Source organism: Salvelinus namaycush, chromosome 22 (assembly GCF_016432855.1).
Source record: "Salvelinus namaycush isolate Seneca chromosome 22, SaNama_1.0, whole genome shotgun sequence".
Lineage (NCBI taxonomy): Eukaryota > Metazoa > Chordata > Actinopteri > Salmoniformes > Salmonidae > Salvelinus > Salvelinus namaycush.
Window position 1 is genome coordinate 791,758 of NC_052328.1, and position 71,614 is coordinate 863,371.

Genomic DNA, 71,614 nt, shown 5'->3' on the forward strand with positions numbered 1-71,614 from the left:
TAGTTACTATAGCTGTAGAGACTGTAGGAGCTGGTCTCAGCAGTAAACCAACAGCTTGTTATCTGAATAGAGAGTCTAGTTACTATAGCTGTAGAGACTGTAGGAGCTGGTCTCAGCAGTAAACCAACAGCTTGTTATGTTGTTATGTGAATAGAGAGTCTAGTTACTATAGCTGTAGAGACTGTAGGAGCTGGTCTCAGCAGTAAACCAACAGCTTGTTATCTGAATAGAGAGTCTAGTTACTATAGCTGTAGAGACTGTAGGAGCTGGTCTCAGCAGTAAACCAACAGCTTGTCATGTGAATAGAGAGTCTAGTTACTATAGCTGTAGAGACTGTAGGAGCTGGTCTCTGCAGTAAACCAACAGCTTGTCATGTGAATAGAGAGTCTAGTTACTATAGCTGTAGAGACTGTAGGAGCTGGTCTCTGCAGTAAACCAACAGCTTGTTATGTAAATAGAGAGTCTAGTTACTATAGCTGTAGAGACTGTAGGAGCTGGTCTCAGCAGTAAACCAACAGCTTGTCATGTGAATAGAGAGTCTAGTTACTATAGCTGTAGAGACTGTAGGAGCTGGTCTCTGCAGTAAACCAACAGCTTGTCATGTGAATAGAGAGTCTAGTTACTATAGCTGTAGAGACTGTAGGAGCTGGTCTCAGCAGTAAACCAACAGCTTGTTATGTGAATAGAGAGTCTAGTTACTATAGCTGTAGAGACTGTAGGAGCTGGTCTCAGCAGTAAACCAACAGCTTGTCATGTGAATAGAGAGTCTAGTTACTATAGCTGTAGAGACTGTAGGAGCTGGTCTCTGCAGTAAACCAACAGCTTGTTATGTGAATAGAGAGTCTAGTTACTATAGCTGTAGAGACTGTAGGAGCTGGTCTCTGCAGTAAACCAACAGCTTGTTATGTGAATAGAGAGTCTAGTTACTATAGCTGTAGAGACTGTAGGAGCTGGTCTCAGCAGTAAACCAACAGCTTGTCATGTGAATAGAGAGTCTAGTTACTATAGCTGTAGAGACTGTAGGAGCTGGTCTCTGCAGTAAACCAACAGCTTGTCATGTGAATAGAGAGTCTAGTTACTATAGCTGTAGAGACTGTAGGAGCTGGTCTCTGCAGTAAACCAACAGCTTGTCATGTGAATAGAGAGTCTAGTTACTATAGCTGTAGAGACTGTAGGAGCTGGTCTCAGCAGTAAAACAACAGCTTGTTATCTGAATAGAGAGTCTAGTTACTATAGCTGTAGAGACTGTAGGAGCTGGTCTCTGCAGTAAACCAACAGCTTGTTATGTGAATAGAGAGTCTAGTTACTATAGCTGTAGAGACTGTAGGAGCTGGTCTCAGCAGTAAACCAACAGCTTGTTATGTGAATAGAGAGTCTAGTTACTATAGCTGTAGAGACTGTAGGAGCTGGTCTCAGCAGTAAACCAACAGCTTGTTATGTGAATAGAGAGTCTAGTTACTATAGCTGTAGAGACTGTAGGAGCTGGTCTCTGCAGTAAACCAACAGCTTGTTATGTGAATAGAGAGTCTAGTTACTATAGCTGTAGAGACTGTAGGAGCTGGTCTCTGCAGTAAACCAACAGCTTGTCATGTGAATAGAGAGTCTAGTTACTATAGCTGTAGAGACTGTAGGAGCTGGTCTCTGCAGTAAACCAACAGCTTGTCATGTGAATAGAGAGTCTAGTTACTATAGCTGTAGAGACTGTAGGAGCTGGTCTCTGCAGTAAACCAACAGCTTGTCATGTGAATAGAGAGTCTAGTTACTATAGCTGTAGAGACTGTAGGAGCTGGTCTCTGCAGTAAACCAACAGCTTGTTATGTGAATAGAGAGTCTAGTTACTATAGCTGTAGAGACTGTAGGAGCTGGTCTCAGCAGTAAACCAACAGCTTGTCATGTGAATAGAGAGTCTAGTTACTATAGCTGTAGAGACTGTAGGAGCTGGTCTCAGCAGTAAACCAACAGCTTGTCATGTGAATAGAGAGTCTAGTTACTATAGCTGTAGAGACTGTAGGAGCTGGTCTCAGCAGTAAACCAACAGCTTGTTATGTGAATAGAGAGTCTAGTTACTATAGCTGTAGAGACTGTAGGAGCTGGTCTCAGCAGTAAACTAACAGCTTGTCATCTGAATAGAGAGTCTAGTTACTATAGCTGTAGAGACTGTAGGAGCTGGTCTCTGCAGTAAACCAACAGCTTGTTATCTGAATAGAGAGTCTAGTTACTATAGCTGTAGAGACTGTAGGAGCTGGTCTCTGCAGTAAACCAACAGCTTGTTATGTGAATAGAGAGTCTAGTTACTATAGCTGTAGAGACTGTAGGAGCTGGTCTCAGCAGTAAACCAACAGCTTGTCATCTGAATAGAGAGTCTAGTTACTATAGCTGTAGAGACTGTAGGAGCTGGTCTCAGCAGTAAACCAACAGCTTGTTATCTGAATAGAGAGTCTAGTTACTATAGCTGTAGAGACTGTAGGAGCTGGTCTCAGCAGTAAACCAACAGCTTGTTATGTGAATAGAGAGTCTAGTTACTATAGCAGTAGAGACTGTAGGAGCTGGTCTCTGCAGTAAACCAACAGCTTGTTATGTGAATAGAGAGTCTAGTTACTATAGCTGTAGAGACTGTAGGAGCTGGTCTCAGCAGTAAACCAACAGCTTGTTATCTGAATAGAGAGTCTAGTTACTATAGCTGTAGAGACTGTAGGAGCTGGTCTCAGCAGTAAACCAACAGCTTGTTATGTTGTTATGTGAATAGAGAGTCTAGTTACTATAGCTGTAGAGACTGTAGGAGCTGGTCTCTGCAGTAAACCAACAGCTTGTCATGTGAATAGAGAGTCTAGTTACTATAGCTGTAGAGGCTGTAGGAGCTGGTCTCTGCAGTAAACCAACAGCTTGTCATGTGAATAGAGAGTCTAGTTACTATAGCTGTAGAGACTGTAGGAGCTGGTCTCTGCAGTAAACCAACAGCTTGTTATGTGAATAGAGAGTCTAGTTACTATAGCTGTAGAGACTGTAGGAGCTGGTCTCAGCAGTAAACCAACAGCTTGTTATCTGAATAGAGAGTCTAGTTACTATAGCTGTAGAGACTGTAGGAGCTGGTCTCAGCAGTAAACCAACAGCTTGTTATGTGAATAGAGAGTCTAGTTACTATAGCTGTAGAGACTGTAGGAGCTGGTCTCAGCAGTAAACCAACAGCTTGTCATGTGAATAGAGAGTCTAGTTACTATAGCTGTAGAGACTGTAGGAGCTGGTCTCAGCAGTAAACCAACAGCTTGTCATGTGAATAGAGAGTCTAGTTACTATAGCTGTAGAGACTGTAGGAGCTGGTCTCTGCAGTAAACCAACAGCTTGTTATGTGAATAGAGAGTCTAGTTACTATAGCTGTAGAGACTGTAGGAGCTGGTCTCTGCAGTAAACCAACAGCTTGTTATGTGAATAGAGAGTCTAGTTACTATAGCTGTAGAGACTGCAGGAGCTGGTCTCAGCAGTAAACCAACAGCTTGTTATCTGAATAGAGAGTCTAGTTACTATAGCTGTAGAGACTGTAGGAGCTGGTCTCAGCAGTAAACCAACAGCTTGTCATGTGAATAGAGAGTCTAGTTACTATAGCTGTAGAGACTGTAGGAGCTGGTCTCTGCAGTAAACCAACAGCTTGTCATGTGAATAGAGAGTCTAGTTACTATAGCTGTAGAGACTGTAGGAGCTGGTCTCTGCAGTAAACCAACAGCTTGTTATGTGAATAGAGAGTCTAGTTACTATAGCTGTAGAGACTGTAGGAGCTGGTCTCAGCAGTAAACCAACAGCTTGTCATGTGAATAGAGAGTCTAGTTACTATAGCTGTAGAGACTGTAGGAGCTGGTCTCAGCAGTAAACCAACAGCTTGTTATGTGAATAGAGAGTCTAGTTACTATAGCTGTAGAGACTGTAGGAGCTGGTCTCAGCAGTAAACCAACAGCTTGTCATGTGAATAGAGAGTCTAGTTACTATAGCTGTAGAGACTGTAGGAGCTGGTCTCTGCAGTAAACCAACAGCTTGTTATGTGAATAGAGAGTCTAGTTACTATAGCTGTAGAGACTGTAGGAGCTGGTCTCAGCAGTAAACCAACAGCTTGTCATGTGAATAGAGAGTCTAGTTACTTTAGCTGTAGAGACTGTAGGAGCTGGTCTCTGCAGTAAACCAACAGCTTGTCATGTGAATAGAGAGTCTAGTTACTATAGCTGTAGAGACTGTAGGAGCTGGTCTCTGCAGTAAACCAACAGCTTGTCATGTGAATAGAGAGTCTAGTTACTATAGCTGTAGAGACTGTAGGAGCTGGTCTCAGCAGTAAAACAACAGCTTGTTATCTGAATAGAGAGTCTAGTTACTATAGCTGTAGAGACTGTAGGAGCTGGTCTCTGCAGTAAACCAACAGCTTGTTATGTGAATAGAGAGTCTAGTTACTATAGCTGTAGAGACTGTAGGAGCTGGTCTCAGCAGTAAACCAACAGCTTGTTATGTGAATAGAGAGTCTAGTTACTATAGCTGTAGAGACTGTAGGAGCTGGTCTCAGCAGTAAACCAACAGCTTGTTATGTGAATAGAGAGTCTAGTTACTATAGCTGTAGAGACTGTAGGAGCTGGTCTCTGCAGTAAACCAACAGCTTGTTATGTGAATAGAGAGTCTAGTTACTATAGCTGTAGAGACTGTAGGAGCTGGTCTCTGCAGTAAACCAACAGCTTGTCATGTGAATAGAGAGTCTAGTTACTATAGCTGTAGAGACTGTAGGAGCTGGTCTCTGCAGTAAACCAACAGCTTGTCATGTGAATAGAGAGTCTAGTTACTATAGCTGTAGAGACTGTAGGAGCTGGTCTCTGCAGTAAACCAACAGCTTGTTATGTGAATAGAGAGTCTAGTTACTATAGCTGTAGAGACTGTAGGAGCTGGTCTCTGCAGTAAACCAACAGCTTGTCATGTGAATAGAGAGTCTAGTTACTATAGCTGTAGAGACTGTAGGAGCTGGTCTCTGCAGTAAACCAACAGCTTGTCATGTGAATAGAGAGTCTAGTTACTATAGCTGTAGAGACTGTAGGAGCTGGTCTCAGCAGTAAACCAACAGCTTGTTATGTGAATAGAGAGTCTAGTTACTATAGCTGTAGAGACTGTAGGAGCTGGTCTCAGCAGTAAACCAACAGCTTGTCATGTGAATAGAGAGTCTAGTTACTATAGCTGTAGAGACTGTAGGAGCTGGTCTCTGCAGTAAACCAACAGCTTGTTATGTGAATAGAGAGTCTAGTTACTATAGCTGTAGAGACTGTAGGAGCTGGTCTCTGCAGTAAACCAACAGCTTGTTATGTGAATAGAGAGTCTAGTTACTATAGCTGTAGAGACTGTAGGAGCTGGTCTCAGCAGTAAACCAACAGCTTGTCATGTGAATAGAGAGTCTAGTTACTTTAGCTGTAGAGACTGTAGGAGCTGGTCTCTGCAGTAAACCAACAGCTTGTCATGTGAATAGAGAGTCTAGTTACTATAGCTGTAGAGACTGTAGGAGCTGGTCTCTGCAGTAAACCAACAGCTTGTCATGTGAATAGAGAGTCTAGTTACTATAGCTGTAGAGACTGTAGGAGCTGGTCTCAGCAGTAAAACAACAGCTTGTTATCTGAATAGAGAGTCTAGTTACTATAGCTGTAGAGACTGTAGGAGCTGGTCTCTGCAGTAAACCAACAGCTTGTTATGTGAATAGAGAGTCTAGTTACTATAGCTGTAGAGACTGTAGGAGCTGGTCTCAGCAGTAAACCAACAGCTTGTTATGTGAATAGAGAGTCTAGTTACTATAGCTGTAGAGACTGTAGGAGCTGGTCTCAGCAGTAAACCAACAGCTTGTTATGTGAATAGAGAGTCTAGTTACTATAGCTGTAGAGACTGTAGGAGCTGGTCTCTGCAGTAAACCAACAGCTTGTCATGTGAATAGAGAGTCTAGTTACTATAGCTGTAGAGACTGTAGGAGCTGGTCTCTGCAGTAAACCAACAGCTTGTCATGTGAATAGAGAGTCTAGTTACTATAGCTGTAGAGACTGTAGGAGCTGGTCTCTGCAGTAAACCAACAGCTTGTTATTTGAATAGAGAGTCTAGTTACTATAGCTGTAGAGACTGTAGGAGCTGGTCTCTGCAGTAAACCAACAGCTTGTCATGTGAATAGAGAGTCTAGTTACTATAGCTGTAGAGACTGTAGGAGCTGGTCTCTGCAGTAAACCAACAGCTTGTTATGTGAATAGAGAGTCTAGTTACTATAGCTGTAGAGACTGTAGGAGCTGGTCTCTGCAGTAAACCAACAGCTTGTTATGTGAATAGAGAGTCTAGTTACTATAGCTGTAGAGACTGTAGGAGCTGGTCTCAGCAGTAAACCAACAGCTTGTTATCTGAATAGAGAGTCTAGTTACTATAGCTGTAGAGACTGTAGGAGCTGGTCTCAGCAGTAAACCAACAGCTTGTCATGTGAATAGAGAGTCTAGTTACTATAGCTGTAGAGACTGTAGGAGCTGGTCTCTGCAGTAAACCAACAGCTTGTTATGTGAATAGAGAGTCTAGTTACTATAGCTGTAGAGACTGTAGGAGCTGGTCTCAGCAGTAAACCAACAGCTTGTCATGTGAATAGAGAGTCTATTTACTATAGCTGTAGAGACTGTAGGAGCTGGTCTCAGCAGTAAACCAACAGCTTGTTATCTGAATAGAGAGTCTAGTTACTATAGCTGTAGAGACTGTAGGAGCTGGTCTCAGCAGTAAACCAACAGCTTGTTATGTGAATAGAGAGTCTAGTTACTATAGCTGTAGAGACTGTAGGAGCTGGTCTCTGCAGTAAACCAACAGCTTGTTATGTGAATAGAGAGTCTAGTTACTATAGCTGTAGAGACTGTAGGAGCTGGTCTCTGCAGTAAACCAACAGCTTGTTATGTGAATAGAGAGTCTAGTTACTATAGCTGTAGAGACTGTAGGAGCTGGTCTCTGCAGTAAACCAACAGCTTGTTATGTGAATAGAGAGTCTAGTTACTATAGCTGTAGAGACTGTAGGAGCTGGTCTCAGCAGTAAACCAACAGCTTGTTATCTGAATAGAGAGTCTAGTTACTATAGCTGTAGAGACTGTAGGAGCTGGTCTCAGCAGTAAACCAACAGCTTGTCATGTGAATAGAGAGTCTAGTTACTATAGCTGTAGAGACTGTAGGAGCTGGTCTCTGCAGTAAACCAACAGCTTGTTATGTGAATAGAGAGTCTAGTTACTATAGCTGTAGAGACTGTAGGAGCTGGTCTCAGCAGTAAACCAACAGCTTGTTATGTGAATAGAGAGTCTAGTTACTATAGCTGTAGAGACTGTAGGAGCTGGTCTCAGCAGTAAACCAACAGCTTGTCATGTGACTAGAGAGTCTAGTTACTATAGCTGTAGAGACTGTAGGAGCTGGTCTCTGCAGTAAACCAACAGCTTGTTATGTGAATAGAGACTCTAGTTACTATAGCTGTAGAGACTGTAGGAGCTGGTCTCAGCAGTAAACCAACAGCTTGTCATGTGAATAGAGAGTCTAGTTACTATAGCTGTAGAGACTGTAGGAGCTGGTCTCAGCAGTAAACCAACAGCTTGTTATGTGAATAGAGAGTCTAGTTACTATAGCTGTAGAGACTGTAGGAGCTGGTCTCAGCAGTAAACCAACAGCTTGTTATCTGAATAGAGAGTCTAGTTACTATAGCTGTAGAGACTGTAGGAGCTGGTCTCTGCAGTAAACCAACAGCTTGTTATGTGAATAGAGAGTCTAGTTACTATAGCTGTAGAGACTGTAGGAGCTGGTCTCTGCAGTAAACCAACAGCTTGTTATCTGAATAGAGAGTCTAGTTACTATAGCTGTAGAGACTGTAGGAGCTGGTCTCTGCAGTAAACCAACAGCTTGTTATGTGAATAGAGAGTCTAGTTACTATAGCTGTAGAGACTGTAGGAGCTGGTCTCTGCAGTAAACCAACAGCTTGTTATGTGACTAGAGAGTCTAGTTACTATAGCTGTAGAGACTGTAGGAGCTGGTCTCTGCAGTAAACCAACAGCTTGTTATGTGAATAGAGAGTCTAGTTACTATAGCTGTAGAGACTGTAGGAGCTGGTCTCAGCAGTAAACCAACAGCTTGTTATGTGAATAGAGAGTCTAGTTACTATAGCTGTAGAGACTGTAGGAGCTGGTCTCTGCAGTAAACCAACAGCTTGTCATGTGAATAGAGAGTCTAGTTACTATAGCTGTAGAGACTGTAGGAGCTGGTCTCAGCAGTAAACCAACAGCTTGTTATGTGAATAGAGAGTCTAGTTACTATAGCTGTAGAGACTGTAGGAGCTGGTCTCTGCAGTAAACCAACAGCTTGTCATGTGAATAGAGAGTCTAGTTACTATAGCTGTAGAGACTGTAGGAGCTGGTCTCTGCAGTAAACCAACAGCTTGTCATGTGAATAGAGAGTCTAGTTACTATAGCTGTAGAGACTGTAGGAGCTGGTCTCTGCAGTAAACCAACAGCTTGTCATGTGAATAGAGAGTCTAGTTACTATAGCTGTAGAGACTGTAGGAGCTGGTCTCAGCAGTAAAACAACAGCTTGTTATCTGAATAGAGAGTCTAGTTACTATAGCTGTAGAGACTGTAGGAGCTGGTCTCTGCAGTAAACCAACAGCTTGTTATGTGAATAGAGAGTCTAGTTACTATAGCTGTAGAGACTGTAGGAGCTGGTCTCAGCAGTAAACCAACAGCTTGTTATGTGAATAGAGAGTCTAGTTACTATAGCTGTAGAGACTGTAGGAGCTGGTCTCAGCAGTAAACCAACAGCTTGTTATGTGAATAGAGAGTCTAGTTACTATAGCTGTAGAGACTGTAGGAGCTGGTTTCTGCAGTAAACCAACAGCTTGTTATGTGAATAGAGAGTCTAGTTACTATAGCTGTAGAGACTGTAGGAGCTGGTCTCTGCAGTAAACCAACAGCTTGTCATGTGAATAGAGAGTCTAGTTACTATAGCTGTAGAGACTGTAGGAGCTGGTCTCTGCAGTAAACCAACAGCTTGTCATGTGAATAGAGAGTCTAGTTACTATAGCTGTAGAGACTGTAGGAGCTGGTCTCAGCAGTAAACCAACAGCTTGTCATGTGAATAGAGAGTCTAGTTACTATAGCTGTAGAGACTGTAGGAGCTGGTCTCAGCAGTAAACCAACAGCTTGTCATGTGAATAGAGAGTCTAGTTACTATAGCTGTAGAGACTGTAGGAGCTGGTCTCAGCAGTAAACCAACAGCTTGTTATGTGAATAGAGAGTCTAGTTACTATAGCTGTAGAGACTGTAGGAGCTGGTCTCTGCAGTAAACCAACAGCTTGTTATGTGAATAGAGAGTCTAGTTACTATAGCTGTAGAGACTGTAGGAGCTGGTCTCAGCAGTAAACCAACAGCTTGTTATGTGAATAGAGAGTCTAGTTACTATAGCTGTAGAGACTGTAGGAGCTGGTCTCTGCAGTAAACCAACAGCTTGTTATGTGAATAGAGAGTCTAGTTACTATAGCTGTAGAGACTGTAGGAGCTGGTCTCAGCAGTAAACCAACAGCTTGTTATCTGAATAGAGAGTCTAGTTACTATAGCTGTAGAGACTGTAGGAGCTGGTCTCAGCAGTAAACCAACAGCTTGTTATGTGAATAGAGAGTCTAGTTACTATAGCTGTAGAGACTGTAGGAGCTGGTCTCAGCAGTAAACCAACAGCTTGTTATGTGAATAGAGAGTCTAGTTACTATAGCTGTAGAGACTGTAGGAGCTGGTCTCAGCAGTAAACCAACAGCTTGTTATCTGAATAGAGAGTCTAGTTACTATAGCTGTAGAGACTGTAGGAGCTGGTCTCTGCAGTAAACCAACAGCTTGTCATGTGACTAGAGAGTCTAGTTACTATAGCTGTAGAGACTGTAGGAGCTGGTCTCTGCAGTAAACCAACAGCTTGTTATGTAAATAGAGAGTCTAGTTACTATAGTTGTAGAGACTGTAGGAGCTGGTCTCACTCTCAGCGTCAACCTGTTTGTCTTTGATGTTATAATAATGTATAGTCCTACTCATGCCGTGCCCTTAAGCTGCAGCGGCATGGAGACACCTTCAGTTGCATTCTGGTCATTCTGAGATATTGTAGCTATATCCAGTCCTTTGGTATTCCATGTATAGCATCTCTGTCGAGACGCTGATCTAGGATCAGTTTTAGCCTCTTAGATCCTAATGAATGAGATTATTATGGAAAGAGAAGGCCTGATCCTAGATCATCAGATCTATTACTCCTACTAGTAGGAACTAGTACTTAATACATACAGGCCCAAGACATCATGCATCTGAAGATGTGGATTTAAAGTTTCACTTTAGGTATGTTACCTTGTATAATGTTCATTTTAAAAGGAGGTGGTTAACTTTGATTTAATGTTTTTAACTAAATCTCTATTTTTGTTGTCATTCTGAACTTTCTCTGCAACGTTTATATTCCATTTCGTTGGACTCGAGCGATATATTTCCGTGTGCGAGCCTGCTTGTGTTTTCTCATTTCTCGTTACCACCACAATGGAAGCAGAAATCACACGGATGCTCGCACACGGAGTTTAACAAAATGGAATATAACGTTGCTGATAATGTTCGGAAATGCAAAGACTTACATCATTATACTGAAAACTTTTGCGTTTATAAAATGACGTTTTTGGAACTTTTGTTCATGTTTGTCCGTGTCCCCCGTACTACAGAATGAGCACTGCTTGTTTCGGTTTCTCAAGACCAAGTTAAATAGTAAAACATGTATTCTATAACATGCCATTTACATTAAAAATAGATATTTGGTCAAAGAAATGTGAACAAGTCCTTTTAAGTAGGTTAAGTTCTAGAAGGTAAGAGCATTATGACAAGAGAGGAGGAACCATAGCTTGACTAAAGTACTGCTCTGAACCATCCACGTACGTCTCAAATGGCACCCTATTCCCTATGTAGGGCACTACTTTGTTTGGTTGCACTGTGCACGTCTCAAATGGCACCCTATTCCCTATGTAGGGCTCTACTTTGTTTGGTTGCACTGCACTAGACAGGGGAGGAATGCTATTTGAGACCTGTCTCTTATGACCCAGGTATGAACACGACTGTGCTTTTCCCTGCCTTTTCAGCTTCCCTTCTGAATGACACAGCTTTTTCTAGGCAGAATGACAGAACATAGAAAGGATATTACGGTACAGGAGGAGTAAACACACACTCACTCTCTCTCTCTGAGTTATTGAAGTTGTAAAGAGCTCATACGCTTTATCCTTCCTTTAGATTTCCACATTTATATTTGTTTGATAATAAATGCATATTTATGAGCATTTGAAAAGTTTTTTTTCCCACAGCCATATAATGAATATACAGTGTACAGTATGTACATATGTACAGGACCAGTCAAAGGTTTGGGACACACCTACTCATTCAAAGGTTTTTCTGAATTTTTTACTATTTTCTACATTGTAGAATAATAGTGAAGACATTAACACTATGAAATAACACATATGGAATCGTGTACTGTAGTAATCAAAAAAGTGTTAAACAAATCAAAAAAATATTTCTGATTTTAGATTCTTCAAAGTTACCACCCTTTGCCTTGATGACAGCTTTGCACACTCGTTGACTGGTACTGTATATATAATTTATTTGCAGGCTAAGAGACAATTTATGCTTGCTTTTGAAAATGTGGTCAGAGGCGTCGTAAGGATGGTGTGACTCAATTGCGGAGCTTCCGGAGGCATGCGGAAGCCAAATTGAGCTCCGTACCGCATTGCCGTGCGTCTCTCAAGTTCTGTAACAATACAGAGGGCTCCGTATAGCTCCGCAGTCATATGATTGGTTGACAGTAGTTGAGTGCGGGAGGTCCTGAATAAATACAAATACACTTCGTCGACAACAGCTCTGCGAAGCACAATAAGTAAAAATGCCCTGACTTCTGCAGAGGCCATATCACCATAAATGCTGCACGCCCAATGCAGCCCTCTGTATTGTTACTGACCACTCAGCTCCTTTTAAGAAGAAAAAACGAGGTCCTGAAGAGACCAGGGGAACAAAACGGAAGCAATCAGGATGAAATGGGGGAGAGACCTACCTAAATGTGTCCAATAAAACCTCTCGTTTTCATAGCAAAACGTTTTCCTTTGCAAAACGTTTTACTACAATGTGCACTAATGAATACACCCGATGTTGAGTCCACTGCTCCGTGTTGTGGTTGGGGAGAATTCACACCTCCATATATCTCTCCTGACATTCAATCTATAAAGATAAATCATTTTAAGAGCTGCTGCTTTCCCAGCCCAGGGGAACCTGTATTGTTTCACACTCTGATCATGTATTATAGACAAAGTAAGTCTGGTGGGTAGAAAACACATTTCCAGGAAACTTTCTTATGTAGGTCTACAATATTGTCCGTTTTAGATATGCCAGACCTGGTTTGCATCCCAAATGGCAGCCTATTCCCTATATAGTGCACTACTTTTGACCAGATCCCTAATGGCCCTGGTTAAAAGTAGTGCCCTACATAGGGAATAGGCTGCCATTTGATACACATCCTTGTTTGATCCTGAAGTCCCAGAAAGGGCTGAGTAATACTTCATGTTGTCGGAGAAGAGGAACAGAATATAAATGACAGTATGTCCATCAGGGCTTTCAAACTTAAAGAGAATTCATTTGACCAGAACATGTTTAATATTGGAAGAATGGGCACTGAAGCTGTAGACTACTGTGTTCTTACAAAAAAAACTCTAAATAACAGCAGGCTATGCTCTCATCTCTTCCGCTCTCATCTCTTCCACTTTTCCAGACTAATTTGTTTTTCAAAATAACAAGACCTGCTTCCAGTGGGTTACAGGAAGGTTACCCAAAGACTGGCTCTTTTATATCCCTGCTAGTCATTATATGTCACTACACCTGACTGAACATACTTCCCAAATGGCACCCTATTTCCTTTTAAAGGGCACTACTTTTGGAGCCCATAGGACCCATAGGACCCATAGGACCCATAGGACCCATAGGACAATAGGACCCATAGGACAATAGGACCCATAGGACCCATAGGACCCATAGGACAATAGGACCCATAGGACCCATAGGACCCATAGGACAATAGGACCCATAGGACCCATAGGACCCATAGGACCCATAGGACAATAGGACCCATAGGACCCATAGGACCCATAGGACCCATAGGACAATAGGACCCATAGGACAATAGGACCCATAGGACAATAGGACATTAAGACCCATAGGACAATAGGACCTATCGGACTCACAGGACAATAGGACCCATAGGACTATAGGACCCATATGACCCATAGGACAATAGGACCATAGAGCCCATATGACCCATAGGACCAATAGGATCCGTAGGACCCATTTGACCCACAGGACCATAGGACAATAGAACCCACAGGACCATAGGACCAATATGACCCATAGGACAATAGGACCCATAGGACAATAGGACCCATAGGACTATAGGACCCATATGACCCATAGGACAATAGGACCCATAGGACCAATAGGACCATAGAGCCCATATGACCCATAGGACCATAGGACAATAGAACCCACAGGACCATAGGACCAATATGACCCATAGGACAATAGGACCCATAGGACCAACAGGACAATAGGATCTATAGGACCCATAGGACCAATAGAACAATAGGACCAATAGGACCCATAGGACCATAGGACCAATAGGACCCATAGGACCATAGGACCAATAGGACCCATAGGACCATAGGACCATAGGACCAATAGGACCCATAGGACCCATAGGACCCTATTCTAAAGTAGTGCACTATAAAGGAAATAGGGTGCCATTTTGAGACTTAACCTGAGTGAGTGATAATTAAACTATACATCTGACAACTATACATTTGATTAAGACTGTCAACTTAATCAATTAATCAGGATGGGGAGATGTGAAGTGAGTAATCTCTAAAAGTTGTGATGTTGTGTTTAAACAGTGGGACTCCAGGTGATGTTGTGTTTAAACAGTGGGACTCCAGGTGATGTTGTGTTTAAACAGTGGGACTCCAGGTGATGTTGTGTTTAAACAGTGGGACTCCAGGTGATGTTGTGTTTAAACAGTGGGACTCCAGGAGACGTTGTGTTTATACAGTGGGACTCCAGGTGATGTTGTGTTTAAACAGTGGGACTCCAGGTGATGTTGTGTTTAAACAGTGGGACTCCAGGTGATGTTGTGTTTAAACAGTGGGACTCCAGGAGATGTTGTGTTTAAACAGTGGGACTCCAGGAGATGTTGTGTTTAAACAGTGGGACTCCAGGAGATGTTGTGTTTAAACAGTGGGACTCCAGGTGATGTTGTGTTTAAACAGTGGGACTCCAGGTGATGTTGTGTTTAAACAGTGGGACTCCAGGTGATGTTGTGTTTAAACAGTGGGACTCCAGGAGATGTTGTGTTTAAACAGTGGGACTCCAGGTGATGTTGTGTTTAAACAGTGGGACTCCAGGTGATGTTGTGTTTATACAGTGGGACTCCAGGTGATGTTGTGTTGTGTTTAAACAGTGGGACTCCAGGTGATGTTGTGTTGTGTTTAAACAGTGGGACTCCAGGTGATGTTGTGTTGTGTTTAAACAGTGGGACTCCAGGAGATGTTGTGTTTAAACAGTGGGACTCCAGGTGATGTTGTGTTTATACAGTGGGAGGGGGGGGGGGGGAGAACCCTGTTTCAGCAATTCTTACGGGTCCTTCCCAACAATGCAGAGAGAAAGCAAATGGAGAAACAATAGAAAAGTAAAACACGTAATAATAAAAGTAAAAATAAGTAAACAACGAGTAACGATAACTTATACCAGTACTGAGGCGATGATCAGGGGGGCAAAGTAATTGAGGTAGATATGTACAAGTAACTAGGAATACAGTGACAGATAATAAACAGTATTAACAATGTATGTGATGAGTCAAGAATTGTAAAGGAAAAACACAAGAGATCAGATAAACTAACATCACACTCCCACTCACGGTTGCACAAAAAAGAGCTGTAAGCAAATCACGCCCCAAAATATTCTAATGAGATGCTTCACCCTACATTTTCATTATCACTAAAAGAGGAAAGAACGCTTTTGTGAACTGTAAAGAACCATTTGAAGTCATTATGGTACCACATAGAACCCTTGAGGAACTACTATGTTTTAGTGTGTAGAGGATCTGGAAGCGTAGCTTGCTGGAGTCGTGTTCTTGGGTTAGCTCTCGTTGGGTCACATATTGGAGCGTAGCTTGCTGGAGTCGTGTTCTTGGGTTAGCTCTCGTTGGATCACCCATCGGAGCATAGCTTGCAGGAGGCGTGTTCTTGGGTTAGCTCTCGTTGGATCACATATCGGAGCGTAGCTTGCTGGAGTCGTGTTCTTGGGTTAGCTCTCGTTGGATCACCCATTCGGAGCGTAGCTTGCAGGAGGCGTGTTCTTGGGTTAGCTCTCGTTGGATCACCCATCGGAGCGTAGCTCGCAGGAGGCGTGTTCTTGGGTTAGCTCTCGTTGGGTCACCGATCGGCGCGTAGCTTGCTGGAGTCGTGTTCTTGGGTTCGCTCTCGTTGGATCACCTATCGGCACGTAGCTTGCTGGAGTCGTGTTCTTTGGTTAGCTCTCGTTGGATCACCCATCGGAGCGTAGCTTGCAGGAGTCGTGTTCTTGGGTTAGCTCTCGTTGGATCACCCATCGGAGCGTAGCTCGCAGGAGGCGTGTTCTTGGGTTAGTTCTCGTTGGGTCACCGATCGGCGCGTAGCTTGCTGGAGTCGTGTTCTTGGGTTAGCTCTCGTTGGGTTACCGATCGGCGCGTAGCTTGCTGGAGTCGTGTTCTTGGTTTAGCTCTCGTTGGATCACCTATCGGCGCGTTGCTTGCTGGAGTCGTGTTCTTTGGTTAGCTCTCGTTGGGTCACCCATCGGAGCATAGCTTGCAGGAGGCGTGTTCTTGGGTTAGCTCTTGTTGGGTCACCCATCGGAGAAAGTGTCATGTGTTATGTTGTACTCTGTTAAGTTTGTACACCGCCAGTTCTGCAGTCTGAATGAGTCTGACATAAGTCTGAATGAGTCTGACATAAGTCTGAATGAGTCTGACATAAGTCTGAATGAGTCTGACATAAGTCCATTGGCAGTCACTATAGTGCCATTGTTAAGACAGTAACCATTTTGTTACAATATCATTTGGCAAATGTTTTCATATATTAGATTCATTTTAATTTTAACATATTTCTAACAAATAAATTAAAATAAAATACATTTCACAAAACATTTCCAAATATATTGATAAATACATGTGTAAATACGTTAAAATACATTCTTTAAAGGATTTCAGAATTTACTTTGAATTACATGAAATACATTTTCTGATGCGTTTAACATGTGATATACACTCAGTGTACAAAGCATTAGGAACACCTTCCTAATATTGAGTTGCACTTCCCCCCTTTTCCCTCAGAACAGCCTCAATTCGTCGGGCATGGACTCTACAAGGTGTCAAAAGCGTTCCACAGGGATGATGACTCCGATGCTTCCCACTGTTGTGTCAAGTTGGCTGGATGTCCTGTGGGTGGTGGACCATTCTTGATAAACATGGGAAACTGTTGAGTGTGAAAAACCCAGCAGCCCCACAGTTCTTGATACAATAAAAACCAGTGCGCCTGGCACCTACTACCATACCCCGTTCATTTTAAAAATACTTTATTTGGCCATTTTTATATCATTCACAAATGCATGTTTTTCCCCCGTATGGGTTGGCATTAATGGAGAGAGAAGCTACAACAAAGTAGATAGGGGATTACTCTGTCAGGCCCAGGAGGATTTCTAAGGCTTTTAAGTCTAACAAGCAAATTGAAAAAATATATTAAAAATACATTGAGAAAACAAGCTTCCACTAGCAGGAACTTAGTCACACAGCCAACCATAATTACGTTTCCGTTGTTCAGTTGTCACAAGAAATGGTGCAAACAAACAAGCAACTACATTTAATTCTTTGAGGTTCAATATGAATGTATGTAACTGCATTTAGGTTTGCTGGCGACTATGTGTTGCGTTTACCCATTCGGCAGAAGACTGGCGAGGAGAGGACACCACCTCGTAATGAGCAGAGAAAGATCTGAGGAGCCTCGTCATTTCTGGCTAAACACTGCATTCTACTGGCTAGATCTAGGACTCTACCGTCTGCTCCAAAACAAGATTGTAAATTGTCTGTCAGTAGTATGAGTAGCTTTGTTATTGTTGTAGTACTGACAAAGATGATTTATTATATTGACAAGATAGCCCACTTCCTGCAACTGCCATAGTTGTGATTTATCTCACACAATTGCATGGAGTAAATCATTTGTATGCTTAGTTAAAAAAAAAAAGAATGATAATTTATTTTAAAGTTTCAACTAGTTTCACTAGATCTAGCACCAGTTTCACACAAGCACTTCAGGAACATAGAGGTTCACAGGACAATACATCAATACATCTTTAAAAATGTTTTTAATACATGTTTTTATTACGTTTCGGGCTCTGAGCAATAGTAATGGCGTCTTTTTGTAGACATTAATTCCACCATGGTTCGTTTGGCAAATCCTATGTGTAAATGAATGGAGTTTTGTTTTCTGATAAACACCCAAAATAAGCAGTGTGGTAAACACAGGTTTAGGAGATCTCATACGTTTTGTTCTGTGAGATAATCTGCATCAGCTAACGTCACTTTTTTGTGAATTTTTAAGCATTTCTGTCATTTAAAAAAATAACATAAAGGCTTCATAATTCATAAATGTCATGTTAACTGACTGATATTATCTCACAAACTAAAACATATAAAATATCCTAAGCCTGTGTTAACCTCAGACCTTATTTTCGCTGTTTATTCCAAAAACCTATTCTTTCCCCGTGAATTTTCCCATAGGAATGGCTGAACGAACCAGTGGTAACTAATTTCCGGTTTTTAGGACTACAAGCTGGCGAGCTCTATTCCCTGGTATAAAAAGGGTTGTGAAACACCAGCCAATAGCCTAGGATTAGGCTCTGTATATCTCTTAGATTTCGATGCCTATGACAATGTCTCTGACTTTGTGTCGAATGTCTTTATCAAAGTATGAAACAAGAAAATGATGTTTTGCAAAAACATTGGCTGGTCATTATGGGGGAAAACACACAGATCATAGTCCACTTTCCCACGCCTGTATCTGTCAGCTCGCCAAGGCCCTGCGAAACTGCGCATAAACGGTGCACTTCTGAGGCGGTCGAGGGCCTGAAATAGACTTTGGAAGCGTCTAAATGACGTCACTGTGTCATGTCGACTGTCAATGTGCGCCATTTTGGATTGAAAAAAAATAAAAATCACGGGCATTTCTGTAAGCCCATATTCACGAGTCTAATAACTGTTTCCTTGTAATAACCTGTACTGAAATTACAATCCTTACAACTCAAATCACTATCGGAAGACCCCCCAAAGAAGCCAGTTCTGTTGCAGAAAGTGGCAATGGCAGGTAAGGTTGACAACTTTGTAGGCGGGGGCCCTACACTGTTCTCACGCATCAGCGCGGCCTAAAAGCATTGCAAGTTTCTTGGCTAGCAAGCAACCGATCAGCTCTGAGAATGTGTGCCAAATTACACTCCATAGTTAGCTAGTTGCTATGTTGAAGTACACATTTAAAGGTGGGAATTGTTCCTCTGTGTTTCTATAACATCTGCTAATATTTATTGCCTATTTATTCACCTTATTCAATTTGTGATGTTTTGTAGGTGTCGGAGGAGGGAACGATTTCCAATGGTGCTTCTCTCAAGTGAAGGGAGCCATAGACGAGGATGTGGCTGAAGGTAAAGCTCGTTTCCATTTCAACAGATAGATGAACATTTTGAATGTTATTCATTGACCTAATCACGGGTGTTTTGTGCACGCTAACGTTAGCAAGCTAGTAACGTCGCTAATACAGAAGGTTGCTAGTTAACTATCTAGCTAGCCTAGTGCCTAAGTTGGCAGCATTCAAACCTTGTTAACTCGCTAGCTAGATGACTTGCTAGGCTAGCCAGTTATGGCTATTTAGGGGAGCTGTCTAGTTAGCTGTAAGTACTATTGTTTTGGCTAGCTAGGTGTTAGGTGGTTGACCTATGTAGTTATTACAAGCACGTGGTTGGTTAACAACAGTTGTTCCCTCTTCACCAGGCAGAACAAGGTCAGATATTTTCTATCCACATCTCACTAAACATAGGCTTTAACTATATAGTTATATACCTATAGCTGTGAAAACACTGCAAGATCTTGTAACACTGTCAGTGTTGGTGTGAAAGAGAATCGTGGATACATTGCCCTGCACACCCCTGTTATCTAAGATTAGGATGTAGCTACACATTGATCTGGCCTGTAAGGCCTGCTATTGGCTGCCAGTGTGAAGGCTGACAGATATGGTGATGCTGGTCCCTCTGGTTTAAAATAAGGGGTGTCTCAGACATATAAGGGTGCCTTCCTGACTGTACAGTACGATACACACTGTACTGTGAGGGGACCTGTGGAACTAGCTAATCACCTTGGTCTCTCAAAGTGGAAAGACGTATGTTTATGTCTGTACAGGACTATCTTTGCTGCACTACTGTGATACTGATTCTGAAGCTATTCGGTTGTGTCGTTTGGGACGAGGACTACTTGTCGTACTGACATTATATTTTGCACCACAATTAATCGTCTGTTTTTGAAGAGAGGGATTGGTCTGTGTATCTGTTGTGCACTGGCAGGGGGCACACTGTCCTGGGGCATCCCAGGAGAAAGGGCAGGAGGGATACTGCTGTGCTGCTGTCAGCTGGTCGTTTCCGGCTCCTCTCCTCTTCACTGCTGCTTTGTTATAAATAATCCAGTGGCCTTGCTGTGAGATGTGGCGCTAAAACAGACACAGAGAGAGAGAGAGAGCCCCCAGCATCACAGAGAGAGAGAGAGCCCCCAGCATCACAGTGAGAGAGAGAGCCCCCAGCATCACAGTGAGAGAGAGAGCCCCCAGCATCACAGGGAGAGAGAGAGCCCCCAGCATCACAGGGAGAGAGAGAGCCCCCAGCATCACAGGGAGAGAGAGAGCCCCCAGCATCACAGGGAGAGAGAGAGCCCCCAGCATCACAGGGAGAGAGAGAGCCCCCAGCATCACAGGGAGAGAGAGAGCCCCCAGCATCACGGGGAGAGAGAGAGAGCCCCCAGCATCACGGGGAGAGAGAGAGAGCCCCCAGCATCACGGGGAGAGAGAGAGAGCCCCCAGCATCACGGGGAGAGAGAGAGAGCCCCCAGCATCACGGGGAGAGAGAGAGAGCCCCCAGCATCACGGGGAGGGAGAGAGACCCCCCCCCAGCATCACGGGGAGGGAGAAAGACCCCCCCCCAGCATCACGAGGAGAGAGAGAGCCCCCTCCCCAGCATAACGGGGAGAGAGAGAGCCCCCTCCCCAGCATGACGGGGAGAGAGAGCCCCCTCCCCAGCATGACGGGGAGAGAGAGCCCCCTCCCAGCATGACGGGGAGAGAGAGCCCCCTCCCAGCATGACGGGGAGAGAGCCGACTCCCAGCATGACGGGGAGAGAGAGCCCCCACCCCCCAGCATGACGGGGAGAGAGCCCCCTCCATGATGAGAGCGCGCCCCCAGCATGATGGGGGGAGAGAGAGAGAGCGCGACCCCAGCATGATGGGGGGAGAGAGAGAGAGCCCCCACCCCCCAGCATGACGGGGAGAGAGCCCCCTCCATGATGAGAGCGCGCCCCCAGCATGACGGGGAGAGAGAGAGAGCGCGCCCCCAGCATGACGGGGAGAGAGAGAGAGAGCCCCCACCCCCCAGCATGACGGGGGGAGAGAGAGAGCGCGCCCCCAGCATGACGGGGGGAGAGAGAGAGAGCGCCCCCAGCATGACGGGGGTAGAGAGAGAGAGAGAGCCCCCAGCATGACGGGGGGAGAGAGAGAGAGCGCGCCCCCAGCATGACGGGGAGAGAGAGCGCGCCCCCAACATGACGGGGAGAGAGAGAGCGCGCCCCCAGCATGACGGGGAGAGAGAGAGAGAGCGCGCCCCCAGCATGATGGGGAGAGAGAGAGAGAGAGCGCCCCCAGCATGATGGGGAGAGAGAGAGAGAGAGAGCGCCCCCAGCATGACGGGGAGAGAGAGAGAGAGAGAGCGCGCCCCCAGCATGACGGGGAGAGAGAGAGAGAGCGCGCCCCCAGCATGACGGGGAGAGAGAGAGAGAGCGCGCCCCCAGCATGACGGGGAGAGAGAGAGAGAGCGCGCCCCCAGCATGACGGGGAGAGAGAGAGAGAGCGCGCCCCCAGCATGACGGGGGGAGAGAGAGAGCGCGCCCCCAGCATGACGGGGGGAGAGAGAGAGCGCGCACCCAGCATGACGGGGAGAGAGAGGGCGCCCCCAGCATGACGGGGAGAGAGAGAGAGCGCCCCCAACATGACGGGGGTAGAGAGAGAGAGAGCGCCCCCAGCATGACGGGGAGAGAGAGAGAGCGCCCCCCCAGCATGACGGGGAGAGAGAGAGAGGGCGCCCCCAGCATGACGGGGAGAGAGAGAGCGCCCCCCCAGCATGACGGGGAGAGAGAGAGAGGGCGCCCCCAGCATGACGGGGAGAGAGAGAGAGCGCCCCCAGCATGACGGAGAGAGAGAGCCCCCACCATGACGGGGAGAGAGAGAGAGAGCCCCCCCCCCCCAGCATGACGGGGGGGAGAGAGAGAGAGAGCGCGCCCCCAGCATGACGGGGGGAGAGAGAGAGCGCGCCCCCAGCATGACGGGGAGAGAGAGAGAGAGAGAGCGCCCCCAGCATGACGGGGAGAGAGAGCACGCCCCCAGCATGACGGGGGTAGAGAGAGAGAGAGAGAGAGCGCCCCCAGCATGACGGGGGTAGAGAGAGAGAGAGAGAGCGCCCCCAGCATGACGGGGAGAGAGAGAGAGCGCGCCCCCAGCATGACGGGGGTAGAGAGAGAGAGAGCGCCCCCAGCATGACGGGGAGAGAGAGAGAGCGCGCCCCCAGCATGACGGGGGGAGAGAGAGAGCGCGCCCCCAGCATGACGGAGGGAGAGAGAGAGCGCGCCCCCAGCATGACGGGGAGAGAGAGAGAGCGCGCCCCCAGCATGACGGGGAGAGAGAGAGCGCCCCCAGCATGACGGGGGGAGAGAGAGAGCGCGCCCCCAGCATGACGGGGAGAGAGAGCGCGCCCCCAGCATGACGGGGAGAGAGAGAGCGCGCCCCCAGCATGACGGGGAGAGAGAGAGCGCGCCCCCAGCATGACGGGGAGAGAGAGAGAGAGAGAGCGCGCCCCCAACATGACGGGGGGAGAGAGAGAGAGCGCGCCCCCAGCATGACGGAGGGAGAGAGAGAGCGCGCCCCCAGCATGACGGGGGGAGAGAGAGAGAGCGCCCCCAGCATGACGGGGGGAGAGAGCGCGCCCCCAGCATGATGGGGAGAGAGAGAGAGAGAGGGCGCCCCCAGCATGACGGGGGTAGAGAGAGAGAGAGCGCCCCCAGCATGACGGGGGGAGAGAGAGCGCGCCCCCAGCATGACGGGGAGAGAGAGAGAGAGCGCGCCCCCAGCATGACGGGGGGAGAGAGAGAGCGCGCCCCCAGCATGACGGGGAGAGGGAGAGAGCGCCCCCAGCATGACGGGGGGAGAGAGAGAGCGCGCCCCCAGCATGACGGGGAGAGGGAGAGAGCGCCCCCAGCATGACGGGGGGAGAGAGAGAGCGCGCCCCCAGCATGACGGGGAGAGAGAGAGCGCGCCCCCAGCATGACGGGGAGAGAGAGAGAGAGCGCGCCCCCAGCAGCACAGAGGGGCCATCTGAATCTTTCCTGCCCAGTCATCCATACTGCAGCCTCTCTCTATTCTTCATGAACAAGCCATACATGTGCATGAAGACTGAAACAATAAAGAAACCCTCATTTTCATTCTCGGCAAAAGCTTTTCGCTACGTTATTTCCTAATGAATACGACCCCTGGCTCTGCGTCATCATACAGTCTTCAGCAGCACAGACAGTAAATAGATTTCCCTTGCTGCAGTCCTGTTGTACAGGCTGTGCTTAGATCTTCCATGGCTGAGTGCACTTCCCTGATGTCAGCTGCATCTTTTAACCAAGGAATAGAGTCCTAGTACCTCTTTATAATAGGCTACAGGGGCGCTGCACTGCGCCCGACCCATTGGCTTCCAGCCCAAACGGGGGGGGGGTTGTGAGCATAGAGACATATTAGTTATCTGTAAGTTAATGTACAACAAAGTACGTCTTATCAAAGACTCCAGTCACCCAAGTCATAGACTGTTTTCTCTGCTACCGCACGGCAAGTGTGTCACGTGAACACGTAAGGTGTGATGTCACGTGAACCCGTAAGGTGTGATGTCACGTGAACCCGTAAGGTGTGATGTCACGTGAACCCGTAAGGTGTGATGTCACGTGAACCCGTAAGGTGTGATGTCACGTGACCCCGTAAGGTGTGATGTCACGTGACCCCGTAAGGTGTGATGTCACGTGACCCCGTAAGGTGTGAGGTCACGTGAACCCGTAAGGTGTGAGGTCACGTGAACCCGTAAGGTGTGAGGTCACGTGAACCCGCAAGGTGTGAGGTCACGTGACCCCGCAAGGTGTGAGGTCACGTGAACCCGTAAGGTGAGATGTCACGTGAACCCGTAAGGTGAGATGTCACGTGAACCCGTAAGGTGTGACGTCACGTGAACCCGTAAGGTGTGACGTCACGTGAACCCGTAAGGTGTGACGTCACGTGAACCCGTAAGGTGTGAGGTCACGTGAACCCGTAAGGTGTGAGGTCACGTGAACCCGTAAGGTGTGAGGTCACGTGAACCCGTAAGGTGTGAGGTCACGTGACCCCGCAAGGTGTGAGGTCACGTGAACCCGTAAGGTGAGATGTCACGTGAACCCGTAAGGTGAGATGTCACGTGAACCCGTAAGGTGTGACGTCACGTGAACCCGTAAGGTGTGACGTCACGTGAACCCGTAAGGTGTGACGTCACGTGAACCCGTAAGGTGTGACGTCACGTGAACCCGTAAGGTGTGACGTCACGTGAACCCGTAAGGTGTGACGTCACGTGAACCCGTAAGGTGTGACGTCACGTGAACCCGTAAGGTGTGACGTCACGTGAACCCGTAAGGTGTGACGTCACGTGAACCCGTAAGGTGTGACGTCACGTGAACCCGTAAGGTGTGACGTCACGTGAACCCGTAAGGTGTGACGTCACGTGAACCCGTAAGGTGTGACGTCACGTGAACCCGTAAGGTGTGACGTCACGTGAACCCGTAAGGTGTGACGTCACGTGAACCCGTAAGGTGTGACGTCACGTGAACCCGTAAGGTGTGACGTCACGTGAACCCGTAAGGTGTGACGTCACGTGAACCCGTAAGGTGTGAGGTCACGTGAACCCGTAAGGTGTGAGGTCACGTGAACCCGTAAGGTGTGAGGTCACGTGAACCCGTAAGGTGTGAGGTCACGTGACCCCGCAAGGTGTGATGTCACGTGAACCCGTAAGGTGAGATGTGATCTTAATGGCTAGCTAGAGAGACATGACTGGAATAGACACTACTGTGTTCACTCACAGGATTTTATCCAATCAAGTAGGTTTTCAAATCAAATGTTATTTGTCATCATGCTTGCTAAGCAACCGGTGTAGACTAACAGTGAAATGCTTATTGACGGACCCTTCCCAACAACGCAGAGAGAAAGATTAACAAATAATAGAAGGATAAGAACATGAGAAATAAATGGGTACCAGTACCAAGTCATATGTGCAGGGGTAGAGGTGATAACTTGGCTGTATACACAGGGTACCAGTACCAAGTCATATGTGCAGGGGTAGAGGTGATAACTTGGCTGTATACACAGGGTACCAGTACCAAGTCATATGTGCAGGGGTAGAGGTAAGGGAGGTAGATATGTACATATAGGTAGGGGTAAAGTGACTAGGCATCAGGATAGATTATAGACAGTAGCAGCAGCGTACGTGATGAGTCATAAGAGTTTGTGCAAAATGGGATCAATGCAGAAAGTCCAGGTAGCTGTTTGGTTAACTATTCATCAGTCTTGTGGCCCGGGGGGGTAGAAGATGTTCAGGGCTCTGTTGGTCCCAGGTGCATCGTTACTGCTTGCTATGTGAATGCAGATAGTCCAGGTAGCTGTTTGGTTAACTATTCATCAGTCTTGTGGCCCGGGGGGGTAGAAGATGTTCAGGGTTCTGTTGGTCCCAGGTGCATCGTTACTGCTTGCTATGTGAATGCAGAGAGAATAGTCTGACTTCAATGGCTGGAGACTTTAACCATTTTTAGGGCCTTCCTCTGAACCGCCTGGTATAGAATGCTTGAATTACAGAGAGCTCTGCCCCAGGGATGTACTGGGTGGATTACAGAGAGCTCTGCCCCAGGGATGTACTGGGTGGATTACAGAGAGCTCTGCCCCAGGGATGTACTGGGTGGATTACAGAGAGCTCTGCCCCAGGGATGTACTGGGTGGATTACAGAGAGCTCTGCCCCAGGGATGTACTGGGTGGATTACAGAGAGCTCTGCCCCAGGGATGTACTGGGTGGATTACAGAGAGCTCTGCCCCAGGGATGTACTGGGTGGATTACAGAGAGCTCTGCCCCAGGGATGTACTGGGTGGATTACAGAGAGCTCTGCCCCAGGGATGTACTGGGTGGATTACAGAGAGCTCTGCCCCAGGGATGTACTGGGTGGATTACAGAGAGCTCTGCCCCAGGGATGTACTGGGTGGATTACAGAGAGCTCTGCCCCAGGGATGTACTGGGTGGATTACAGAGAGCTCTGCCCCAGGGATGTACTGGGTGGATTACAGAGAGCTCTGCCCCAGGGATGTACTGGGTGGATTACAGAGAGCTCTGCCCCAGGGATGTACTGGGTGGATTACAGAGAGCTGTGCCCCAGGGATGTACTGGGTGGATTACAGAGAGCTCTGCCCCAGGGATGTACTGGGTGGATTACAGAGAGCTCTGCCCCAGGGATGTACTGGGTGGATTACAGAGAGCTCTGCCCCAGGGATGTACTGGGTGGATTACAGAGAGCTCTGCCCCAGGGATGTACTGGGTGGATTACAGAGAGCTCTGCCCCAGGGATGTACTGGGTGGATTACAGAGAGCTCTGCCCCAGGGATGTACTGGGTGGATTACAGAGAGCTCTGCCCCAGGGATGTACTGGGTGGATTACAGAGAGCTCTGCCCCAGGGATGTACTGGGTGGATTACAGAGAGCTCTGCCCCAGGGATGTACTGGGTGGATTACAGAGAGCTCTGCCCCAGGGATGTACTGGGTGGATTACAGAGAGCTCTGCCCCAGGGATGTACTGGGTGGATTACAGAGAGCTCTGCCCCAGGGATGTACTGGGTTGTATGCACTACCCTCTGTGGTTCCTTGCGATCAAATACCAAGCAGTTGCCATACCAAGCGGTGAGGCAGCCGGTCAAGATTCTCTCAATAGTGAAGCTGTATAAACTTTTTGATGATCTGAAGGCCCATGCCAAATATTTTTCACCTCCTGAGGGGAAAGAGGTGTTGCCGGGCCTTCTTCACGTCTGTGTTGGTGTGTGTGTGTGGACCATTATAATTCCTTAGTGATGTGGACACCGAGGATCTCAAAGCTGTCGACCCGCTCCACTACAGCCACGTGGATGTGGATGGGGGCGTGCTCAGCTCTCCGTTTCCTGTCCTCCACGATCAGCTCCTTTTTTGTCATTTTAGGGCGCCATCCAATAGTGAGAGTTAATACTGTGTTTCTAGACTTGTAGTTATTACTTATTGTTTCTAGGCTTGTAGTTATTACTTATTGTTTCTAGGCTTGGGCTATATGGTATAAACACTATATTTTGAAATACAGAAGGTATGATTTTTTTCAATACTGTTTGAAAAAATAAATAGATATATTTTTAAGTTGAGTATAATTATAAGAAATCTAGGATGTTAAATAAATGATCCAGCTCAAGGCTCCAGCTATGCATTTGGTTTGCTAAGTGGCTGGATGTGAAGATGAATCGTCTTGGTTACAGCAGAGACGATACAGAAGCGGTATGAACATCTGCGTACCGCCCAACCCTTAATTGTGCCATTTTGGAACAGTTTGAGTGTTTTTATTGACTGTAGTAGGTCAGGTGTTTTGCTGCGCCACCCAGTAGTTGTAGTAAGTCATCTTGGTTGGAACCTCTTGGCTGTTGATTGTTAAAGCTGTGTTGTGAATACAGTATCTGCTTTAGAGCCATATAAATAAATATATAAACACACACCTTTTATTTTAGAAGTTTTGCCTGATTTCCGTTTTCTCCATTTAGTTTTTCTTTGGCTTTTCCTTATCAATCATACTTAAACAAATAAACAAACAACAATGAGATGATTAAACCACATCAGGAGACTACTTTTCAGGTCTGGGGAAAAATATAGGAAATAGATTTTTTAGATGTAGTCACCCTTTAATTCCACTGTGCACCAGCCAGGAACTGTTTGGTTAGCGATGTTTCTGTAGCGCTCGTGTGATTTGCAGAGTTTGCAAAACAATTGGCCGCTGTATTGATACAAATAATCATGATATCATTTTGCCGGGTAGCCCATAGGCTACTTTATAATGAACATTTTAATTGAGAAGGTTTTTGGGAAAAGCTTTTCCATCATTAGCATCATCACTAACGGCTTCACAAAGTGTAGACATGCGCCCGCACACACACACCAGTGTTTCCCTTATAGTCATTAGCGGTGGCTGGCCGCGGTGGGTGGCTGGCCGCGGTGGGTGGCTGGCCGCGGTGGGTGGCTGGCCGCGGTGGCTGGCCGCGGTGGCTGGCCGCGGTGGGTGGCTGGCCGCGGTGGGTGGCTGGCCGCGGTGGCGAACATTTTAGCTTGTCAGGATAAAGAAGGATTTTTAATAAGCCTGAAGGCAATTGAGACATGGATTGTGTATGTGTGCCATTCAAAGGGTGACTGGGCAAGACAAAAGATGCCTTTGAACGGGGTGTGGTAGTAGGTGCCAGGCTCACTGGTTTGTGTCAAGAACTGCAACGCTGCTGTTTTTCACACTCAACAGTTTCCTGTGTGTATCAAGAATGATCCACCACCCAAAGGACATCCAGCTAACTTGATACAACTGTGGGAAGCATTGGACTCAACATGGGCCAGAATCCCTGTGGAACGCTTTGACACCTTGTAGTCCATGCCCACAAATTCTGGCTGTTCTGAGGGCAAAAGAGGGTGCAACTCAATATTAGGAAGGTGTTCCTAATGTTTTGTACACTCTTATGTATATACGGGGCATTCAAAAAGTATTCAGACCCCTTGACTTTTTACCCAAAAAATTACTTTACAGCCTTACTCTAAAATTGATTAAATAAAAAATAAAAAAATCAATCCACACACAATACTCCATAATGATGAAGCAAAAAACAGGTTTTTAGACATTTTTGCAAATGTGTTAAAAAAAAAAGTTAAAAAATGCTGTGGGGATGATTTTCAGCAGCAGGGACTGGGAGACTAGTCAGGATCAAGGGAAATATGAATGGAACAAAATACAGAGAGATCCTTGATGAAAATCTGCTCAGGACCTCATACTGGGATAAAGGTTCACCTTCCAACAGGTCAAAGACCCTAAGCACACAGCCAAGACAATGCAGGTGTGGCTTCGGGACAAGATTCTGAATGTTCTTAAGTTGCCCAGACAGAGCCCGCACTTGAACCCGATCGAACATCTCTGGAGAGACCTAAAAATAGCTGTATAGCAACGCTCCCCATCCCACCAGACAGACTGATAGGATCTGCAGAGAAGAATGAGAGAGACTCTCCAAATAGATGTGTGCCAAGCTTGTAGCGTCATAACCAAGAAGACTCAAGGCTGTAATCACTGCCAAAGGCGCTTCAACAAAGTACTGAGTATAGGGTCTGAATATTTATGTAAACACAAATGTTTTTTTTGCAAAAATGTTTTCTGTGTAGATTGCTGCTGATAAATGTTTTATTTAATCCATTTTAGAATACGGCTGTAATGTAATGAAATGTGTAAAAAGTCAAGGGGACTGAATACTTTTCAAAGGCACTTTATATTTTAAGATCATCTTTGAGAACTAACAACCACAAAAAAAAACTACAGACACTCTGACAGCATAAGCCATGGCAAAATGTGTAGAATTACAGGAAATTAGCTTTTAAAAGAAGAAAAATGTTGCTACTGTGGCCAAGAGGAAGGCTGAACATCTTTGGCAGTGGACTTCAGAGAGTAATTTATAGCCTCGCTAGCCTACTTCCTGTATCGAGCATATTACGTATTTATCAGGAGACTAGCATGGCTCATGGTTTGTTTTGTCTTGCTGTGAGGCCAAGTCTCCCACTGAGCTGCTAGTGTTGTTGCCGTGGGTTCTCCACCCGACACAGCCAGAAGACGACTGGCCACCCCTCACAGCCTGGTTCTTCTCTAGGTTTCTTCCTAGGTTCTGGCCTTTCTAGGTAGTTTTTCCTAGCCACCGTGCTTATACAGCTGCATTGCTTGCTGTTTGGGGTTTTAGGCTGGGTTTCTGTACAGCACTTTGAGATATCAGCTGATGTAAGAAGGGCTTTATGAATACATTTGATTTGATTTGGTTGTTTTGTGTTGTCATTATTCCCCCAGTGAGCTGTTAGTGTTGTTGCAGTGGGTTGTGTTGTCATTATTCCCCCAGTGAGCTGCTAGTGTTGTTACAGTGGGTTGTGTTGTCATTATTCCCCCAGTGAGCTGCTAGTGTTGTTACAGTGGGTTGTGTTGTCATTATTCCCCCAGTGAGCTGTTAGTGTTGTTGCAGTGGGTTGTGTTGTCATTATTCCCCCAGTGAGCTGCTAGTGTTGTTGCAGTGGGTTGTGTTGTAATTATTCCCCCAGTGAGCTGCTAGTGTTGTTGCAGTGGGTTGTGTTGTCATTATTCCCCCAGTGAGCTGTTAGTGTTGTTACAGTGGGTTGTGTTGTCATTATTCCCCCAGTGAGCTGCTAGTGTTGTTACAGTGGGTTGTGTTGTCATTATTCCCCCAGTGAGCTGCTAGTGTTGTTGATGGGGTTCAGGCCTGTACTGAGTGGGGAATGTTCATTAGGCCCCGCTCTTTATAATATGATTGAAAAGCCCACTGCCACGTCAGACTGGTCATCAATGATATTGATCATGTTTTTGTTTTGTGACGTAGACCCAACCCGTGTTACTGTGTGTCTTAAGTTCAGGTTTATTTATCAAAAAACAGCCTACGTGAAATGTTACTCACTCATGACCTTTTTGTTGTTGTCTCTCAGCCGACATAATCTCAACGGTTGAGTTTAACTATTCTGGAGATCTACTAGCAACAGGAGACAAAGGAGGTCGGGTCGTCATATTCCAACGGGAACAAGAGGTCAGTTAACTATCAAACAACCATAAATCAATCGGGGGAACAACGACGTTTAAGACTAAATCGCACCTTGAAAACAACATTAGTCGGATTCACCTTTTAATGTAGCATAATGTACAAAATCCTATTTATTTATTTTTTTAAGTGCATTGTGGTGGTTGTAAAATATAGTCGTACTAATAATGAGCTGGTTTATTTCTTTCAGAGTAAAAACCGTCCTCATTCCAGAGGAGAATACAATGTGTACAGCACTTTCCAGAGCCACGAACCCGAGTTTGACTATTTGAAAAGCTTAGAAATCGAGGAGAAAATCAACAAAATAAGATGGTTACCCCAACAAAACGCTGCGCACTCTCTGCTCTCAACAAACGGTAAGTCGCGGTGCTCTCGTTCATATTTCTGATTCCATTAGGTCAAGGTGATGATGCTTTTCAGCGCCACAGACGTTCCAAGGAAATGCACTGAATGTTGAACTGTAAATGTAGCTTTAACCCCTTTCCTCTGAAGTCTTTCTACAGACGGAAGGCCAACGTGACTGTAAATCTGTGCGAACACTGACGTTGGCTTTTTTCACAACCCAGACAAGACCATCAAGCTGTGGAAAATCAGCCAACGGGACAAAAGAGCAGAAGGCTACAACTTGAAAGACGAGGATGGAAGACTGAGAGATCCTTTTAGAATCACGTCGTTACGGGTACGACTCATCTTGTTCATCACCGTTTACCTGATTATAGTTTTGAATGATCCCGTTCAGGGAATTTCTTTTTAAAAACGCGTAAAGTATTTGGAGTGAAAATGTGAGGGAGAAAATTCACGGTCTGATATTAACCCGCCGTTCGTTCTCCGTTTGTTAGACGCAGTGTGTTTTAGGAACCGCCTGCCGTTCGTTCTCCGTTCGTTAGACGCAGTGTGTTTTAGGAACCGCCCGCCGTTCGTTCTCCGTTCGTTAGACGCAGTGTGTTTTAGGAACCGCCCGCCGTTCGTTCTCCGTTCGTTAGACGCAGTGTGTTTTAGGAACCGCCCGCCGTTCGTTCTCCGTTCGTTAGACGCAGTGTGTTTTAGGAACCGCCCGCCGTTCGTTCTCCGTTCGTTAGACGCAGTGTGTTTTAGGAACCGCCCGCCGTTCGTTCTCCGTTCGTTAGACGCAGTGTGTTTTAGGAACCGCCCGCGGTTCGTTCTCCGTTCGTTAGACGCAGTGTGTTTTAGGAACCGCCCGCCGTTGGCCGTTCTGACTGCTGACATTTTCACAAGTTTGGACAAGTGGAATCAGTTTGCACTCGGTTCGCAAATTACGTCCGGCACTCTGTTCAGAGGTGCCAAGTACTCTTGGCCGGCAAACACCACCAGTGTGTCCGTGCCTTTTTTAAACAGTGATTATGTCATCCCTTCTGATCCATCTCGCATATGATTGATTACCTGATATATGATTGACATATTATTGATATTTGTTAGTAAAAAAAAAAAAAAAATCATTTAAAAGTAAAAAAAAACAAAAATCATTTAAAAGTGTATAATATCCAGTTCCTTCAGAAAGCACTCACACCGCGGTGGCTCCTTGCCACAGCCCGAACCCAACACGGACCGAACTGTGATCCCATAGTTTAATTCATCTTTTAAATATATATTTTAATAAATATCCACTGTTGCTAAATTATTACCAGAGGTGGGTTGCTAAATTATTGACGCCCCAAAAATATGGAACATTAAATCATATTTCTGCCCACTTTGAAGAGGCTAGAACTATCCACTTACTTTTCCTCTGCCAACAAGACTAGTAACGAACAGCAAATCAGACAACCCCATAGTAACACGGGAAACTGTTGAGCGTGAAAAACCCAGCAGCGTTGCAGTTCTTGACCCAAACCAGTGCGCCTGGCACCTACGGCCATACGTCGTTCAAAGGCACTTAAATATTTTGTCTTGCCCATTCACCCTCTGAATGGCACATATGCACAATCCATGTCTCAAGGCTTAAAAATCCTTGTTTAACCTGTCTCCTCCCCATCATCTACACTGATTTGAAGTGGAGTTAACAAGTTACATCAATAAGGGATCATAGCTTTCACCTGGATTCACCTGGTCAGTCTGTCATGGAAAGAGCAGGTGTTGTTAATGTTTTGTCCACTCAGTGTATGTCTGCTACAGAGGGAAAGGAGAGAGCAGGTGTTCTTAATGTTTTGTCCACTCAGTGTATGTCTGCTACAGAGGGAAAGGAGAGAGCAGGTGTTCTTAATGTTTTGTCCACTCAGTGTATGTCTGCTACAGAGGGAAAGGAGAGAGCAGGTGTTCTTAATGTTTTGTCCACTCAGTGTATGTCTGCTACAGAGGGAAAGGAGAGAGCAGGTGTTCTTAATGTTTTGTCCACTCAGTGTATGTCTGCTACAGAGGGAAAGGAGAGAGCAGGTGTTCTTAATGTTTTGTCCACTCAGTGTATGTCTGCTACAGAGGGAAAGGAGAGAGCAGGTGTTCTTAATGTTTTGTCCACTCAGTGTACGTCTGCTACAGAGGGAAAGGAGAGAGCAGGTGTTCTTAATGTTTTGTCCACTCAGTGTATGTCTGCTACAGAGGGAAAGGAGAGCGCAGGAGAAAATTAGTTTTGATCAGTCATGGAAATAAAAGTTATGAAAACATGTTGGCTCACTATTTTAAAATAGAAGATGGATAACTAGCAATAGGATGAAAATCCAGTATATCTGGCGTATGTACAACCAACTAGCACCCGCTAACGTTATCCAGCTAAATAAAGTGTGTATATATATAAATATAATATATCTCGCAATATTATATATCGATACTTTGACTCAAAATATATATTTTGAAAAATATATATGAAAAATATATATTTTGAAAAATATATATGAAAAATATATATTTTGAAAAATAAAAAATATATATTTTGAAAAAATATATATATAAGTAAGTATAATATTGCGATAACTAACTCCCCCCTTCTTCACTACTCCATGTATTTGTCATGTTCAGAAAATGAGCGACCTGCATGGTTTTTAAAGGTAGCGTTATCTTGATAATAAATGATGCTTTGTTCCAGGTGCCTGTGCTGCTGCCCATGGACCGGATGGTGGAGGCTAGCCCACGGAGGATATTCGCTAACGCACACACATATCACATCAATTCCATCTCTGTAAATAGTGATCATGAAACATACCTTTCAGCCGATGATCTCAGGGTTAACCTCTGGCACTTAGAAATCACAGATAGAAGTTTTAGTATCCTTTTTAAGCATAAAGAATACACAACATTTAATTTAAATGTCAAGATTTGTGTGTGTGTTTGTACCTGTGAGTATGTCTACCTGTGAGTGTGTCTACCTGTGAGTGTGTGTCTACCTGTGAGTGTGTCTACCTGTGAGTGTGTCTACCTGTGAGTGTGTGTCTACCTGTGAGTGTGTGTCTACCTGTGAGTGTGTCTACCTGTGAGTGTGTCTACCTGTGAGTGTGTGTCTACCTGTGAGTGTGTGTCTACCTGTGAGTGTGTGTCTACCTGTGAGTGTGTGTCTACCTGTGAGTGTGTGTCTACCTGTGAGTGTGTGTCTACCTGTGAGTGTGTGTCTACCTGTGAGTGTGTCTACCTGTGAGAGTGTGTCTACCTGTGAGTGTGTGTCTACCTGTGAGTGTGTGTCTACCTGTGAGTGTGTGTCTACCTGTGAGTGTGTGTCTACCTGTGAGTGTGTGTCTACCTGTGAGTGTGTGTCTACCTGTGTCTACCTGTGAGTGTGTATGTACCCGTTTGTGTGTGTACCTGTTTGTGTCTATGCCCTTGCCATGTCTTGGTGGTGTTGATCCTTGATCGTGCCCCCCCCCCCCCCAGACATTGTAGATATAAAGCCTGCCAATATGGAGGAGCTGACAGAAGTCATCACAGCTGCAGAGTGCCATCCACACCAGTGTAATGTATTTGTGTACAGTAGCAGCAAGGGGACCATCCGCCTCTGTGACATGCGGGCTGCTGCCCTCTGTGATAGGCAAAGCAAATGTAAGTCAATAATATCGTTGGGTAAAACTTTACATAAATGTCATTGTTTTAGATAGAATAATATACTGAACCCAAAGAAAATGTAAACGCAACTTCTTCAAACTGACTTACAGTTCATATAAAGGAAATCAGTCAATTGAAATGAATTCATTAGGTCCTAATCTATGGATTTCACATGACTGGGAATACAGATATGCATCTGTTGGTCACAGACACCTTTAAATCAAAGTAGGGGTGTGGATCAGAAAACCAGTCAGTATCTGGTGTGACCACCACTTGCCTCATGCAGCGCGACACATCTCCTTCACATAGAGTTGATCAGGCTGTTGATTGTGGCCTGTGGAATGTTGTTCCACTCCTCTTCATTGGCTGTGTGAAGTTTCTGGATTATCTAGGCAAAGGAGAAATACTCACTAACGGATGTAAATTTGAGAGAAATAAGCTTTTTGTTTGCGTATGGAAAATTTCTGGGATCTTCTATTTCCGACTCATGAAACATGTTGCGTTTTATATATTTTTTGTTCAGTGTTTATGCGCCATTTAGGAGACGCTTTTATCCACAGTGACATACAGTCATGCATGTATACAGTGAACGTCCATCCAGTTACTTGCAGGTGCACCTGGGTTTCTACAGTATTACTAGAGCCCTGATAGGACAGGAGCACCAGAGTTGAGTTTTGATAACAGGTTGCAGGAATTACTAGCTAGAATTACTAGCAACAACATGGAGCCACCATCAGTCGATTCTTGTAAAAATGGCAATTCTGAACACGCTTACCTGTACCTATGTTTGTCTTGTACAACTGCGGCCCTTCCGCAGGATGCTGAAATTCATACTTTTAATAAAAAACGTTTAGCAGATACGACCAACCGACTGTTTCCTCATTACTACGTCAAACTGAGATTCACTTGGGTCCCTGCTATCCGGGATCCTTTGGATGTCCGTACCCCATTTTGAAGTTGACATTTTCAATGCTAGGCTGTGGACATCCCAAGGATAGCAGGTAGCACGGTACCCAATTGAATCTCACCTTGCATAGTAAGAGCAACGCGGGAAAGGTCGGTGGTTGTATTCGCTAAGAGTATGAATTTCAGCACCCTGGGGAAGGGCCACAGGTCTACAGGATAAGTGTAGGTACCGGTGTTATGCCGAAAAATACATTCTGGCAGTGGGGAGATTTTCAGCACCCTGGGGAAGGGCCACAGGTCTACAGGATAAGTGTAGGTACCGGTGTTATGCCGAAAAATACATTCTGGCAGTGGGGAGATTTTCAGCACCCTGGGGAAGGGCCACAGGTCTACAGGATAAGTGTAGGTACCGGTGTTATGCCGAAAAATACATTCTGGCAGTGGGGAGATTTTCAGCACCCTGGGGAAGGGCCACAGGTCTACAGGATAAGCGTAGGTACCGGTGTAATGCCGAAAAATACATTCTGGCACAATTTTCTGCACAACACCGGTAAGTGTTTTAAGAATTGCAATTTTTTTGTTGTTGCAAGAATCGACTGATGGTGGCTCGTTGTTGTTGCTGGCAAATCCTGCAACCTGTTATCAAAACTCAACTCGACATAAGAGAACGGAGTTGAGCGTTCCTCAAACTAAGTCAGATGTGTTTTCACGTAAACAGCTTGTATGTGTTTTCACGTAAACAGCTTGTATGTGTTTTCACGTAAACAACAGCTTGTATGTGTTTTCACGTAAACAGCTTGTATGTGTTTTCACGATAGTTTCCCTCTGATGTCAGCAGGTGATGACGTAACAAACGTCATGATGTAATCCGCGTTGTACCCTCTCAGCTCATTAGGGTAGCGGGACAACTGTCAGGGAATATAGGCTTTTGTTTTCAGGCTGATAGAGAGCTTTCGTTGTTTATTTATAGACTAGGATGTATAATGCATTATGATGCGGTTATAAAGCGTTGTAAGACTTGTCATGAACATGAACGATTCCTCTAACGTCTTGATTCATTTATCATGTAATGATTCTTCAGTTGAATGACAGTAAGGCTCATACATGGTTATAACAAGTTATAAAGCTTTATACCTGCAGGCTTTAGGTAAAGTGTAACCTCTCTTCTGTCTGTTTTCTAGGAGCTAGATGTAGGCATGTGTTTTTGATACTAACGTGGTCCTGTGTGCCTCAGTTTGGTAGATCGTGGTGCTTGCAATGCCAGGATTGAGGCTTTGATTACCAGGGCCACCCATACAATAACATGTCTGCATGCATGACTTAAGTCACTTGAGATAATAGCATCTGCTATCTGGACTATACGTTGCTGTTTTAATGGACTGGTTTGGAATGGTTTATTTGTTTCTCAGTCTTCGAGGAGCCAGAGGACCCGAGCAGCCGGTCCTTCTTCTCAGAGATCATCTCCTCCATATCGGATGTGAAGTTCAGCCACAGCGGCCGGTACATGATGACCAGAGACTACCTGTCAGTCAAGGTGTGGGATCTGAACATGGAAAACCGGCCTGTGGAGACTTACCAGGTACTGACTGGAACTTTACCTGTAGAGACCTACCTATAGAAACCTGTCTGTAGAGATTTACCAGGTACTGACTGGAACTTTACCTGTAGAGACCTGCCACCTACTGACTGGAACTTTACCTGTAGAGACCTGCCACCTACTGACTGGAACTTTACCTGTAGAGACCTGCCACCTACTGACTGGAACTTTACCTGTAGAGACCTGCCAGGTACTGACTGGAACTTTACCTGTAGAGACCTACCTGTAGAAACCTGTCTGTAGAGACTTACCAGGTACTGACTGGAACTTTACCTATAGAGACCTGCCAGGTACTTACTGGAACTTTACCTGTAGAGACCTGCCAGGTACTGACTGGAACTTTACCTGTAGAGACCTGCCACCTACTGACTGGAACTTGACCTGTAGAGACCTGCTAGGTACTGACTGGAACTTTACCTGTAGAGACCTGCCAGGTACTGACTGGAACTTTACCTGTAGAGACCTGCCACCTACTGACTGGAACTTTACCTGTAGAGACCTGCCAGGTACTGACTGGAACTTTACCTGTAGAGACCTGCCACCTACTGACTGGAACTTTACCCGTAGAGACCTGCTAGGTACTGACTGGAACTTTACCTGTAGAGACCTGCCAGGTACTGACTGGAACTTGACCTGTAGAGACCTGCCACCTACTGACTGGAACTTTACCTGTAGAGACCTGCTAGGTACTGACTGGAACTTTACCTGTAGAGACCTGCCAGGTACTGACTGGAACTTGACCTGTAGAGACCTGCCAGGTACTGACTGGAACTTTACCTGTAGAGACCTGCCACGTACTGACTGGAACTTTACCTGTAGAGACCTGCCACCTACTGACTGGAACTTTACCTGTAGAGACCTGCCAGGTAATGACTGGAACTTTACCTGTAGAGACCTGCCAGGTACTGACTGGAACTTTACCTGTAGAGACCCGCCAGGTACTGACTGGAACTTTACCTGTAGAGACCTGCCAGGTACTGACTGGAACTTTACCTGTAGAGACCTGCCAGGTACTGACTGGAACTTTACCTGTAGAGACCTGCCTGTAGAGACCTGCCACCTACTGACTGGAACTTTACCTGTAGAGACCTGCCACCTACTGACTGGAACTTTACCTGTAGAGACCTGCCAGGTACTGACTGGAACTTTACCTGTAGAAACCCGCCAGGTACTGACTGGAACTTTACCTGTAGAGACCCGCCACCTACTGACTGGAACTTGACCTGTAGAGACCCGCCAGGTACTGACTGGAACTTGACCTGTAGAGACCCGCCAGGTACTGACTGGAACTTGACCTGTAGAGACCCGCCAGGTACTGACTGGAACTTGACCTGTAGAGACCCGCCAGGTACTGACTGGAACTTGACCTGTAGAGACCCGCCAGGTACTGACTGGAACTTTACCTGTAGAGACCCGCCAGGTACTGACTGGAACTTGACCTGTAGAGACCCGCCAGGTACTGACTGGAACTTGACCTGTAGAGACCCGCCAGGTACTGACTGGAACTTGACCTGTAGAGACCCGCCAGGTACTGACTGGAACTTGACCTGTAGAGACCCGCCAGGTACTGACTGGAACTTTACCTGTAGAGACCCGCCAGGTACTGACTGGAACTTTACCTGTAGAGACCCGCCAGGTACTGACTGGAACTTGACCTACATTCCTCTGGCTATAGAGCACTACGTTATAGTACGTTGTGTAGTATGTTTTCATCACATTTTGAATGAATTGCAGTGGTAGGAAAACAGACAGAAACAATATGTATAATGAACAAAAATATAAACCCAACATGCAACACTTTTACAGTTCATATGAGGAAATCAGTCAATTGAAATAAATCCAATAGGCCCTGATCTATAGATTTCACATGACTAGGCAGGGGCTTAGCCATGGATGGGCCTGGGAGGGCATAGGTCCACCCACTGGGGAGCCAGGTCCACCCACTGGGGAGCCAGGTCCACCCACTGGGGAGCCAGGACCACCCACTGGGGAGCCAGGTCCACCCACTGGGGAGCCAGGTCCACCCACTGGGGAGCCAGGTCCAGCCACTGGGGAGCCAGGTCCAGCCACTGGGGAGCCAGGCCCAGCCACTGGGGAGCCAGGTCCACCCACTGGGGAGCCAGGTCCACCCACTGGGGAGCCAGGTCCACCCACTGGGGAGCCAGGTCCACCCACTGGGGAGCCAGGTCCACCCACTGGGGAGCCAGGTCCACCCACTGGGGAGCCAGGCCCAGGTCCACCCACTGGGGAGCCAGTTCCACCCACTGGGGAGCCAGTTCCACCCACTGGGGAACCAGGTCCAGCTAGTCAGAATTACTTTTTTCCTCACAAGGGCTTTATTACAGACAGAAATACTCCTCAGTTTCATCAGCTGTCTGGGTGGCTGGTCTCAGACGATCCCACAGGTGAAGAAGCCGGATGTGGAGGTCCTGGGCTGGCTTGGTTACATGTGGCCTGCTGTTGTGAGGCCGGTTGGACATACTGCCAAATTCTCTAAAACGATGTTGGCGGCTTATGGTAGAGAAATGAACATGCAATTCTCTGGCAACAGCTCTGGTGGACATTCCTGCAGTCAGCATGCCAATTGCACGCTTTCTCAAAACTTGAGATATCTGTGGCATTGTGTTGGGTGACAAAACTGCACATTTTAGTGGCCTTTTATTGTCCCCAGCACAAGGTTCACCTGTGTAATGAGCGTGTTTAATCAGTTTCTTACTATATACCACACCTGTCAGGTGGATAGATTATCTTGGCAAAGGAGAAATGCACAGGGATGTAAACAAATTTGTGCACAACATTTGAGAGAAATACGCTTTTTGTGCGTATGGAACATTTCTGGAATCTTTTATTTCAGCTCCTGAAACATGGGACCAACACTTTACATGTTGCATTTTATATTTTTGTTCAGTGTATATATGTTATTTTTGTTAAATCTTTTAAATTCTTGTCTCAAGATTGAAAGACACATTCTTCCTAAAGGCCAAATAAATGAACTGATCCGAACTGTTTTTCAATGTGTTTATTTTGTATATAGGTGCACGAGTACCTGCGTAGCAAGCTCTGCTCACTGTATGAAAACGACTGCATCTTCGACAAGTTCGAGTGCTGCTGGAACGGTTCTGACAGGTACCACAACACACTGGACTTTAGAATCAGTTGGAAAGTTATATACCGTCTCACAAATGGACCCACAACACACAAATAACAAACACCTGCATTACAATCAACGGCTGTATATACAAAGCCCTGGATCACCTGACACCATTCATTCCTATGTGAAGACTCAACGGCACATTGAAGATCAAATAGTCGGTTAAGATGGCGTCTCATGGAGACATAACATGCGCCGTTTGGGCTACTACAGGAAGTGATGCAGGCTAGTGCAGCGCTGCCCCTCTCATTGAGTAACTCTAGTTGAAGGCTGGCCAGGGTACTGCAGGCTGCCATTAGTGTGTGATTCTTAAATAACCGGTTCAAGGACATACATCTGGTCTGTTAAAGCAATTATTGATACCATGATTGTCATCTAAACATTTTTTTTACACTAAGATTGACCACAAAGATTGATGTTTTTCCATTCATTATAATGTGTTATTCTGTTTTCTGAGAACAACGTCTGCAGTACCGCAGTCGGCCTTGAATTTCCGTGGTTTCAATGAGGGGGGGGGGGCAGTCGTTCTCCCCTGATTACAATTCATACCTGCAATGATGACTCTACAACATTACCCTTCTAGAACCATGATGACGTTACAACATTACCCTTCTAGAACCATGACGACGTTACACTATTACTCTTCTCGAGCCATGACGATGTTACAACATTACCCTTCTAGAACCATGATGACGTTACAACATTACTCTTCTAGAACCATGATGACGTTACAGCATTACTCTTCTAGAACCATGATGACGTTACAGCATTACTCTTCTAGAACCATGACGACGTTACACCATTACCCTTCTAGAACCATGATGACGTAACAACATTACCCTTCTAGAACCATGATGACGTAACAACATTACCCTTCTAGAACCATGATGACGTAACAACATTACCCCTCTAGAACCATGCCGTTACAGCATTACCCTTCTAGAACCATGATGGCGTTACGACATTACCCTTCTAGAACATGATGCCGTTACAGCATTACCCTTCTAGAACCATGATGATGTTACACCATTACCATTCTAGAACCATGCCGTTACACCATTGCCCTTCTAGAACCATGATGACGTAACAACATTACCCTTCTAGAACCATGATGACGTAACAACAGTACCCTTCTAGAACCATGATGACGTAACAACATTACCCCTCTCGAACCATGACGTTACAACATTACCCTTCTAGAACCATGATGGCGTTACAACATTACCCTTCTAGAACCATGATGACGTTACAACATTACCCTTCTAGAACCATGATGACGTTACAGCATTACCCTTCTAGAACCATGATGATGTTACACCATTACCCTTCTAGAACCATGCCGTTACACCATTGCCCTTCTAGAACCATGATGACGTTACACCATTACCCTTCTAGAACCATGATGACGTAACAACATTACCCTTCTAGAACCATGATGACGTAACAACATTACCCTTCTAGAACCATGATGACATAACAACATTACCCCTCTAGAACCATGACGTTACAACATTACCCTTCTAGAACCATGATGACGTTACGACATTACCCTTCTAGAACATGATGACGTTACAGCATTACCCTTCTAGAACCATGATGACGTTACAACATTACCCTTCTAGAACCATGATGACGTTACAACATTACCCTTCTAGAACCATGATGACGTTACAACATTACCCTTCTAGAACCATGCCATTACACCATTACCCTTCTAGAACCATGATGACATTGCAACATTACCCTTCTAGAACCATGATGACGTTACAACATTACCCTTCTAGAACCATGATGCCGTTACATTACCCTTCTAGAACCATGATGACGTTACAACATCACCCTTCTAGAACCATGATGACGTTACAACATCACCCTTCTAGAACCATGATGACGTTACAACATTACTCTTCTAGAACCATGATGACGTTACAACATTACCCTTCTAGAACCATGATGACGTTACAACATTACCCTTCTAGAACCATGATGACGTTACAGCATTACTCTTCTAGAACCATGACGACGTTACACCATTACCCTTCTAGAACCATGATGACGTAACAACATTACCCTTCTAGAACCATGATGACATTGCAACATTACCCTTCTAGAACCATGATGACGTTACAACATTACCCTTCTAGAACCATGATGACGTTACAACATTACCCTTCTAGAACCATGATGACTTTACAACATCACCCTTCTAGAACCATGATGACGTTACAACATCACCCTTCTAGAACCATGATGACGTTACAACATCACCCTTCTAGAACCATGATGACGTTACAACATCACCCTTCTAGAACCATGATGACGTTACAACATTACTCTTCTAGAACCATGATGACGTTACAACATTACCCTTCTAGAACCATGATGACGTTACAACATTACCCTTCTAGAACCATGATGACGTTACAGCATTACTCTTCTAGAACCATGACGACGTTACACCATTACCCTTCTAGAACCATGATGATGTAACAACATTACCCTTCTAGAACCATGATGACGTAACAACATTACCCCTCTAGAACCATGACGTTACAACATTACCCTTCTAGAACCATGATGACGTTACAACATTACCCTTCTAGAACCATGATGACGTTACAACATTACCCTTCTAGAAACATGATGGTGTTACAACATTACCCTTCTAGAACCATGACGTTACACCATTACCCTTCTAGAACCATGATGACGTTACAACATTCCCTTCTAGAACCATGCCGTTACAGCATTACCCTTCTAGAACCATGACGATGTTACAACATTGCTCTTCTAGAACCATGTTGACGTTACACCAATACCCTTCTAGAACCATGATGATGTTACACCATTACCCTTCTAGAACCATGATGATGTAACACCATTACCCCTCTAGAACCATGATGACGTTACAACATTACCCTTCTAGAACCATGATGACGTTACACCATTACCCTTCTAGAACCATGATGACGTTACAACATTACCCTTCTAGAACCATGATGACGTTACAACATTACCCTTCTAGAACCATGATGACGTTACAACATTACCCTTCTAGAACCATGATGACGTTACAACATCACCCTTCTAGAACCATGATGACGTTACAACATTACCCTTCTAGAACCATGATGACGTTACAACATTACCCTTCTAGAACCATGATGACGTTACAACATTACTCTTCTAGAACTATGATGACGTTACAACATTACTCTTCTAGAACCATGATGACGTTACAACATTACCCTTCTAGAACCATGACGTTGCAACATTACCCTTCTAGAACCATGACGGCACAACATTACCCTTCTAGAACCATGATGACGTTACAACATTACCCTTCTAGAACCATGGCGTTATAACATTACCCTTCTAGAACCATGATGCCGTTACAACATTACCCTTCTAGAACCATGACGATGTTACAACATTGCTCTTCTAGAACCATGACGATGTTACACCATTACCCTTCTAGAACCATGATGACGTTACACCATTACCCTTCTAGAACCATGATGACGTAACACCATTACCCCTCTAGAACCATGATGGTGTTACAACATTACCCTTCTAGAACCATGATGACGTTACAACATTACCCTTCTAGAACCATGCCGTTACAACATTACCCTTCTAGAACCATGACGATGTTACAACATTGCCCTTCTAGAACCATGACGATGTTACAACATTGCTCTTCTAGAACCATGATGATGTTATACCATTACCCTTCTAGAACCATTTTGACGTTACACCATTACCCTTCTAGAACCATGCCGTTACAACATTGCCCTTCTAGAACCATGAAGACGTTACAACATTACCCTTCTAGAACCATGATGCCGTTACAACATTACCCTTCTAGAACCATGATGACGTTACGACATTACCTTTCTAGAACCATGACGACGTTACCCTTCTAGAACCATGATGACGTTACAACATTACCCTTCTAGAACCATGATGACGTTACCCTTCTAGAACCATGATGACATTACAACTTACTCTTACCACTTTGATGTGTTGCTTTCTTTACACTAGATAAATAAATACAATGTCAATTCTTTATCTAGTATTTTTGTTCAGCACCGAATTTCTATTTAATAATAGGTCTTGTAATAATACATGGTATTTATATAGCGCTTTTCAAGGACCCAAAATCACTTTACAATTGTAGACATTTTTGGGATGTTCAGTTGACCTTGTTTTGCTGTTCCTCCTCCCCAGTGCCATCATGACGGGCTCGTACAACAACTTCTTCCGGATGTTTGACCGGAACACGCGGAGGGACATCACGCTGGAGGCCTCTAGAGAGAACAGTAAACCTCGGGCCATCCTGAAGGCCCGCAAGGTGTCCACCGGGGGGAAGAGGAAGAAGGACGAGATCAGCGTAGACAGTCTGGACTTCAACAAGAAGATCTTACACACCGCCTGGCACCCAAAGGAGAACGTCATCGCTGTCGCCGCCACCAACAACCTCTACATATTCCAGGACAAGATCAACTAAACTTAACAATCTTCCCCCCCGAAACTGTTCCGACCCTCCCCGACCCCAGCCATCATACCTACCTACCGCGAATGGACAGAAATCTTGTACGTTACATAGTTAAGAATAGTCGTTACATCTGTTTAAAGAAACAACAGCAGCCTTGTCTGTCCTCCTCACGAAGAAGAAATGTGATGCACTTGTTTCGTTGTGTAGCCAGCCAGCCAGACGCCTGGTCGCCTGCTGGAGTCAGACGGCCTGTTTCTTTTAGAGTCTGAGGTGTTTGGTTGGTTGGTTTGCGTCCTGTCTCGTTGTGAGGGCAGACAGAGGCAGGCAGGAGCCCCAGGTCTGACTCTGGACAGACTAGCCCGGGCCTGACTGCAGCAGAAATATCGATGGACAGCACTCAACAAAAGAGGCCAAAAAATGTCCGTTTAAAGTTTCGTGTATTTATTTAAAAGTCTGAGCCTTGTTTTACTTCCTATGATTTGACGACACATTATGGAATAAGGAGGAAAGATGTTGTGTTGAAGTCAGAATGAGATATTAGTCTCTTAACTGTAAATCTGGGCCTTGGAGAAACTGAAATGAAATTAGCTTAATTAAGTAGGGTTGCAAATTCCCAGGTAACTTTCCTAAAAATTCCCAGGTAACTTTCCTAAAAATTCCCAGGTAACTTTCCAGAAAATCCCATTTGGACGATTCCCAGAATCGGAAAAGGAATGAGCAGGAAATTATCCAGGAATCCTGCAACTAGGATGTTGGGAAAGTTAGGGGAAATGTAGCAGCCTTACTGGTAACATTCCTCCTCCCTGGCCGACTCTCAGGCCTCCGTGTTGGACCTTGTTAAGCTCTTGAACACAGGTCTCCATGTTGGACCTTGTTAAGCTCTTGAACACAGGTCTCCATGTTGGACCTTGTTAAGCTCTTGAACACAGGTCTCCATGTTTGGTCAGTGGACAATTGTTTTTGGTTATTTTTAGTTTTTGGTTATTTTTTATCCTCTTTTTTCTCTCTCTCATGTATAATAACATTTGACTCATTGACTGTATCTATATAACCACACCGTCTGGTGTCAACCACTTAATAAAAGTAACGAAAACCACAACGACGAGACGCGTTTGTACATTCTGAAATTAATCTGGGTTTCTTATGTTCTACTTTGCGTGTCATTTGGTAGATGTGAACAGTCAACCTACTGGTCTTTTCTAAGGCACCTGATTGGCCATTCTCCGTTATTAGGCAGCTCACTACTGGAGCTTGTGAGAATCCTGTTATTGGCTCTGTCATTTTTTTTTTTTTTTTTTTTTTTATTGAACTAGGCAAGTCAGTTAAAAACAAATTCTTATTATCAATGACAGCCTAGGAACAGTGGGTTAAACTGCCTTGTCCAGGGGCAGAACGACAGATTTTACCTTGTCAGCTCGGGGATTTGATCTAACAACCTTTCTAGCAACTAGCCCAACGCTCTAACCACTAGGCTACCTGCTCTAACCACTAGGCTACCTGCTCTAACCACTAGGCTACCTGCTCTATCCACTAGCCTACCTGCTCTAACCACTAGGCTACCTGCTCTAACCACTAGGCTACCTGCTCTAACCACTAGGCTACCTGGTTCTAACCACTAGGCTACCTGCTCTAACCACTAGGCAACCTGCTCTAACCACTAGGCTACCTGGTTCTAACCACTAGGCTACCTGCTCTAACAACTAGGCTACCTGCTCTAACCACTAGACTAGGCTACCTGCTCTAACCACTAGGCTAACTGGTTCTAACCACTAGGCTACCTGCTCTAACTACTAGGCTACCTGGTTCTAACCACTAGGCTACCTGCTCTAACAACTAGGCTACCTGCTCTAACAACTAGGCTACCTGCTCTTACCACTAGACTAGGCTACCTGCTCTAACCACTAGGCTACCTGGTTCTAACCACTAGGCTACCTGGTTCTAACCACTAGGCTACCTGGTTCTAACCACTAGGCTACCTGGTTCTAACCACTAGGCTACCTGCTTCTAACCACTAGGCTACCTGCTCTAACCACCAAGCTGCCCTGCTCTAACCACTAGGCTACCTGCTCTAACCACTAGGCTACCTGGCTCTAACCACTAGGCTACCTGGCTCTAACCACTAGGCTACCTGGCTCTAACCACTAGGCTACCTGGCTCTAACCACTAGGCTACCTGCTCTAACCACTAGACTACCTGCCCTGCTCTAACCACCAAGCTGCCCTGCTCTAACCACTAGGCTACCTGCTCTAACCACTAGGCTACCTGGCTCTAACCACTAGACTACCTGGCTCTAACCACTAGGCTACCTGCTCTAACCACTAGGCTACCTGGCTCTAACCACTAGGCTACCTGGCTCTAACCACTAGGCTACCTGCTCTAACCACTAGACTACCTGCCCTGCTCTAACCACCAAGCTGCCCTGCTCTAACCACTAGGCTACCTGCTCTAACCACTAGGCTACCTGGCTCTAACCACTAGACTACCTGGCTCTAACCACTAGGCTACCTGCTCTAACCACTAGGCTACCTGGCTCTAACCACTAGGCTACCTGGCTCTAACCACTAGGCTACCTGCTCTAACCACTAGGCTACCTGGCTCTAACCACTAGACTACCTGGCTCTAACCACTAGGCTACCTGCTCTAACCACGAGGCTACCTGGCTCTAACCACTAGGCTACCTGGCTCTAACCACTAGGCTACCTGCTCTAACAACTAGGCTACCTGGCTCTAACCACTAGGCTACCTGGCTCTAACCACTAGGCTACCTGGCTCTAACCACTAGGCTACCTGCTCTAACCACTAGACTACCTGCCGTATTGTTATCTTAGATCTTGATACTCTACATTATAGTCCAGTAAGACAGGATGGATTTAAGGATTCTACAGCCTTAATCTCTCGAGGGGGAAACCCCCAGTGATGCCCCTTGCAAGTTTCAACTGTACCAACCATGTTTTAAGTTGTGTATTAGCATCCGATATGTTCTACAGAAGACTACTGTCCTTTTTTTAAAGTTTTTGCTTGAATGGGTTTGTTGTCCTGTCTGAACTCTGGTACAGTCAGGATCCTGGGGTCGGTCTGCAGTAGAGGAAGGTGTTTTACTGTCGTGTCTCTGTTAACCAGACATCATCCGTTCCTTCAGCTGATCTGGAAGAAGTGACCAGATGAACCCCAGCTTCATGGTGAGACCTGTCTCGTCTTTTCCAATCAGTGTAGCTAAGAGGAGACTAGGAGAGGACCGGTCTTTAAGACGACTGGGAGAGCCATAGGTCGTTCCTGTCCCAACTAGATGTGCAGGCGTTGCGTTTCATCAACCAATGGTTGCTTGGCACGTTATCGACTGTGCAGTAGGGCAACAAATTGCTATATGTGATGTGGTTAACCGATATGTTAAATACCTATCCAGGCGTTGTAAAATCTGCCATGTGTCTGCAATGTTGTCGGGCAGGAACTCGACCAAAGAGTCCCGACAACTGCTGAGTGCCTGCCTTCCTCCAGACTAAGCTGGTTGCCTGCCTTCCTCCAGACTAAGCTGGGTGCCTGCCTTCCTCCAGACTAAGCTGGGTGCCTGCCTTCCTCCAGACTAAGCTGGGTGCCTGCCTTCCTCCAGACTAAGCTGGGTGCCTGCCTTCCTCCAGACTAAGCTGGGTGCCTGCCTTCCTCCAGACTAAGCTGGGTGCCTGCCTTCCTCCAGACTAAGCTGGGTGCCTGCCTTCCTCCAGACTAAGCTGGGTGCCTGCCTTCCTCCAGACTAAGCTGGGTGCCTGCCTTCCTACAGACTAAGCTGGGTGCCTGCCTTCCTCCAGACTAAGCTGGGTGCCTGCCTTCCTCCAGACTAAGCTGGGTGCCTGCCTTCCTCCAGACTAAGCTGGGTGCCTGCCTTCCTCCAGACTAAGCTGAGTGCCTGCCTTCCTCCAGACTAAGCTGGGTGCCTGCCTTCCTCCAGACTAAGCTGGGTGCCTGCCTTCCTACAGACTAAGCTGGGTGCCTGCCTTCCTCCAGACTAAGCTGAGTGCCATAGCCAGCAGTCGTTCAGTCAGCTCCAGAAGAACCAGGACCTCTATGTAGAAACAAGGGTGCTGCTACACCCAGTATACAATATCACCCAGCAATATACAATGGTCTGAAATCCCTGAAATAATATTCTAAGGTTAAAAAGTACAAAATTGTATCGTTGTGATGCTCTTTAAATCAGGAACTAGTTCAGGGTGAATTACAGTCTTCTGTTGAATGACCACGTTCCTTGTTTTATAATGCTAACATTGTGGAGGAAATATATTCATCTGTTTTGATTATTTGTGACAATTGTGTGTTACCGGAATTGGAGTTAAAAGTTTACTTGTTGGTATGGTAGGCGTACACTTCATTCCAAATATAAATTTGGTATGAACGACCCATTGTTGTACAAATCGTTGGTGAGAATACACTGTTGGAAAAAGGCAATTTTAGGAAAATGTATTGTCTGACATTTTGGAACATTACGTTTTCCTTGTATGGTTTACAGAAACGAGCACAGAGGTGGATATTTTTATGATTGAACCATTTTATTTTTCAGATACTGTTCATACAAAACAGTTTTCAAATTCACATATACACTTGACATGGTGACCAGCTCTACAAGACATGCAGAAACAGATTGGTAATGCCTTTTCAAGGCCATTTCAAGACATTACTCGGACGCCTCTGTCGCTCTCTTCATTCTTAGAACAAAAAATACTGAAGCATTCTGGATACTGAGATTTCGTACTTAAATTCGAGTGAAATAAGAAAGGCAAAATAAACATTTCTAAATTCCCTCATAATTACAAGTGTGAACGTCTATATTTTCCCCTAAAATATTTGATATGGAGATGTGTGGTCTCATGCAGTAGTGGTAGAAAAGCTGTTTTGTGTATTTCAAATGGTCACGTAGACAATTAACATGCCACCGACCATAAAACACTTTGTTTACATTGTGCCACATCTAATGTACACAATGTACAATTCTAATCACATGCATATCCAGTGAATGGGACACATTGTTGTCACTGAAAACACAACCCTGAGTGAAAAATAATACCAACTAACTGAAAGGTGCCGACAGAACCAAAAACCTTTACCCTCCTGTTCGACCTAATCTGGGATCTAATGGAAGATACTCCATACATTGATTCTCCAATACTTCCTCAAACGCTTTTCAAGGTTTTATCTATTTCAAACCTTTTTCATTTCGGGCTGAAACCTTTTATTTTATTATTAAGGCCTCGTGATCCATGAGAAGAATCCGGGTCAGAAATAACATTTTGGTTGAATGTCTTGATCCTTTTCCCCAACCAAAGAACATTCTGAGATATACAATCAATCGACAGCTCCCTCAAATACAACTTCCAGCTTTCTTGTCTAACCTTTTCCCTTTTCTTCCCCATACGTAGCTCAATGCTGAGAAATTCACAGTGCTTTTCTGTATCATCACCTTTTTACTGTAATATCATTATCACAAAAGTCTTCTACTACAAAAATGTCTCAACTCGGAGCAAGATAAAATGGCTTGAAAATGACTGACGGTGAACGCTAGCTAGCTAGCTGATGACAACGATGGCTCTTAAACGTTGATCATAAGATGGCCCCCTACCCAGAGATCGTCCAGTGAGATGGAGGGACACTGGGCTCTATTTTCCAGTGGAACAGTTTTTTTTTTTAAAGCAGCTCTGGGAACTAAGGGAAAAGCCAACAGTATTCACAGGGGTACAATACAGATACAGGCAGGGTGGACTGCTCACCGCCAGGGGAAAACAAAAAGGAAGCGTGTCCCAAATGGAACCCTATTCCCTATATAGTGCACTACTTTTGATCAGAGTCCTATGGGAACTGGTCAAAAGTAGTGCACTATGTAGGGAATAGGGTGCCATTTTGAGCCATCTATTTCAGTGGAGTTGGGGGACACATGTTGCCTATCTGTATCTAATAAGCGCCACTTCAAACCTAGCAGCAGTGGAAGATAATGACGGTGTTGGTGCCAAAAACCATGTCGTTCCAGTCCAGCGGAGTGTCCCTTTAGAAGGTACTGGTCACTGAGGTAGTTAGACGTCTCCCAATGTACACCCTGAGGACAGAGGGGAAAGAACATAAATACTAGTATAGCTTTGTACATACGTTGTCAACTTTATTTTGTGCAACTTGGTAAACATGTTAAGTTATCTATTTTTGGCGGTTTGGAATGAATGAACCAGACTTGTGGAGGTCTACAATTGGCTGATTTCTTCTGATTTTCCCATGATGTCAAGCAAAGAGGCACTGAGTTTGAAGGTGGGCCTTGAAATACGTCCACAGGTACACCTCCAATTGACTCAAATTATGTCAATTAGCCTATCAGAAGCTTGTAAAGCCATGACATTTTCTGGAATTTTCTAAGCTGTTTAAAGGCACAGTCAACTTAGTGTATGTAAATTCTGGTCCACTTGAATTGTGATACAGTGAATTATAAGTGAAAATCTGTCTGTAAGCAATTGTTGGAAAAATTACTTGTGTCATGCACAATATATCCTAACCGACTTGCCAAAACTATAGTTTGTTCACAAGAAATTTGTGGAGTGGTTGAAAAACAAATTTTAATGACTCCAACCCAAGTGTATGTAAACTTCCGACTTCAACTGTATCACAGTCATATCCCCAACCACGTATCACATACATAATACAATGCATTAAAATGCCCGTCTCTTCACAGCAAGGTGTGATTTCATCTGGTTTATGAATCTGGTTTTATTGCTAACTTGAGGTACCTGTGGCAGGTAGCCTAGTGGTTAGAGCGTTGGGCCAGTAAGCGAAAGGTTGCTGGATCGAATCCCTGAGTTGACAAAGTAAACCAAAAAGTTGTTCTGCCCCTGAACAAGGCAGTTAATTCACTGTTCCCCTGAACAAGGCAGTTAATCCACTGTTCCCCTGAACAAGGCAGTTAACCCACTGTTCCCCTGAACAAGGCAGTTAACCCACTGTTCCCCTGAACAAGGCAGTTAACCCACTGTTCCCCTGAACAAGGCAGTTAACCCACTGTTCCCCTGAACAAGGCAGTTAACCCACTGTTCCCCTGAACAAGGCAGTTAACCCACTGTTCCCCTGAACAAGGCAGTTAACCCACTGTTCCCCTGAACAAGGCAGTTAACCCACTGTTCCCCTGAACAAGGCAGTTAACCCACTGTTCCCCTGAACAAGGCAGTTAACCCACCGTTCCCCTGAACAAGGCAGTTAACCCACCGTTCCCCTGAACAAGGCAGTTAACCCACCGTTCCCCTGAACAAGGCAGTTAACCCACCGTTCCCCTGAACAAGGCAGTTAACCCACCGTTCCCCTGAACAAGGCAGTTAACCCACCGTTCCCCTGAACAAGGCAGTTAACCCACCGTTCCCCTGAACAAGGCAGTTAACCCACTGTTCCTAGGCCGTCATTGTAAATAAGAATTTGATCTTAACTGACTTAAATAAAGGTTAAATAAATCTTGGGTGACAGAGTTCCATGTAGTCATGGCTCTATTTATTAATGTGTGTTTCCCAGCCTCTGTTCTGGACCTGGGGACTGTTGAAGAGATCTCTGGTTGTACAGATGAACTGTGTGACCAACTGCTTGAACAGACAGTCCTGTACCTTCAACACGTCGCACAAAGACCAATAGTGATGCAGTCAATCTCTCCTCTACTTTGAGCCAGGAGAGATTGACATTCTCCCTTCGTATACACAGCGCATTAAAGGCTCACAGCTCAAACTCTGGTGACTGAAGTGGATCAACCGTTCCATTCTTCCCACAGTGAGCTGCGACCAGAAGAAGTAATACATCTGATCTGGGGCTTTAGCAGCACAGCTAAAACACACATCTGTTAGAATGCAGCTCTAGTCAACTCTGTGTGTGTGTGTGCTCTCCAGCACATAGATATAGTTGATGATAAAAAAAATACTGTAATATAAAAATACTGTAGTATAAAAATTGTGTAGTATACTGTAGTATAAAATACTTTATAAAAAGACTGTAGTATAAAAATACTGTAGTATAGCCTTATAATTCTACTTAGATTAAGATCACATTATTGCTCAAGGGCACAATGGCATCTAGGATCTGATACCAGCCACCCCCCACTGGTTGCCAGCTCACTTCCCAACAGATTCTTCCCGTCAGACCCGGGATTCGAACTGGCCACCGGTTGCTGGCCTCTCTAACCACTAGGCTACCTGCTGCCCCTGGTGTCTATGGTGGAGATGAGACAAAATAGTATACTGATCATCAAACTATATTTGTGTTACTATAATCTCTCTACAGAGTGCAGATTATATCCCACACAAACACACAAGAGAATATAAAACTCTTACCTATTTCACGTTCTGCTCTTTTACCCTTACAAATAATACATACTTCATAATTAGCTTTTATTTTCGTAAATGTTAAAAAAAAAATCTTAACTCACCCCAGACCGATGGCCAGTACGTGGGATATGAGCAGAGAAGGAAGGAAAAGTTTGAGGAACTCTGCAGAGAAGATCCCTCCGTTCTTCATGACGCTGGTGTTTCTGATGCTGAGAGGGTTGGTACGTTTAGGATGCTTCAGAACAAACTCCCTGCATCCAAAAGACAAGAGAGAGCACATTACAATGTCCCTGGAAGTAGTCTGGGTGGAAAGGAATAGTAAGTAGAGAGAGCACATTACAATGTCCCTGGAAGTAGTCTGGGTGGAAAGGAATAGTAAGTAGAGAGAGCACATTACAATGTCCCTGGAAGTAGTCTGGGTGGAAAGGAATAGTAAGTTCTATTCTATTTAATTCTATAATAGCGTAGAATTGAATATAAGTTGTATTCAATTCAATGATATTCTATTGTTTTCTATTAAAAACTGGGCTGAGCAGAACTTAATTGAAAACACATATAATAGATATGACCTGTCTGTCTGGGATACTGAGGGGAATATATTGAGGGGGGGTACTAACTTGCGTTGAATGTTCTCAGGTCTACTGGACCAGTCCCAGATCCAGTCTGCGTTCTTCTTCATCAGGTTCTCCACTTCACGTCTCCGTTCTAAGTAGTCTTCTTCAGACTGGAACAGAATATTTAAAATAAACTACTTTATTTGTTCATTTGTTACAACGGGAAATTGGTCTTCTGCTCTGCTCTCAACCTCTGAGTGGAAAAACTAGGAATGTAAAACAATATATTGCAGAATTTGAAATACTAGGTTATACCTTTTTTATATTGTTTTTATAACCCTTGCAACCACCCTGCTGTGCCTCATCAACTACTGAGAGAGTAGTGCTCCACGCAGAGTTTAATAGAATGATATTATATTCAATCTCTATGGTGTCCCTGGATAAGGGCTCCAAACCTGTGAGCTGTTCTTCTCTCCTGAGCTGTGCACTTCTGAATCCCGGCGGAGCAAAGGAGTCTGGGGTCTCGGAGGACTGAGTGGGGTGGGGTGGGGGGGTGGGTGAGACACACAGCGGAAGAGAGAGACGACATAAGTATTGGGGAAGAGCCCTCTTGACAGATCTCTTGTGTTTTCATCATGACAAGCTTCATCTATTAAATCTGATCTAGAATGTATAGAGGCACTCATACAGATGACGGATAGGAGGTCAGAGGTCACTATAGTACCTACTGTATTATAACTCCAGTGCATGACAGTGTCTCTTATCTCTTAGTCCTTTGTGTTCAGATAGCTAATCGTATAAAACTAATCCAAAATGATTTTGTCCTGACCGGTCATGTGATGGTCTATATGGTATGTGATTGGTGAGTAGAGAGACACCTGTCACAGGGCACACTGCCCCTGGAGCTGCTTCTTCCTGACTCGTGCTGAGCGTCTAACAACATCCTCTCCAAGTCCACCCCTCCCTGGACTGAGCCAGACGCAGACCCTGACCCAGGAATCAGGTCACCTCCCTGGGTAGAGGCAGAGAGAGACCCAGGCAGGACCGACGCAGAGGTAGACCCAGCCATCAGGTCTCCACCATGGACTGAGGCAGAGGCACCTGACCCAGAGCCTGGTAGCTCAGTGGCAGAGCCTGGTAGCTCAGTGGCAGAGCCTGGTAGCTCAGTGGCAGAGCCTGGTAGCTCAGTGGCAGAGCCTGGTAGCTCAGTGGCAGAGCCTGGTAGCTCAGTGACAGAGCCTGGTAGCTCAGTGGCAGAGCCTGGTAGCTCAGTGACAGAGCCTGGTAGCTCAGTGGCAGAGCCTGACACCTGCTCTTCCTCCACACCAGCAGCCCCATGTGCTGGTGAGCCACCACTGTTGCCATTGTTAAAGTGCAGCTCCACCCAGGAACCTTAAAGAAGAAAAATAAACATGACAAAATGGTGCAGAACATTGAGACATAGTTCATAATAGGCCAGTCATAAAGCATGTAGTAACCGCCTTCGTGTACAGTGGGAGTGGTTGAGGAGGTGTGTTTAGCCTAGATAGCATGGCACAGTCAGCCATTGCTCAATGTTTTGTTCTTTAAATAGCACCTGCTCAGTGCCCATGACAGTCTGTGCTCCCCTTATTGCTCAATGGTCCCTGTCCTCTGCCCACATTTTCCTTCCTGTGTGTATCCAATGGGAAAGCGACGTGTTCAGCCCCCCCCCCCCCCCCCCCTCCACTTTATTGGCTGGCTATCTCCAATAGGAAAGCGACGTGTTCATCCACTCCCCTTTATTACATAACGGAGAAGCACACAACAGGTGGATGGGCAGAATAATCTGGTTTGTTGTGTTTCTTATCATAGCTGCATTGAACAATGCCAAAAATAGCATCATTACAGCATTGAGAATACGCAATTCAGAACACTGCGCTAAGGTCAATGTCGACTGTACATCACCCATTAGCTAGCTGACAATGTCATTATAGGCATGCCCTATAGCCTAACGTTACCTATCCTACTGTCTGTCTGATTTGTCTAATGTAGGACATGCCAGGCAACACGAGGAATGTTTACATGGTTGCGGAATACGGACTTTCGTCATAGGTCTACTACCACTTGCTGAAGAAACATTGTTCCGATACAATGTAGCAACAAAAAAAATATCTGTTGAATTGTGTTTCCTCGGTGAACCATAATAATATGATGTACAATGACGTAGGCCACATATCTCAGGAAGACGATACAGCATGGCGTCCTGAATATACTGCGATCATACCGTCCGTTGTAATCGCATTATGCAACATGCCATGCCATTATAAAATACGAGACAGCAATTAACTTACCCTGCAAATTTTCCTCGATGACACTTTGTTTGTCTTCCGTCATGTTGGTAAATAAGGGACGCAATGCGTATTTGATTGACTCCCTTTTGCGTCGCGATCGTTCGAGTCAAACGCCCTAAGTAATTGGAAGAATCATGTAATTACAAATCCGAAGATGGACAATATTATTCTGATGCCTCTGAATTGGGAGAAAGGTTTAGATCGAGAGCAGACCATTCAGAAAAGCACTAGGCTACCAGAACAATAACAACAAGCATGTGACTAAACTTGGCCAGCTGTGTGGCCTACACGGGTTTGCTCCATGAATATAAAATCTGGTCCTTTATTACTGGTGTATTCATTAGTCGAATTCCGTTGCAAAACGTTTCGTCTGTTGCGAAACGTTTTGTAAAGGAAACAGTTTCAAAGAAAACGAGAGTTTCTATTGGACAAATTCAGGTAGATCCCTCCCCGTTCGTTCCGTTTGCTCTGTGCATTTGCTTCCGTTTGGTTCCTAGAGTAAACGGTAAACGGTTTCGATTGCAAAACGTTGCCAAACGAAACGTTTTCCTGTGTGAAGCAACTCTCTGGGCTGTTGACCTAAATTAACGCTTCATGTGATTGGTCCAGAAAGTACTAGACGCGGTAGAGCTACATGTATACAAACACGAGCGTGCTTATTTAGCCCTAAATAGCCTGATGTGATTGCTGTTATTGTATCATAATACCGGTATGCATGAGCTTTCTAGCAAACAAGCTGTATGTCAGGCAACACTGGCAGGTGTTTCATCTGTCCATAAAGTTAGGCTGCAATACATGTAGAAACAGCGTTCACCTGTTGACCTTCTCCAGACCATCCACGACTGTTAGAGTGATGAATGTATTGACAGTGTTTGTGATAATGGATGTGTCTAAAACTCATTTCCTCTACTTTGTCCTCAGGGTAGCCTCTGGCTTCTAGATATACCATGACAGCTCTTACACACTCCACAACAGCTCTCACAAGCTAACGTCTACTTAACGTTGACTACTTGTGGTGTCCATATAGAGTTGTGAATTCAGTCATGCGTTTGTGAGAAATATCACATCCAGCTAATCAGACTGATCTGAGAATGTGTTCTCTGACGCCCTCTGCAGGATCAGTTTGTCCTGCGGAGGACTGAGTATTCCATCACAATGGCACCCTCCCTCCCTTGTATCCTCCATCAGTATTCCATCACAATGGCACCCTCCCTCCCCTATATCCTCCATCAGTATTCCATCACAATGGCACCCTCCCACCCCTGTATCCTCCATCAGTATTCCATCACAATGGCACCCTCCCTCCCTTGTATCCTCCATCAGTATTCCATCACAATGGCACCCTCCCTCCCCTATATCCTCCATCAGTATTCCATCACAATGGCACCCTCCCTCCCCTATATCCTCCATCAGTATTCCATCACAATGGCACCCTCCCTCCCCTATATCCTCCATCAGTATTCCATCACAATGGCACCCTCCCACCCCTGTATCCTCCATCAGTATTCCATCACAATGGCACCCTCCCTCCCCCTGTATCCTCCATCAGTATTCCATCACAATGGCACCCTCCCTCCCCAATATCCTCCATCAGTATTCCATCACAATGGCACCCTCCCACCCCTGTATCCTCCATCAGTATTCCATCACAATGGCACCCTCCCACCCCTGTATCCTCCATCAGTATTCCATCACAATGGCACCCTCCCTCCCCCTGTATCCTCCATCAGTATTCCATCACAATGGCACCCTCCCACCCCTGTATCCTCCATCTGTATTCCATCACAATGGCACCCTCCCACCCCTGTATCCTCCATCAGTATTCCATCACAATGGCACCCTCCCACCCCTGTATCCTCCATCAGTATTCCATCACAATGGCACCCTCCCTCCCCTATATCCTCCATCAGTATTCCATCACAATGGCACCCTCCCACCCCTGTATCCTCCATCAGTATTCCATCACAATGACACCCTCCCTCCCCTATATATTCCATCACAATGACACCCTCCCTCCCCTGTATCCTACATCAGATAAGAGATGCAGACAGATATTAACACAGCCCTGGATGAATACACCCTGGCTACTTCCACATATAACAGCCTGACACACGCATGTGTGTGTGTGTGGTGTGCGCACGCACCTGCAGCGACAGCTTCCTGCACCACCACCTCCTCCTCCTCCTCTGCTTCCTGTCTCCTACCGGCTGCCTGGTTCCCTCTCTCCACCAGGGAGGGCTGTGTGTTCACGGTAAGCATCACAATCCTGCTCTGTCTCTTCCTTCATCTCAACTGGATTTTCCCTCTCTCCTCTTTTCTGCCTCCTCCCTTTTTGTGATGAATCATTATCCTCTCTCTGCCTGTGTTATTTCAGGGATTGTGGGTGCTGCTGTATGTGGAGGCTAGTTAGTCAGGGATTGCATGCAGGCAGCCTCCCATCTTTATACTCCATTAGCAGAGAGAGCGAGAGAGAGATGAGGGCTGTGACTCAGGGAAGCAGATCTGGCTGTACGGTAGCGAGACTAGAGCGATAGACATGCAGAAGACTGTTCTGTGTTCATTTTAGGAGCATGTGCCACAGCTCATAGCAGAAAATGGCGATTCTAGCACAGTTACCCAGCTAAGCCAGGCAAGGGAGCAGACAGACAGACAGCGTTCACGTCACAAACTGGATCATGGTTTTAAGGTTGGTCTAACTCTAATCATATGCTTGTTTGATTTCCTGTTGGAGAGAGGTAGAGAGAGAGGGGTAGAGAGAGAGAGGTAGAGAGAGAGAGAGGTAGAGAGAGAGAGAGAGAGAGAGAGAGAGGTAGAGAGAGAGAGAGAGAGAGAGAGAGGTAGAGAGAGAGAGAGAGAGGTAGAGAGAGAGAGAGAGAGGTAGAGGTGTGTCAGAGAATGCTGCAAGGTGAAGCTGTTGCATACCTTCTGCTATCTGTATGTGTGGTGTGTAACTGTGACTGTGATGTGTATCTGTGACTGTGATGTGTAACTGTGACTGTGGTGTGTGACTGTGACTGTGATGTGTATCTGTGACTGTGGTGTGTAACTGTGACTGTGGTGTGTATCTGTGACTGTGATGTGTAACTGTGACTGTGGTGTGTGACTGTGATGTGTAACTGTGACTGTGATGTGTATCTGTGACTGTGATGTGTAACTGTGACTGTGATGTGTAACTGTGACTGTGGTGTGTATCTGTGACTGTGGTGTGTATCTGTGACTGTGATGTGTATCTTTGACTGTGGTGTGTATATGTGACTGTGGTGTGTATATGGGACTGTGGTGTGTATCTGTGACTGTGGTGTGTATCTGTGACTGTGGTGTGTATCTGTGACTGTGGTGTGTATCTGTGACTGTGGTGTGCATCTGTGACTGTGATGTGGATCTGTGACTGTGATGTGTACCTGTGACTGTGATGTGTCTGTCAGATAGCTTGTTGTTCAGTATAATGGTAATGAGGATGTATGTGGGCCTTGTTGTTCAGTATAATCGTAATGAGGATGTATGTGGGCCTTGTTGTTGTTCAGTATAATGGTAATGAGGATGTATGTGGGCCTTGTTGTTGTTCAGTATAATGGTAATGAGGATGTATGTGGGCCTTGTTGTTCAGTATAATGGTAATGAGGATGTATGTGGGCCTTGTTGTTGTTCAGTATAATCGTAATGAGGATGTATGTGGGCCTTGTTGTTCTCCAGTATAATGGTAATGAGGATGTATGTGGGCCTTGTTGTTGTTCAGTATAATGGTAATGAGGATGTATGTGGGCCTTGTTGTTCTCCAGTATAATGGTAATGAGGATGTATGTGGGCCTTGTTGTTGTTCAGTATAATCGTAATGAGGATGTATGTGGGCCTTGTTGTTGTTCAGTATAATGGTAATGAGGATGTATGTGGGCCTTGTTGTTGTTCAGTATAATGGTAATGAGGATGTATGTGGGCCTTGTTGTTGTTCAGTATAATGGTAATGAGGATGTATGTGGGCCTTGTTGTTGTTCAGTATAATGGTAATGAGGATGTATATGGGCCTTGTTGTTGTTCAGTATAATGGTAATGAGGATGTATGTGGGCCTTGTTGTTGTTCAGTATAATCGTAATGAGGATGTATGTGGGCCTTGTTGTTGTTCAGTATAATGGTAATGAGGATGTATGTGGGCCTTGTTGTTGTTCAGTATAATGGTAATGAGGATGTATGTGGGCCTTGTTGTTGTTCAGTATAATGGTAATGAGGATGTATGTGGGCCTTGTTGTTGTTCAGTATAATGGTAATGAGGATGTATGTGGGCCTTGTTGTTCTTCAGTATAATGATAATGAGGATGTATGTGGGCCTTGTTGTTGTTCAGTATAATGGTAATGAGGATGTATGTGGGCCTTGTTGTTGTTCAGTATAATGGTAATGAGGATGTATGTGGGCCTTGTTGTTGTTCAGTATAATGGTAATGAGGATGTATGTGGGCCTTGTTGTTGTTCAGTATAATGGTAATGAGGATGTATGTGGGCCTTGTTGTTGTTCAGTATAATGGTAATGAGGATGTATGTGGGCCTTGTTGTTCTTCAGTATAATGATAATGAGGATGTATGTGGGCCTTGTTGTTCAGTATAATGGTAATGAGGATGTATGTGGGCCTTGTTGTTCTAATAAACAGCGAGTAGCAGCAGTGTAAAAACAAATGGGTGGGAGGGTCCAATGTAAATAGTCTGTGTGGACAGTTGAATAATTGTTCAGCTGTCTTATCACTTGGGGGGGTAGAAGCTGTTAAGGAGCCTTTTGGTCCTAGACTTGGTGCTCCGTACCGCTTAACGTGCGGTAGCAGAGAGAACAGTCTATGACTTGGGTGACTGGAGTCTCTGAAAATTTGATGGTCTTTCCAAAGTTGAATAGAATGACACAGCATATTATATAGGTCCTGGATGGTGACTTACAGTGTGTTAAGGATGTACTTTGAGCCATTGCATGTTTCCTATGTTGTGTTTCAGGAAAACATACTGTAGTCGTTCTGGGTATGTTCATCTGTGTAGATACAGTTGAAACATGTTGTAGTTGTTCATGTGTGTAGAGACAGTTGAAACATACTGTAGTTGTTCTGGGTATGTTCATGTGTGTAGAGACAGTTGAAACATGTTGTAGTTGTTCATGTGTGTAGAGACAGTTGAAACATACTGTAGCTGTTCTGGGTTTGTTCATGCGTGTAGAGACAGTTGAAACATACTGTAATTGTTCATGTGTGTAGAGACAGTTGAAACATATTGTAATTGTTCATGTGTGTAGAGACGGTTGAAACATACTGTAGTTGTTCTGGGTACGTTCATGTGTGTAGAGACAGTTGAAACATACTGTAATTGTTCATGTGTGTAGAGACGGTTGAAACATACTGTAGTTGTTCTGGGTTTGTTCATGTGTGTAGAGACAGTTGAAACATACTGTAGTTGTTCATGTGTGTAGAGACAGTTGAAACATACTGTAGTTGTTCTGGGTATGTTCATGTGTGTAGAGACAGTTGAAACATACTGTAGTTGTTCTGGGTACGTTCATGTGTGTAGAGACAGTTGAAACATACTGTAGTTGTTCTGGGTATGTTCATGTGTGTAGAGACAGTTGAAACATACTGTAGTTGTTTATGTGTGTAGAGACAATTGAAACATACTGTAGTTGTTCTGGGTTTGTTCATCCGTGTAGAGACAGTTGAAACATACTGTAATTGTTCATGTGTGTAGAGACAGTTGAAACATACTGTAATTGTTCTGGGTACGTTCATGTGTGTAGAGACAGTTGAAACATACTGTAGTTGTTCATGTGTGTAGAGACAGTTGAAACATACTGTAGCTGTTCTGGGTTTGTTCATGTGTGTAGAGCGTGTTGAAACTGCTGTTGTACTGCAGGTCCTACAACGCTCCAGGGAGTTCCATGTCTATTAGCTGCTCAGGTCACTCTTCTGCAATCCTTCTTTTGGGGAGCGTGGGGGGAGGTACCTTCTCAGTGTCCCACCCATCGTCTTAAATACATTGATCTTGTTGTTGTTGTCATGTGTTCAGACACGTAATGCTGTGGTTCATCCAGACAACGCTATTAGAATAGGAGAGGACACTGACACAGACCAAATACGTGTGTTTGGTCACAGTACAACTCTGTGGTCACTGTGGTGGGGTAGTTAGTCACCCTTATTACAGAACGTCTCTGTGGTGAGGTAGTTAGTCACCCTTATTACAGAACGTCTCTGTGGTGAGGTAGTTAGTCACCCTTATTACAGAACGTCTCTGTGGTGAGGTAGTTAGTCACCCTTATTACAGAACGTCTCTGTGGTGAGGTAGTTAGTCACCCTTATTACAGAACGTCACTGTGGTGGGGTAGTTAGTCACCCTTATTACAGAACAACTCTGTGGTGAGGTAGTTAGTCACCCTTATTACAGAACAATTCTGTGGTCACTGTGGTGGGGTAGTTAGTCACCCTTATTACAGAACGTCTCTGTGGTGGGGTAGTTAGTCACCCTTATTACAGAACAACTCTGTGGTCACTGTGGTGGGGTAGTTAGTCACCCTTATTACAGAACAACTCTGTGGTGGGGTAGTTAGTCACCCTTATTACAGAACGTCTCTGTGGTGAGGTAGTTAGTCACCCTTATTACAGAACGTCTCTGTGGTGAGGTAGTTAGTCACCCTTATTACAGAACAACTCTGTGGTGAGGTAGTTAGTCACCCTTATTACAGAACGTCTCTGTGGTGAGGTAGTTAGTCACCCTTATTACAGAACGTCACTGTGGTGGGGTAGTTAGTCACCCTTATTACAGAACAACTCTGTGGTCACTGTGTTGAGGTAGTTAGTCACCCTTATTACAGAACAACTCTGTGGTGGGGTAGTTAGTCACCCTTATTACAGAACAACTGTGTGGTCACTGTGGTGAGGTAGTTAGTCACCCTTATTACAGAACAACTCTGTGGTCACTGTGGTGAGGTAGTTAGTCACCCTTATTACAGAACAACTCTGTGGTGGGGTAGTTAGTCACCCTTATTACAGAACAACTCTGTGGTCACTGTGGTGGGGTAGTTAGTCACCCTTATTACAGAACAACTCTGTGGTCACTGTGGTGAGGTAGTTAGTCACCCTTATTACAGAACAACTCTGTGGTGGGGTAGTTAGTCACCCTTATTACAGAACGTCTCTGTGGTCACTGTGGTGAGGTAGTTAGTCACCCTTATTACAGAACAACTCTGTGGTGGGGTAGTTAGTCACCCTTATTACAGAACAACTCTGTGGTCACTGTGGTGGGGTAGTTAGTCACCCTTATTACAGAACAACTCTGTGGTGAGGTAGTTAGTCACCCTTATTACAGAACAACTCTGTGGTCACTGTGGTGGGGTAGTTAGTCACCCTTATTACAGAACAACTCTGTGTTGAGGTAGTTAGTCACCCTTATTACAGACCAACTCTGTGGTCACTGTGGTGGGGTAGTTAGTCACCCTTATTACAGAACAACTCTGTGGTGAGGTAGTTAGTCACCCTTATTACAGAACAACTCTGTGGTGAGGTAGTTAGTCACCCTTATTACAGAACGTCTCTGTGGTGAGGTAGTTAGTCACCCTTATTACAGAACAACTCTGTGGTGGGGTAGTTAGTCACCCTTATTACAGAACAACTCTGTGGTCACTGTGGTGAGGTAGTTAGTCACCCTTATTACAGAACAACTCTGTGGTCACTGTGGTGAGGTAGTTAGTCACCCTTATTACAGAACAACTCTGTGGTCACTGTGGTGGGGTAGTTAGTCACCCTTATTACAGAACAACTCTGTGGTCACTGTGGTGGGGTAGTTAGTCACCCTTATTACAGAACAACTCTGTGGTGAGGTAGTTAGTCACCCTTATTACAGAACAACTCTGTGTTGAGGTAGTTAGTCACCCTTATTACAGAACAACTCTGTGGTCACTGTGGTGGGGTAGTTAGTCACCCTTATTACAGAACAACTCTGTGGTCACTGTGTTGAGGTAGTTAGTCACCCTTATTACAGAACAACTCTGTGGTGGGGTAGTTAGTCACCCTTATTACAGAACAACTGTGTGGTCACTGTGGTGAGGTAGTTAGTCACCCTTATTACAGAACAACTCTGTGGTCACTGTGGTGAGGTAGTTAGTCACCCTTATTACAGAACAACTCTGTGGTGGGGTAGTTAGTCACCCTTATTACAGAACAACTCTGTGGTCACTGTGGTGGGGTAGTTAGTCACCCTTATTACAGAACAACTCTGTGGTCACTGTGGTGAGGTAGTTAGTCACCCTTATTACAGAACAACTCTGTGGTGGGGTAGTTAGTCACCCTTATTACAGAACGTCTCTGTGGTCACTGTGGTGAGGTAGTTAGTCACCCTTATTACAGAACAACTCTGTGGTGGGGTAGTTAGTCACCCTTATTACAGAACAACTCTGTGGTCACTGTGGTGGGGTAGTTAGTCACCCTTATTACAGAACAACTCTGTGGTGAGGTAGTTAGTCACCCTTATTACAGAACAACTCTGTGGTCACTGTGGTGGGGTAGTTAGTCACCCTTATTACAGAACAACTCTGTGTTGAGGTAGTTAGTCACCCTTATTACAGACCAACTCTGTGGTCACTGTGGTGGGGTAGTTAGTCACCCTTATTACAGAACAACTCTGTGGTGAGGTAGTTAGTCACCCTTATTACAGAACAACTCTGTGGTGAGGTAGTTAGTCACCCTTATTACAGAACGTCTCTGTGGTGAGGTAGTTAGTCACCCTTATTACAGAACAACTCTGTGGTGGGGTAGTTAGTCACCCTTATTACAGAACAACTCTGTGGTCACTGTGGTGAGGTAGTTAGTCACCCTTATTACAGAACAACTCTGTGGTCACTGTGGTGAGGTAGTTAGTCACCCTTATTACAGAACAACTCTGTGGTCACTGTGGTGGGGTAGTTAGTCACCCTTATTACAGAACAACTCTGTGGTCACTGTGGTGGGGTAGTTAGTCACCCTTATTACAGAACAACTCTGTGGTGAGGTAGTTAGTCACCCTTATTACAGAACAACTCTGTGTTGAGGTAGTTAGTCACCCTTATTACAGAACAACTCTGTGGTCACTGTGGTGGGGTAGTTAGTCACCCTTATTACAGAACAATTCTGTGGTGAGGTAGTTAGTCACCCTTATTACAGAACAACTCTGTGTTGAGGTAGTTAGTCACCCTTATTACAGAACAACTCTGTGGTCACTGTGGTGGGGTAGTTAGTCACCCTTATTACAGAACAACACTGTGGTCACTGTGGTGGGGTAGTTAGTCACCCTTATTACAGAACAACTCTGTGGTGGGGTAGTTAGTCACCCTTATTACAGAACAACACTGTGGTGGGGTAGGTAGTCACCCTTATTACAGAACAACACTGTGGTCACTGTGGTGGGGTAGTTAGTCACCCTTATTACAGAACAACTCTGTGGTGAGGTAGTTAGTCACCCGTATTACAGAACAACTGTGGTGGGGTAGTTAGTCACCCTTATTACAGAACAACTGTGGTGGGGTAGTTAGTCACCCTTATTACAGAACAACACTGTGGTGGGGTAGGTAGTCACCCTTATTACAGAACAACACTGTGGTCACTGTGGTGGGGTAGTTAGTCACCCTTATTACAGAACAACTCTGTGGTGAGGTAGTTAGTCACCCGTATTACAGAACAACTGTGGTGGGGTAGTTAGTCACCCTTATTACAGAACAACTGTGGTGGGGTAGTTAGTCACCCTTATTACAGAACAACTGTGGTGGGGTAGTTAGTCACCCTTATTACAGAACAACACTGTGGTCACTGTGGTGGGGTAGTTAGTCACCCTTATTACAGAACAACTGTGGTGGGGTAGTTAGTCACCCTTATTACAGAACAACTGTGGTGAGGTAGTTAGTCACCCTTATTACAGAACAACTGTGGTGGGGTAGTTAGTCACCCTTATTACAGAACAACTGTGGTGGGGTAGTTAGTCACCCTTATTACAGAACAACTCTGTGGTGGGGTAGTTAGTCACCCTTATTACAGAACAACTCTGTGGTCACTGTGGTGAGGTAGTTAGTCACCCTTATTACAGAACAACTCTGTGGTCACTGTGGTGGGGTAGTTAGTCACCCTTATTACAGAACAACTGTGGTGGGGTAGTTAGTCACCCTTATTACAGAACAACTCTGTGGTGGGGTAGTTAGTCACCCTTATTACAGAACGTCTCTGTGGTCACTGTGGTGGGGTAGTTAGTCACCCTTATTACAGAACAACTCTGTGGTCACTGTGGTGGGGTAGTTAGTCACCCTTATTACAGAACAACTCTGTGGTCACTGTGGTGAGGTAGTTAGTCACCCTTATTACAGAACAACTCTGTGGTGGGGTAGTTAGTCACCCTTATTACAGAACAACTCTGTGGTGGGGTAGTTAGTCACCCTTATTACAGAACAACTCTGTGGTCACTGTGGTGAGGTAGTTAGTCACCCTTATTACAGAACAACTCTGTGGTGAGGTAGTTAGTCACCCTTATTACAGAACGTCTCTGTGGTGAGGTAGTTAGTCACCCTTATTACAGAACAACTCTGTGTTGAGGTAGTTAGTCACCCTTATTACAGAACAACTCTGTGGTCACTGTGGTGGGGTAGTTAGTCACCCTTATTACAGAACAACTCTGTGGTCACTGTGGTGAGGTAGTTAGTCACCCTTATTACAGAACAACTGTGGTCACTGTGGTGAGGTAGTTAGTCACCCTTATTACAGAACGTCTCTGTGGTGGGGTAGTTAGTCACCCTTATTACAGAACAACTCTGTGGTGAGGTAGTTAGTCACCCTTATTACAGAACGTCTCTGTGGTGAGGTAGTTAGTCACCCTTATTACAGAACAACTCTGTGTTGAGGTAGTTAGTCACCCTTATTACAGAACAACTCTGTGGTCACTGTGGTGGGGTAGTTAGTCACCCTTATTACAGAACAACTCTGTGGTCACTGTGGTGAGGTAGTTAGTCACCCTTATTACAGAACAACTGTGGTCACTGTGGTGAGGTAGTTAGTCACCCTTATTACAGAACGTCTCTGTGGTGAGGTAGTTAGTCACCCTTATTACAGAACAACTCTGTGGTCACTGTGGTGAGGTAGTTAGTCACCCTTATTACAGAACAACTGTGGTCACTGTGGTGGGGTAGTTAGTCACCCTTATTACAGAACAACTCTGTGGTGGGGTAGTTAGTCACCCTTATTACAGAACAAATCTGTGGTCACTGTGGTGAGGTAGTTAGTCACCCTTATTACAGAACAACTCTGTGGTCACTGTGGTGAGGTAGTTAGTCACCCTTATTACAGAACAACTCTGTGGTCACTGTGGTGAGGTAGTTAGTCACCCTTATTACAGAACGACACTGTGGTGAGGTAGTTAGTCACCCTTATTACAGAACAACTCTGTGGTGGGATAGTTACATGTGTTGTCATGAAACTAATGCATTTTGGGGAGTTTAATCACCTGGACTCATTCAGAACAGAGGAATTATTTTAGTTGATTCAACAGTTAAATTCGTTACATTTAGATGGCTAGTTAAATTCATTCATACGTTAGTTAGGCAATGTGTTTATGTTTCTCCCTGGGTCTTTCCAATATAGTTTTATTTAACATCAAGGTGTCATGTTACTTTGGGTATTAGCCGAGGGTTGTACCATTTGAAGGGTCGTTTTATTTTATTTGCCTAAATCTGCATTATTTGAATAATTCCCATCCCAAATCCCTGTCAGTCCAGGATTACCTGCTGCTAATCATTATTTAAAGAGAATACTGGGACTCAGAAATGCTGAGTGCAGGGAAACAGAAGAGAAGAAAATAAATCAAATGTGTTTTTTTTGTGCTGTTGAATATCTGAATTAACCTGGGACCTGCAGCTTGACAGTTTCAGTTTAGTCCCAGGTGATATCTAAAAATAATGTAGGAAATTATAGTTCCGAGGTGCATAGTTATTCTGTGTACATAATGTGTTGCTGGTAACAATTTGTGTTTTTGTAAAGTGTTGCATCGCGCTGTGTTTTTTGTAAAGTGTAGCATCACGCTGTGTTTTTTGTAAAGTGTAGCATCACGCTGTGTTTTTTGTAAAGTGTAGCATCACGCTGTGTGTTTTTGTATAGCTTAGCATCACGCTGTGTTTTTGTAAAGTGTAGCATCACGCTGTGTTTTTGTAAAGTGTAGCATCACGCTGTGTTTTTTGTAAAGTGTAGCATCACGCTGTGTTTTTGTAAAGTGTAGCATCACGCTGTGTTTTTTGTAAAGTGTAGCATCACGCTGTGTTTTTGTAAAGTGTAGCATCACGCTGTGTTTTTTGTAAAGTGTAGCATCATGCTGTGTTTTTGTAAAGTGTAGCATCACGCTGTGTTTTTGTAGAGTGTAGCATCACGCTGTGTTTTTGTAGAGTGTAGCATCACTCTGTGTTTTTTGTAAAGTGTAGCATCACGCTGTGTTTTTGTAAAGTGTAGCATCACGCTGTGTTTTTGTAAAGTGTAGCATCACACTGTGTTTTTTGTAAAGTGTAGCATCACACTGTGTTTTTTGTAAAGTGTAGCATCACGCTGTGTTTTTTGTAAAGTGTAGCATCACACTGTGTTTTTTGTAAAGTGTAGCATCACGCTGTGTTTTTGTAGAGTGTAGCATCACGCTGTGTTTTTGTAGAGTGTAGCATCACTCTGTGTTTTTTGTAAAGTGTAGCATCACGCTGTGTTTTTTGTAAAGTGTAGCATCACGCTGTGTTTTTGTAAAGTGTAGCATCACGCTGTGTTTTTGTAAAGTGTAGCATCACACTGTGTTTTTTGTAAAGTGTAGCATCACACTGTGTTTTTTGTAAAGTGTAGCATCACGCTGTGTTTTTTGTAAAGTGTAGCATCACACTGTGTTTTTTGTAAAGTGTAGCATCACGCTGTGTTTTTGTAGAGTGTAGCATCACGCTGTGTTTTTGTAGAGTGTAGCATCACTCTGTGTTTTTTGTAAAGTGTAGCATCACGCTGTGTTTTTTGTAAAGTGTAGCATCACGCTGTGTTTTTGTAAAGTGTAGCATCACGCTGTGTTTTTGTAAAGTGTAGCATCACACTGTGTTTTTTGTAAAGTGTAGCATCACACTGTGTTTTTTGTAAAGTGTAGCATCACGCTGTGTTTTTTGTAAAGTGTAGCATCACACTGTGTTTTTTGTAAAGTGTAGCATCACGCTGTGTGCATAATACATGGGAACAGGAGGTTAAGAACAGGTTAACGGGAGTCATGAACTTTCACCTGAACTGTAGACTGATGACTTCATAAGCCAGGGATATCACTTTACCTTAGCCAATGGTCTGACAAATGCTGTATATTCAGGGCAAATTGGGGAATCTAAAAGGTGCCCTGCATCATTTCTCTAACAAATACAGTGCCTTCATAACGTTGTTACGTTGCAGCCTTATTCTAAAATTGATTAAATTAAAAATAATCCTCAGCCATATGAACACAAAATCCCATAATGACGAACCAGAAACAGGTTTTTAGAAACAGAAATACTTTATTTATCTACGTATTCAGACCCTTTGCTACGAGACTCAAAATTGAGCTCAGGTACATCCTGTTTCCATTGATCATCCTTGATATGTTTCTAAAACTTGATTGGAGTCCACCTGTGGTAAATTAAATTGATTGGAAATGATTTGGAAAGGCACACACCTGTCTATTTAAGGTCCCACAGTTGACAGTGCACGACAGAGCACAAACCAAGCCATGAGGTAGAACCCTTTTGGGTTCCAGGTAGAACCCTCTGTAGAAAGGCTTCTACCTGGAACCCAAAAGGGTTCTCATACGGCAGGGGTGTCAAACTCATTCCACGGAGGGCCTAGTGTCTGCAGGTTTTTGGTTTTTCCTTTCAATAAAGCCCTAGACAACCAGGTGTGGGGAGTTCCTAACTAATTAGTGATGTTAATTCATCAATCAAGTACAAGGGAGGAGCGAAAACCCGCAGACACTCGCCCCCGTGGAATGAGTTTGACACCTGTGTCATACGGGGATAGCCAAAGAACCCTTTTTTTCTAAGAGTGTAGAACAGGGTTATGGGTTTGAAAATAAGTCAAGCTGGGATTAAGGTTTGTATTCATAGTTCAACTATAATGACCATGTCACGTTCCTGACCTGTTTTCCTTTTTCTTGTATTTATTTAGTTGGTCAGGGCGTGAGTTGGGTGGGTTTGTCTATGTTTGATTTTCTATGTTGGGATGTTTGTGTTCGGCCGGGTATGATTCTCAATCAGAGACAGCTGTCAATCGTTGTCCCTGATTGAGAATCATACTTAGGCAGCCTGGGTTTCACGTGTGTTTTGTGGGTGTTTGTCTTCCGTGTAGTCGTTGTGCCACACGGGACTGTTTGTCGGTTTGATTTTCTATTTGTTATCTTGCTTCATATAGTGTTCAGTTCGATGCTAATAAATTATGGACACTAACCACTCCGCGTATTGGTCCGATCCTTCTCGCCTCTCCTCGTCCGAGGAGGAGGAATATGAAAGTCGTAACAGAAACACCCACCACCAAAGGACCAAGCGGAGTGGAGAAGTGCGGCAACAGCAGCGGAAAAAAACCCAGGACTCCTGGACTTGGGAAGAGATTCTGGACGGCAAAGGACCCTGGGCTCAGCCAGGGGAATATCGCCGTCCCAAGGCGGAGTTGGAGGCAGCGAAGGCAGAGAGGCGCTGGTATGAGGAGGCAGCGCGGCGACGCGGTTGGGAGCCCGAGAGTCAGACCCAAAAAGTTCTTGGGGAAAGCCGGGTAGGATACCTGAGCCAACTCCCCGTGCTTACCGTGGAGTGAGAGGGCGTCGTACTGGTCAGACACCGTGTTATGCGGTAAAGCGCACGGTGTCCCCAGTACGCGTGCTTAGCCCAGTGCGGGCTATTCCACCTCACCGCACTGGTAGGGCTAGGTTGGGCATCGAGCCGGGTGCCATGAAGCCGGCCCAACATATCTGGCCTCCAGTACGTCTCCTCGGGCCGGCGTACATGGCACCAGCCTTACAGATGGTGTCCCCGGTTCGCCAGCATAGCCCAGTGCGGGCTATTCCACCTCGCCGCACTGGCAGGGCTACGGGGACCATTCAACCTGGTAGGGTTGGGGAGGCTCGGTGCTCAAGAGCGCGTGTCCTCCTTCACGGTCCGGTATACCCGGTGCCACCTCCACGTACCAGTCCTCCGGTGGCAGCCCCCCGCACCAGGCTGTCTCTCCGGGTTCTCTCTCCAGCTGCTCCCACCTGTCCAGCGCTGTCAGAGCCTTCCTCCTCTCCAGCGCAGCCTGAGTCTGAACTGCCTGCCTTCCCAGCGCTGTCTGAACTGTCTGCCTGCCCAGCGCTGCCCGTCTGTCCTGAGCCTTCAGAGCCGTCTGCCAGCCAGGACCAGCCAGAGCCGTCCAGCCAGGATCCGCCAGAGCCGTCCAGCCAGGATCTGCCAGAGCAGTCCAGCCAGGACCAGCCAGAGCCGTCCAGCCAGGACCAGCCAGAGCCGTCCAGCCAGGATCCGCCAGAGCCGTCCAGCCAGGATCCGCCAGAGCCGTCCAGCCAGGATCCGCCAGAGCCGTCCAGCCAGGATCCGCCAGAGCCGTCCAGCCAAGATCCGCCAGAGCCGTCCAGCCAGGATCCGCCAGAGCCGTCCAGCCAGGATCCGCCAGAGCCAGCCAGCCAGGATCCGCCAGAGCCAGCCAGCCAGGATTCGCCCCTCAGTCCGGTGCTGCCCCTCAGTCCGGAGCTGCCCCTCAGTCCGGAGCTGCCCCTCAGTCCTGAGCTGCCCCTCAGTCCGGAGCTGCCCCTCAGTCCGGAGCTGCCCCTCAGTCCGGAGCTGCCCCTCAGTCCGGTGCTGCCCTTTGGTATAGTGGGATTGACATGGAGGGTGGCCATTGGGAGGAGGCCACGGAAGCGGGGTTTGACTATGGTGGGGTGGGGACCACGACCAGCGC

At 45.3% G+C, this 71,614-nt stretch overlaps 2 protein-coding genes across 5 annotated transcripts; one reads left to right on the forward strand and one right to left on the reverse strand.

Moving 5' to 3' along the window:
• The first annotated feature begins 18,298 nt into the window (after positions 1-18,298).
• LOC120017444 (serine/threonine-protein phosphatase 2A 55 kDa regulatory subunit B delta isoform) lies at positions 18,299-45,585 on the forward strand. Of its 2 annotated transcripts, none has more exons than XM_038960192.1 (10): positions 18,299-18,481; positions 18,738-18,812; positions 30,243-30,340; positions 30,543-30,708; positions 30,919-31,031; positions 33,387-33,564; positions 34,166-34,330; positions 36,649-36,818; positions 39,871-39,962; positions 44,218-45,585. In XM_038960192.1, exons 1-10 carry the CDS (start codon positions 18,475-18,477, stop codon positions 44,495-44,497), a joined length of 1,344 nt encoding a protein of 447 aa, XP_038816120.1. In that variant the 5' UTR covers positions 18,299-18,474; the 3' UTR covers positions 44,498-45,585. The 2 variants fall into 2 exon arrangements, with proteins under 2 accessions (XP_038816120.1, XP_038816119.1); XM_038960191.1 differs by lacking the exon at positions 18,299-18,481 and adding an exon at positions 18,553-18,650.
• A 3,420-nt stretch (positions 45,586-49,005) lies between these two features.
• On the reverse strand, positions 49,006-56,128 carry LOC120017446 (BCL2/adenovirus E1B 19 kDa protein-interacting protein 3-like). Of its 3 annotated transcripts, none has more exons than XM_038960195.1 (7): positions 55,676-56,128; positions 54,666-54,755; positions 54,242-54,623; positions 53,819-53,894; positions 53,427-53,533; positions 52,911-53,060; positions 49,006-50,564 (listed from the first exon to the last, which is right to left on the reverse strand). In XM_038960195.1, the coding sequence occupies exons 1-7, from the start codon at positions 55,716-55,718 to the stop codon at positions 50,516-50,518; spliced, it is 897 nt and encodes a 298-aa protein (XP_038816123.1). In that variant the 5' UTR covers positions 55,719-56,128; the 3' UTR covers positions 49,006-50,515. The 3 variants fall into 3 exon arrangements, with proteins under 3 accessions (XP_038816123.1, XP_038816122.1, XP_038816121.1); XM_038960194.1 differs by having other exon boundaries at positions 54,242-54,476; positions 54,519-54,755; XM_038960193.1 differs by having other exon boundaries at positions 54,242-54,755; positions 55,676-56,127.
• Positions 56,129-71,614: the final 15,486 nt, after the last annotated feature.

What these genes read in the sequence shown, in the direction of transcription:
- LOC120017444 (XM_038960191.1), top strand. Translation starts at nt 18,629, where the DNA reads ATGTTGAAGTACACATTTAAAG. An exon ending in GTTGAAGTACACATTTAAAG is followed by an intron (nt 18,651 to 18,737) that starts GTGGGAATTGTT and finishes GATGTTTTGTAG; the next exon opens with GTGTCGGAGGAGGGAACGAT. An exon ending in AGACGAGGATGTGGCTGAAG is followed by an intron (nt 18,813 to 30,242) that starts GTAAAGCTCGTT and finishes GTTGTCTCTCAG; the next exon opens with CCGACATAATCTCAACGGTT.
- LOC120017446 (XM_038960193.1), bottom strand. Translation starts at nt 55,718, where the DNA reads ATGACGGAAGACAAACAAAGTGTCATCGAGGAAAATTTGCAGG. An exon ending in CATCGAGGAAAATTTGCAGG is followed by an intron (nt 54,756 to 55,675) that starts GTAAGTTAATTG and finishes TTCTTCTTTAAG; the next exon opens with GTTCCTGGGTGGAGCTGCAC. An exon ending in GTACTGGCCATCGGTCTGGG is followed by an intron (nt 50,565 to 52,910) that starts GTGAGTTAAGAT and finishes CTCTGTCCTCAG; the next exon opens with GGTGTACATTGGGAGACGTC.